Source organism: Engystomops pustulosus, chromosome 6 (genome assembly GCF_040894005.1).
Source record: "Engystomops pustulosus chromosome 6, aEngPut4.maternal, whole genome shotgun sequence".
NCBI classification, from domain to species: Eukaryota; Metazoa; Chordata; class Amphibia; order Anura; family Leptodactylidae; genus Engystomops; species Engystomops pustulosus.
In genome coordinates, this window is record NC_092416.1 from 15353686 (window position 1) to 15425774 (window position 72089).

Genomic DNA, 72089 nt, shown 5'->3' on the forward strand with positions numbered 1-72089 from the left:
GACTGAGAGCTTTAGATAACTCGATAATACAACACAAACTTAAATTTGTACAAATATTATAATGAATGGTAGAACTCACAAGATTTGATGTCTATGTAGGCGGATGCACACGAATACCCTGAACTGCAATACGCACTCCCATCGAAGCACGATGTAGAATTAGTAGAAAAGCACTGCACACACCGGAGAGCATGACCTAAACAGAAGTCACAACAACAGCATAAATATCTCATAATATAACATAATACTTTAATAAAAACACAAAAATATACAATTCAGATAAATAAATTATTTTGTGTTGGAAACTTACATGTTGCTATAAGAGCTGAGAGGAGGCTGAGAAGTCCTGTCAGGGAGGTCATGCTTCTGCTTTTGAAATCGAAATTCTGGCTGAAGTTTTTAATTGAGAGTTGTTTTGGGGGCAGATCATGGGAGGGTGCTTTTAGAGAAGTGCAGAGCACCTGATATGAGGAGACCACACCGGATGATTATTTTGAGCTGGTGTGTTTCTATGTGGATGCACCTATCGTATATTGTATAAACATAGAGTTGACGTTTTGGATGCAGCAGTTGAGAGGTACCCAACTGCCTTCACGTTTTTCCAGTGCCGGATAACCCCCCCCCCTACAATTAAATATAAATGGCCTATCCTTCAAGGCTTATCTTTATGTATTGCCCATACAGCACAGCCTTGACCTAGCAATAGTTTTTGGATCCTCACTTTTTCACACCTTCCGTATGTTTTTGCCATCACTACAACCTGCTGGCGGTATCTCAAGAACTTCTTTGCAGTACTTGTGGCCGGCCTTTGTTTGGGGGATATCAATGAGAGCATGTGCATAACTTATCTTACGTCGGAGCCAGGAGGCTCTTGGCTAGCGTAGAGGTGAGCGCCTCCGGCTAATTTGCATAAACATATAAAGTATTTATTTCAGAGTAGAAGATGTGCCTATACGTGGCAGGAGGACTCCCCCATCACCCCTAAGGTAACAAGCATGCAATTGGTGACAGTCTACCACCCCTAAATGTGGTGGCAGATGTCCTTTAATGTAATACTTATGAACCACCATGGAATTAATGCTCAGTGGCGTACCGATCGCGGTCGCAGCGGTCCCAAGTGCGACCGGGTCCATGGGACTGGGGGGTCAGCCCTGGCTGGCGTAGAACTATTAAATGATTACGGGGGGGTTCTGTGGTTTCCACTTTCCGACCTGTATCGAAACACAGCTCCATACTGCGATACTGCATAGTTAAGTGACAGAGCGCCGGGCCCGCCCACGTAAACTCTGACCGAGACCCGCCGAAGAAATCCCACCCACCCAATCTGCGGCCGGCCCACTCACCAAAACTCCATCTGAACTCCTCTGTGCACCGCTCGTGGGGAGACAGGCAATATGTGTAAAAAAGTTTTCAACCCATCACAAGCAGGAACATAGTTCGTTCTGCCAAATACAATCCTTAAAAATTTAAAAAATTTGGGTATCCAGCACTCACATATGTCAAAGTATCAAAAAAGCTACATCTTTAATGAAAAAATATTAAAAAGGTTTCCTAAAAAAAAGTGGGGAACCATATGGAAACAAAAAACACACAGTCTACAGGACACGAGAGGGGGGAGATAGAAAGGTGACGCCTTTTGGGCTTAACGGGGTACTAGTCCTTTCTCATACAAGAATTAGTTTTTTCTATTTTTGTGGATTTCAACCACTTTAATATTTGTTTCTATTGAGTTATAATATTTCAGCATTTCAATATTGACAACGCACAGTCCTGAACTTATAATGGACATTCCTAGTGGACATTCGATGTTTCCCTCTGGTCTCATAAACACAAGACTCCAGGACCGCAGCGTTTAAAATGGACCTCAATGTTAACAGGGGAGTCAAAAGTCCCCTAAAGTACCTCTAGTGAATAGAGCACCGGTATAACAGGTGTAACCGGTGTGGCAATCACTTCTATGGGTCTGGTTTCAGTTTTTGCTATACAATACTTTTGTAGAATAAATTAAAAAAAACACCTAGAAGGGTCAAATACTCAATGGGGCTTATAGAATAGGTCAGTGGATCGCACTTTCATCGGATTTTTCGAAATTTTCGGGATTTGCACGGCTGTGACAGGTTTTTAACTGGGGATTGCGTCGCACGCGATCGTATTTTGGTGTGGCTGCGCTTATTTCATGTGGCAAAAATTGGGGGGGGGGGGGTGCCGTCAGACGATCCAACTGATTCGGACTGAGCGCGGGATTTAAGATTCAATTTGTATCGCAAGATCAAGCGCTTTCATGCACCAGGAGGAAGAAGTTGAACTCCGGTGGACCTGTGCGGGGAAAAGACACATGCAGGATATCGGGCGTACAATCTTAGTGAATCATGGCAGATGTGCATTCTGGTCGGACAATGCACTTTTGGGGATCACGCAGGACGGTTGAGTAAATGTGCCCCAATATATCCTTCCATAATTCCATGAGGGCGTAACTTCCACAATTGACTTCCAGGACTCTGCAAAAGCTATGAGTTTGTATGATCTCTCCGTGTTTGCTTGGGTTTCCTCCCACACTCCAAAAACATACTGGTAGGTTGATTAGATTGTGAGCCCCATGGGAACAGGGACTGATTGGACAAGCTCTGTGCAGCGCTGTGTAATCTGTGTGTGCTATTTTAATAAAGGAATTAAATAAAAGGAATTATGGGACTTTATGGTTTTTCACAATATTCATTTATTAGCCCCAAATTATATTTTTTTGGGGTAGAGAAAACTCAGTGCTTGGTCATTGAATCCTTTTCCAGCCTGGATATTAAGAGGTTAAAAATAACTTATTGCAGTGTTGTTTTCTTCCAACTGCTTACAAGTTTTAGGTTGGTACATTAGAATTGTGACACTAACCGTACAAATCAACGTTATTTTATTACACACAAGGAATACACAAGACAACGAGTCAGGTTACAAAATCAGTCACATTTCACAGCAAAAATGGGGATCCTGAAAGAGGACCTTTCACCACTTCCAACAACTCCGATCCTTGCTTCCTTCTCTATGTGCCACTTCACTTATCCTGCAATAGTTGATATAGTATAAACCGTCCTCATACAAGTCTGTAAACAAAGACACATCAAAAACTTTGAAAGTTTTGGTGTAAAAAAATGGAAAATTGTTCCACTGTTGAGGGGTTGTTTGGGAGAGCGTAGGAAGGTGGAACAATGAGGCCCATGATGACTAGGGCAGCCCTGACACGAAAGGGTTGGACACTTCTGAAATACCTGTGTAAGCAGTTTGTACTAGAAAGAATGTGCAAAGTCCGACTGAAAATCTAACTATATTGTATGGGTCGGTATAATCAGGGTGATACCACTTTTTTATTTGGTGGGCCACAAGTTACCCGTCTCACACAGCACCCATGATCATAGGAAATTGTGTAGTGGAGGCAGTTGGCATGTTCATGTCGTGGTGATGCATATTGCGTTTCCACACCATTGCCACACCCAATAGAATGTAATGGGGCCACCAGTTGGCTGCCGTTTGTACGGCTAGGTCACATGGTCGTGTGCATCAGGCCTCATACTGTATATTTAGTTTTGGATGTGAGGAGCTATGATTTTTAACTTTTATGTTTGTTTTATATGTATTCTAAGGAGAATAGGTCATTTTATTATATATCAGTTGTTTATATATTTGTTGTTTCATTATATAAACTATTCCTGGTCTTCAGCATCTCATAAGAAGTGCCAGGTAATAACTTGGCTGGATATTCCCAGATCTGAATCCAAATAAGCCTCTGTGGGATGTGCTGGCACCTACACCTTCCTGGCACCTATGTCTTGGTGCTGGATACTGCAGGACTTCTTGATTGGTTGTGTAGAATCCAGATCTCAATGGGTTTTGAGTGGTTTTGGAGGCATGAGGAGGACTAAAAGAATCTTAGTGTTATGGTGAGGGGCATATAATTGCCCAACTGCATGGCCACTAGATGACAGGACTAGATTTCCACACCATTTGGGGGGGCATTTAACAGTGCTTCTGCGCCAGAAAACTGGTATAGAAGTCCTCAAATAATTGCAATGCCATTGAAACCACCAAATATTCCAAGCCCAGGGGGCGTGAAAGTGGGTGCACCCGGTGGTGGAAGGGGTGGAGTGTGGCATTCCTGCTTCACTCCAGCCCATTGCCTAAAACCTGCAAATGTTATTTATTTGGTTTTAAATCTATTTCTTATTTTTTAATATCCTAATTTTCTTATGGGATTTTGATGATTGACTTAGTAGTTTTGAAGTTTTCACGTATATATATATATATATATATATATACATTTTATATGGTATTTCTTCTTTCCGGACACTGCTAAATAAAAAAAAAATTGGTCTTCTACAAAGGGGCAACTATATCAATCTGTTTTCAACATCTGTTCTGTGAGAAAACAAAGAAACTTTTACGACTGATACAAGAAAAGGGGTGGGGCATCCTAATTGGGGGTGTGGTCTAGTTTAAACACAAATTAAACCAAAAATGGGCATAAACTTAGTCAAAAAAATGGCAGAAAATTTGAGTTGTACAATAAATTTCTATGGTAACGGATAACTTTACACTGATTTTCTATACTTAATTTTATGAAATTTGATATCATGAAAAATAAGATTCCTCATTGGCCTTTTGGGACACTAAACCACTTACAGGTTTTGAAAGACTGGTGGTTTAGTCTCCCAAATCGCCATTTATTAATAAATGAAACCGCAATAAGGAACCAGCACAAGTATTTTTCAGATCCTTTTTGTTAATTAAATGCGCTGTTATTAAAAATACCGTATATTCCGGCGTATAAGACGACTTTTGAAGACAGAAAAATCTTCTGTCTACTCTGGGGTTGTCTTATACGCCGGTAATCGTCTTATACGCCGGTAATACGGCGGCGGTCGGGTCCCGGTGCATGGAGAGGGCTCACGGGCTGAGCCCTCTCCATAGCCGGTAAGTCTTTGCTGCTTATTGCAGCAAAGGCTTACCGGTAACACCCGCGATCGGTGCTAGCACCGATCGCGGGTGTTTGCACAGCGATGGCTGCCGGCAGCCTCAAAAAGCTGCCGGCAGCCTCAAAAAGACATCCGGGTGCATACTCACCCTCCGTTGGCCCCGATGTCCGCGCTGTGCTGTCTTCAGTCTTCCGCGCCGTCTTCTTTCTTCTGCTGGGCGCCGCCATGCTTTTCCCCGGGGCGGCGCCTAGTATGACGTCAGCAGCGGCGTGTCATACTAGGCGCCTGCCGGGGAAGATCAATGGCGGCGCCCGGCAGAAGAAAGAAGACGGCGCGGAACACTGAAGACGAGCCGCGCGGACATCGGGGGAGCAGCGCAGCACATCGGGGCCACCGGAGGGGGAGTATATAAGTTTATTTATTTTTTTAATGCTGGGCTGGGCTGTATACTACTGGGGGCTGTGCTGTATACTACTGGGGGCTGTGCTGTATACTACTGGGGGCAGGCTGTATACTACTGGGGGCTGTGCTGTATACTACTGGGGGCTGTGCTGTATACTACTGGGGGCTGTGCTGTATACTACTGGGGGCAGGCTGTATACTACTGGGGGCTGTGCTGTATACTACTGGGGGCAGGCTGTATATACTACTGGGGGCAGGCTGTATACTATTGGGGGCTGTGCTGTATACTACTGGGGGCTGTGCTGTATACTACTGGGGGCTGTGCTGTATACTACTGGGGGCTGTGCTGTATACTACTGGGGGCTGTGCTGTGTACTACTGGACTGGGGGCAGTGCTGTATACTACTGGGGGCTGTGCTGTATACTACTGGGGGCAGTGCTGTATACTACTGGGGGCTGTGCTGTATACTACTGGGGGCAGTGCTGTATACTACTGGGGGCTGTGCTGTATACTACTGGGGGCAGTGCTGTATACTACTGGGGGCTGTGCTGTATACTACTGGGGGCTGTGCTGTATACTACTGGGGGCAGTGCTGTATACTACTGGGGGCAGTGCTGTATACTACTGGGGGCTGTGCTGTATACTACTGGGGGCAGTGCTGTATACTACTGGGGGCTGTGCTGTATACTACTGGGGGCTGTGCTGTATACTACTGGGGGCAGTGCTGTATACTACTGGGGGCAGTGCTGTATACTACTGGGGGCTGTGCTGTATACTACTGGGGGCTGTGCTGTGATGGTAATGTTGTTGTTGTATGTCTTATGTTTATGAGCGACAGTTTTCCTGCTATATACCTGCATGTCATAAGAATTTACATTAAAAAAAGGACCATGTTAAATTCAAATCTGTTTTTTTTTTAATTTTTACCGGTGTTTTGTATGCGTTGGAAAAGGGGTAGTCTTATACGGCGAATATATCTTAAACTCTATATTTTAAACAGGAAAGTAGGGGGGTCGTCTTATACACCAGGTCGTCTTATACGCCGGAATATACGGTAAAATGTAAAAAATAAAAATGATTTGTCCTTCACCTGTGGCTGCTGTTCTAGTTGTACGCCCAATGGCTCATTTCAGGTGCTGGGAGCCCTCCTCCCTGTCAGCAATAATATAGGATTTTTTGGGTTACTAAACCACAAGTTTGCCAAATTACCAGGATGTTATGTATCAACAACTAAAGTATTTGTTTGGCTTTGCTTGGGCTAGTATTCTGTGCTAAATTGTGATGCCATGTGTTGCACCACTGGCTAAATATTATTCCTGCATTGTGGCATTGTGTATTTGCTTAGCAACTTTGGGAAGGTTTATCTGTACTGCCCTTTGATATTGTTGCTAATTGGCACTCCTGAGGAGGTTTCTCGTGCTGCACTGTACAATTTGGTTCATATTTGTGGAACTACAGCATAATGTGCTTTGGTTCACCCTGAAAAAGGTGTCATTTCAATATCTCCACATAAGACAAGGCAAAACAATAGGCAGGTGAGGTTATGTTATGTAATCTGAACAGCTCTTAGGACGGATTCACACTGCTATTGATGGTCCACAAACCACGAATCCGACATCACTGCTGAGGACAGAACTCCTTTGTCACAATTTACAAGGAAGCGTATAAATAGAAAAGCAATAATTATGGAGACAGGGAATACTGTCCCTTACTTTAAGGCTAGTCCCTGCCTGCTGGTTATGGTCTGCTTCCCCGGACTAGCTCCGGATACAACTTCTCTCTCTCTGGAGACGAAGACCTTTCCAGAGAGTACAGAAAAAGACTAAAGGATACTAGGTCTGGTGTACTAAATTTGAGCCCCACTAATAAAACAATTGCTGCAAGAAAAAGTGTGGCGAACAGTAAATCCCAGTATTCACACAAACCAAGACTGAATACAGGAAGCAGGGCAATAGAGAGAATAGGAATAGGTCCAAAAACAATTACTTTAAAATGAACACAGACAAAGGGAAACAGACAGAAAAGTGGTGAGTGACTACAAGAGAAAGGAAAGGAAAGTGGTGAGTGACCACAAGAGAACAGACAGGAAAGTGGTGAGGGACTACAAGAGAATAGATAGGAAAGTGGTGAGTGACTACAAGAGAACAGACAGGAAAGTGGTGAGTGACTACAAGAGAACAGACAGAAAAGTGGTGAGTGACTACAAGAGAAAAGACAGGAAAGTGGTGAGTGACTACAAGAGAACAGACAGGAAAGTGGCAAGTGACTACAAGAGAACAGACAGAAAAGTGGTGAGTGACTACAAGAGAACAGACAGGAAAGTGATGAGAGACTACAAGAGAACAGACAGGAAAGTGGTGAGTGACTACAAGAGAACAGACAGGAAAGTGGTGAGTGACTACAAGAGAACATAGAAGAAAGTGATGAGAGACTACAAGAGAACAGAAAGGAAAGTGTTGAGTGCATACAAGAGAACAGACAGGAAAGTGGTGAGTGACTACAAGAGAACAGACAGGAAAGTGGTGAGTGACTACAAGAGAACAGACAGGAAAGTGGTGAGTGACTACAAGAGAACAGACAGGAAAGTGGCAAGTGACTACAAGAGAACAGACAGGAAAGTGGTGAGTGACTACAAGAGAACAGACAGGAAAGTGATGAGAGACTACAAGAGAACAGACAGGAAAGTGGTGAGTGACTACAAGAGAACAGACAGGAAAGTGGTGAGTGACTACAAGAGAACATAGAGGAAAGTGGTGAGTGACTACAAGAGAACAGACAGGAAAGTGATGAGAGACTACAAGAGAACAGAAAGGAAAGTGTTGAGTGCATACAAGAGAACAGACAGGAAAGTGGTGAGTGACTACAAGGGAACAGACAGGAAAGTGGTGAGTGACTACAAGAGAAAAGAAAGAAAAGTGGTGAGTGACTACAAGAGAACAGACAGGAAAGTGGTGAGTGACTACAAGAGAACAAACAGGAAAGTGGTGAGTGACTACAAGAGAACAGACAGGAAAATGGTGAGTGACTACAAGAGAACAGACAGGAAAGTGGCGAGTGACTACAAGAAAACAGACAGGAAGGTGGTGAGTGACTACAAGAGCACAGACAGGAAAGTGATGAGAGACTACAAGAGAACATAGAGGAAAGTGGTGAGTGACTACAAGAGAACATAGAAGAAAGTGATGAGAGACTACAAGAGAACAGAAAGGAAAGTGTTGAGTGCATACAAGAGAACAGACAGGAAAGTGGTGAGTGACTACAAGAGAACAGACAGGAAAGTGGTGAGTGACTACAAGAGAACAGACAGGAAAGTGGTGAGTGACTACAAGAGAACAGACAGGAAAGTGGCAAGTGACTACAAGAGAACAGACAGGAAAGTGGTGAGTGACTACAAGAGAACAGACAGGAAAGTGATGAGAGACTACAAGAGAACAGACAGGAAAGTGGTGAGTGACTACAAGAGAACAGACAGGAAAGTGGTGAGTGACTACAAGAGAACATAGAGGAAAGTGGTGAGTGACTACAAGAGAACAGACAGGAAAGTGATGAGAGACTACAAGAGAACAGAAAGGAAAGCGTTGAGTGCATACAAGAGAACAGACAGGAAAGTGGTGAGTGACTACAAGGGAACAGACAGGAAAGTGGTGAGTGACTACAAGAGAAAAGAAAGAAAAGTGGTGAGTGACTACAAGAGAACAAACAGGAAAGTGGTGAGTGACTACAAGAGAACAGACAGGAAAATGGTGAGTGACTACAAGAGAACAGACAGGAAAGTGGCGAGTGACTACAAGAAAACAGACAGGAAGGTGGTGAGTGACTACAAGAGCACAGACAGGAAAGTGATGAGAGACTACAAGAGAACAGACAGGAAAGTGGTGAGTGACTACAAGAGAACAGACAGGAAAGTTGTGAGTGACTACAAGAGAACAGACTGGAAAGTGGTGAGTGACTACAAGAGAACAGACTGGAAAGTGGTGAGTGACTACAAGAGAACAGACAGGAAAGTGGTGAGTGACTACAAGAGAACAGACAGGAAAGTGATGAGAGACTACAACAGAACAGACAGGAAAGTGGCGAGTGACTACAAGAGAACAGACAGGAAAGTTGTGAGTGATTAAAAGAGAACAGACAAGAAAGTGGTGAGTGACTACAAGAGAAAAGACAGGAAAGTGGTGAGTAACTACAAGAGGACAGACAGGAAAGCGGTGAGTGACTACAAGAGAACAGACAGGAAAGTGGTGAGTTACTACAAGAGAACAGACAAGAAAGTGGTGATTGACTACAAGAGAACAGACAGGAAAGTGGTGAGTGACTACAAGAGAACAGACAGGAGAGTGGTGAGTGACTACAAGAGAACAGACAGGAAAATGGTGAGAGACTACAAGAGAACAGACAGGAGAGTGGTGAGTGACTACAAGAGAACAGACAGGAAAGTGATGAGAGACTACAAGAGAACAGACGGGAAAGTGGTGAGTGACTACAAGAGAACAGACAGGAAAGTGGTGAGTGACTACCAGAGAACAGACAGGAAAGTGGTGAGTGACTACAAGAGAACAGACAGGAAAGTGGTGAGTGACTACAAGAGAACAGACAGGAAAGTGGTGAGTGACTACAAGAGAACATAGAGGAAAGTGGTGAGTGACTACAAGAGAACAGACAGGAAAGTGATGAGAGACTACAAGAGAACAGAAAGGAAAGTGTTGAGTGCATACAAGAGAACAGACAGGAAAGTGGTGAGTGACTACAAGGGAACAGACAGGAAAGTGGTGAGTGACTACAAGAGAACAGACAGGAAAGTGGCAAGTGACTACAAGAGAACAGACAGGAAAGTGGTGAGTGACTACAAGAGAACAGACAGGAAAGTGATGAGAGACTACAAGAGAACAGACAGGAAAGTGGTGAGTGACTACAAGAGAACAAACAGGAAAGTGGTGAGTGACTACAAGAGAACAGACAGGAAAGTGATGAGAGACTACAAGAGAACAGAAAGGAAAGTGTTGAGTGCATACAAGAGAACAGACAGGAAAGTGGTGAGTGACTACAAGGGAACAGACAGGAAAGTGGTGAGTGACTACAAGAGAAAAGAAAGAAAAGTGGTGAGTGACTACAAGAGAACAAACAGGAAAGTGGTGAGTGACTACAAGAGAACAGACAGGAAAATGGTGAGTGACTACAAGAGAACAGACAGGAAAGTGGCGAGTGACTACAAGAAAACAGACAGGAAGGTGGTGAGTGACTACAAGAGCACAGACAGGAAAGTGATGAGAGACTACAAGAGAACATAGAGGAAAGTGGTGAGTGACTACAAGAGAACAGACAGGAAAGTGATGAGAGACTACAAGAGAACAGAAAGGAAAGTGTTGAGTGCATACAAGAGAACAGACAGGAAAGTGGTGAGTGACTACAAGGGAACAGACAGGAAAGTGGTGAGTGACTACAAGAGAAAAGAAAGAAAAGTGGTGAGTGACTACAAGAGAACAAACAGGAAAGTGGTGAGTGACTACAAGAGAACAGACAGGAAAATGGTGAGTGACTACAAGAGAACAGACAGGAAAGTGGCGAGTGACTACAAGAAAACAGACAGGAAGGTGGTGAGTGACTACAAGAGCACAGACAGGAAAGTGATGAGAGACTACAAGAGAACATAGAGGAAAGTGGTGAGTGACTACAAGAGAACAGACAGGAAAGTGATGAGAGACTACAAGAGAACAGAAAGGAAAGTGTTGAGTGCATACAAGAGAACAGACAGGAAAGTGGTGAGTGACTACAAGGGAACAGACAGGAAAGTGGTGAGTGACTACAAGAGAACAGACAGGAAAGTGGCAAGTGACTACAAGAGAACAGCCAGGAAAGTGGTGAGTGACTACAAGAGAACAGACAGGAAAGTGGTGAGTGACTACAAGGGAACAGACAGGAAAGTGGTGAGTGACTACAAGAGAACAGACAGGAAAGTGGCAAGTGACTACAAGAGAACAGACAGGAAAGTGGTGAGTGACTACAAGAGAACAGACAGGAAAGTGATGAGAGACTACAAGAGAACAGACAGGAAAGTGGTGAGTGACTACAAGAGAACAAACAGGAAAGTGGTGAGTGACTACAAGAGAACAGACAGGAAAGTGATGAGAGACTACAAGAGAACAGAAAGGAAAGTGTTGAGTGCATACAAGAGAACAGACAGGAAAGTGGTGAGTGACTACAAGGGAACAGACAGGAAAGTGGTGAGTGACTACAAGAGAAAAGAAAGAAAAGTGGTGAGTGACTACAAGAGAACAAACAGGAAAGTGGTGAGTGACTACAAGAGAACAGACAGGAAAATGGTGAGTGACTACAAGAGAACAGACAGGAAAGTGGCGAGTGACTACAAGAAAACAGACAGGAAGGTGGTGAGTGACTACAAGAGCACAGACAGGAAAGTGATGAGAGACTACAAGAGAACATAGAGGAAAGTGGTGAGTGACTACAAGAGAACAGACAGGAAAGTGATGAGAGACTACAAGAGAACAGAAAGGAAAGTGTTGAGTGCATACAAGAGAACAGACAGGAAAGTGGTGAGTGACTACAAGGGAACAGACAGGAAAGTGGTGAGTGACTACAAGAGAACAGACAGGAAAGTGGCAAGTGACTACAAGAGAACAGCCAGGAAAGTGGTGAGTGACTACAAGAGAACAGACAGGAAAGTGATGAGAGACTACAAGAGAACAGACAGGAAAGTGGTGAGTGACTACAAGAGAACAGACAGGAAAGTGATGAGAGACTACAAGAGAACATAGAGGAAAGTGGTGAGTTACTACAAGAGAACAGACAGGAAAGTGATGAGAGACTACAAGAGAACAGACAGGAAAGTGGTGAGTGACTACAAGAGAACAGACAGGAAAGTGGTGAGTGACTACAAGAGAACATAGAGGAAAGTGGTGAGTGACTACAAGAGAACAGACAGGAAAGTGATGAGAGACTACAAGAGAACAGAAAGGAAAGTGTTGAGTGCATACAAGAGAACAGACAGGAAAGTGGTGAGTGACTACAAGGGAACAGACAGGAAAGTGGTGAGTGACTACAAGAGAAAAGAAAGAAAAGTGGTGAGTGACTACAAGAGAACAAACAGGAAAGTGGTGAGTGACTACAAGAGAACAGACAGGAAAATGGTGAGTGACTACAAGAGAACAGACAGGAAAGTGGCGAGTGACTACAAGAAAACAGACAGGAAGGTGGTGAGTGACTACAAGAGCACAGACAGGAAAGTGATGAGAGACTACAAGAGAACAGACAGGAAAGTGGTGAGTGACTACAAGAGAACAGACAGGAAAGTTGTGAGTGACTACAAGAGAACAGACTGGAAAGTGGTGAGTGACTACAAGAGAACAGACTGGAAAGTGGTGAGTGACTACAAGAGAACAGACAGGAAAGTGGTGAGTGACTACAAGAGAACAGACAGGAAAGTGATGAGAGACTACAACAGAACAGACAGGAAAGTGGCGAGTGACTACAAGAGAACAGACAGGAAAGTTGTGAGTGATTAAAAGAGAACAGACAAGAAAGTGGTGAGTGACTACAAGAGAAAAGACAGGAAAGTGGTGAGTAACTACAAGAGAACAGACAGGAAAGCGGTGAGTGACTACAAGAGAACAGACAGGAAAGTGGTGAGTTACTACAAGAGAACAGACAAGAAAGTGGTGATTGACTACAAGAGAACAGACAGGAAAGTGGTGAGTGACTACAAGAGAACAGACAGGAGAGTGGTGAGTGACTACAAGAGAACAGACAGGAAAGTGGTGAGAGACTACAAGAGAACAGACAGGACAGTGGTGAGTGACTACAAGAGAACAGACAGGAAAGTGGTGAGAGACTACAAGAGAACAGACAGGACAGTGGTGAGTGAATACAAGAGAACAGGCAGGAAAGTGGTGAGTGACTACAAGAGAACAGACAGGAAAGTGGTGAGAGACTACAAGAGAACAGACAGGAAAGTGGTGAGTGACTACAAGAGAACAGACAAACTTCTCAGGAGTGTCTGGGCTCCATTTAAGGCTAGTTTTGTCATTCAGTATTTGCTAGTTATTGTTGTATCTGCAGCTCTGTTCTGTAGGAATATATATACTTTCTAGAAGCTTTTTTCTTTGTCTGTGGTGAGAGATTTTGTGAATTTGTCTGTTCTCTTTCCTGTCTGTTTCCCTTTGTCTGTGTTCAGGATAATGCTAATTACCACAGCTGAGACTAAAGAACAGCAGCAGGTAATGCAGACACACCATTTACAAGAAGACAAATATGAGGCTGCATAGCACAGTGGTAGAGAACCCACTAGAAAGGCCACAGGACACCGGATCAAATCCTGAGATCCTTACATCATAGCAATTTATGATGTAAGGAGTCCCTGCTGCTTCACTAAACATGGGCACAGCAGTGTAACTATGATTACAGTTTTCAAGCTGCTGTTTAGTGAAGAAACAGGAACTCCCTACATCAGATGATGTAAGGAGTCCCGTCCCCAGCAGTGACTCCGCATGGTCTGTAGTTCATGGACCGTCAATGGCTGTGTGAATCAACCCTAAGAGTTTTCCAGATGACATAGTACAACTTCTTAAATTTATTTAGAAGAGTCCTTACCTACCTTTCCTTTCCTTGTTCTATGTGGAGATATTGAAATTACATTTTTTGGGGGGAGGGGGGACCAAAGCACATTTTGCTGTACTTCAACACATATCAACCAAATTGTACAGTGCAGCACAAGAAATCTCCTGAGCGGTGCCAATTAGGGACTGTGGCACAGGGTAGTACAAAAAAAAAACCTTCCCAAAGTTGCCAAACAAATACATTGTCCACAATGAAGGAAAAATACTTACCTAGTGGTAAGTCTGCGCCACATGACTCTGCAAGGTCTGTGGTTCACGGACCCACAACGGTAGGTTCCACCCTTAGTAGCTTTTCTAATTAGATATCCAGTAATGAGGATTAGACCCTAATGTAGTCTTGCTGTTTTGGAATGAGAATCATAATTACATTTTTTCTGATATTATAAAAAAATAAATAATAATAATAATAAAAAAGCATGTTCAAGATCATTTATTTTTTTCTAAGAATATTGTTTTTTTTTATTATCAGATGGTTCTTGTCATATTGATGGACATAATACATCATGTCCACCACACTATACAGGATGAAAAATTTTAAAGAAAATGATAAATGTTAAAAATAAGCAAAGATCCTCCTTTCTTCCGGTTTACTGCATCCTGACAGCTCGTCAAATAATAGAAACGGAACAATAGACCAAGAACATGAAATACAAAAATGGAAGGTTCTGCTGGAGAGCGGTCACACCATTTGTACAATCAAGTTCCGTTGTGTCTCGAGAATTCCGATTGTGGCGGAAATAATCACATAAGCTTCTCGATGCACATCCTCTTCCAACAGTTTTCACAGTGGATCCTGAAGAATATAAACTCAGATATTAACCGCTATATATTAACCCCTTCGGGACTCAGCCTCTTTTGACCTTAAAGGGGACCTACCACCACGATTCTACCTATAAAGGTAGAACGGGTGGTAGGTAGATGAATGGGACGTAAGGATAGACCTTTTTGGGCTAATCTTTACGTCCCGGCTATCCTTTTGTAAACTTTAATCAGTTGATATGCTAATTTATTTAAGCGGCTACTGGGGCGTGGAGTAGCCGGACATGAGGCTACTAGTCGCAGCTACTCCGCGCCCCAGTAGCCTTGTTCCTCCGCCTACCAGGTAATCTTCGGCGCGCAGCTCCTCGTAGCTGCGCGCCCTCATGCGAATATCCTGCGGAATATCCTGCGAATATCCTGTCTGCATGCGCAGACGCCGGGTGCTCGGATGAGGGCGTGCAGCTACGAGGTGCTGCGCGCCGAAGATTACATGGTAGGCGGAGAAACGAGGCTACTGGGGCGTGGAGTAGCCGCGACTAGTAGCCTCATGTCCGGCTACTCCACGCCCCAGTAGCCGCTTAAATAAATTAGCATATCAACTGATTAAAGTTTACAAAAGGATAGCCGGGATGTAAGGATTAGCCCAAAAAGGTCTATCCTTACATCCCATTCATCCACCTACCACCCGTTCTACCTTTATAGGTAGAATCGTGGTGGTAGGTCCCCTTTAAGGACGCGGCCCCATTTTTCAAATCTTCCCTCGTCACTATAAGTGGTTGTAGCTTAGGAACGCTATGAGATATCCAGGGGATTTTGAGATTGTTTTCTCGTGACACATTGTACTTCAAATTACTTAAAAAATTTGGAAGAAATCTTTTGTGTCTAGTTATGAAAAAAAAAAAAAAATTTGGCAAAAATGTGGAAAAATTATTTATTTTCGAAGTTCTAAAATCGCTACTTTTTATGCAGATAGTCATAGCTCCCAAATAAATTAATAGCTTACATTTCCTAAATGTCTGCTTTATGTTGCCATGGTTTTTTAAGATTCCACATATTTTATTAGAATGTTATGAAGCTTAGAATTTGGGGGCCATTTGGAAAATGGAAAATCACCAAAACCTGTATTTAGATGGACCTGCTCAAATTTTAATTGACTGTGAGAGGCCTAAATAATAGCAAGACTCGTAAATGACCCCATTATGGAAACTACACCCCTGAACGTATGAAAAAGCAGAAGTTTGTTAACCCTTTAGGTGTTTTATAGGGGTTAAAACAAAATGGAGGTGCAGACTGCAAATTGTAATATTTTTGGACAATACACTCATTTTGAGTGGAAAATTAAACATTTGTAATGGATTAAATAAAAAAAAGTTTGATACCCAATTTCTCCCGAGTACACCGATACCCCGGATGTGGTGGTGACCTGCTGTACGGGCGCACGGCCGGGCATAGAAGGGAAGGAGGCGCCATCCAGAGCAGATTTGCATTGTCACATTGTACAGGCTATAATTTATTTTTTTTTTTTTCTTTTTTTACTGTGGACCTATAGGGGGCTTATTTTTTGCCACATGAGATGCGTTTTTCTGGTACGTAATTTTGGGGCATCTATAGCTAATTGGTGAGATTTTAGTAACACTTTGTTGGTGGAGGAAATGAAAATCATCAACTTTTAGGAAGATTTTTTGGTTTTTTTTTTGGCTGTTTGCCGTACCATAAAAATAGTATATTATTTGTATTCTTCGGGTCGCCATGATTACAGAAAGACCTAATTTATATAGATTTTTTATTTCTTTTCCAATTTTACTGAATAAAAAGTAATTTGGCGAAAATGTTGTTAATTTTAGCATCACCGTCCTTTCATATGCATAACTTTTTTATTTTTCGACTGACAAATCTGGTTAAGGGCTTATTTTTTGCGAGAAGCGTTGTTCTTTTTAGTGGTCTTATTTTGTTCATTACTTTTTAGAGCATTTTTTAAAGGGTATTAATTAAAAATTATCTTTTTTTCAGAGCATTTTTTGTAGTTGTTTTTCATGGGGTTCACTCTGTGGGGTCCAATAATGATTCTGTTTTATTATGTAGATTGTCAAGGACGTTGTGATACCAAATATGTGGGGGTTTTGTGTATTTTATTAAATTTTACTGAATAAAAACTAATTTGGAGAAAATCTTGGTCATTTAAGGGGCTTATATTTTTAAGTATTTATTTTTTATTTATTCTAATGTTTAAACTTTACTATTGCTTTCTGCTCGTGAGCCGATGCCAGAAGCGGGACGTTATAGAAGTGACGTACTATAACGTCCTAGTACGCATAGGGGTTAAGAGTGGTGATGAGTGGACCCAAACCACGAAGTGTGGTTCCTTTGGGTTGCCTTGAACTTTAGTCAAAAGTTCAAGCCCAGGTTTGGTTGAGCTCATCCCTTTCAGTGTTAACACCCGCAATCAATGCTGGCACCTATTTCAGGTGTTAACTGTTTAACATGGCGCATGCGTGGCAGCATTTTCATGCCAACAGAGCTGCATGCCACCATTTTGGAGAGGATCGGCACTCCCTGATGATGTCACATTTAGGGGAAATTGTAACTTAGGTGGCCAATTTAGAGGGGGCATTATGAGTGGGGGGCTGCCAAATGGGAGATGGGGGATTATAAGTTGGGGATAAAGAAACGGGGGCATTATTCTCTAAGGGGGGGGCAACTAAATTTATACTTTATGGTAATCAGTATATTCCCACAACACTAAGTACTGTTATAGGGAGTTACAGGTAGAAGTTTTATCATTTCTTGTTATTTCCTCTATATAAGGATCAGCCCTTGTGGGGTCAGTTCAGGGTTTTGGCCAGGGTTTCAAACAAGCGTTTTTTTGCAATGGAAGATTTTCATGTTTCCAAACATGGGTTAGGAGTCTATATAAACCAGGCAAGGCTACAAAGCTATACATGTGTATATCAGATGTGTTGTGCTATGGTCTCCCGGTGCTGATATGATGTAGTCATTGTCTCTGCACCTCCAGAGTAACACTTAAAGGGGTTTTCCCATCTGGGCATTCACATTTAATTTAATTCATTTGCCATATGTAAACATTTCTTCCATTGGATGTTATTAAAAAAAATGTTCCTGTGTGAAGATAATTTCAATGTTGCCATTCTGTCCCTTAGAAACGAGAAAGCTTCTTCGGATACGACCACCTCACAACTCTGGCAGTGGTGGCCAAACATGCGCTATTGAGTCCTGTCTGACCATATGGATTCAATGATTATTACCACAGGACGGCTGCGGGACCTAGAGTAACTCCCGGACATTTCATATACAAAAAAAACGTTTGTTTCTTTGTGCAATCCCTCCAGCAGAGGTGGCCGTATCCAAGGACACAGTCTTGTTTCTAAGGGACCGTATCACTACATTTATCAGAAATTATCTTCACACAGGTAAAAAAAATTGTAATAATATCTAATGTATATATATATATATATATATGGCAGATTAATGAAACTGAATGTAAATGCCCAAATGAGACGAGAATATCCCTTTAACACCAGATGCTCTTCTCTCTGATCTCTTCTAGAATACTTTAAACTTCTGATTTTAGTCTCAATATTTTCCCTGCTGTGACCTTAGGTCTAAGGTCATTTCGGTGTTCTGTGCTTGGTTCTCTCATGGTATTTATCCCCTTGTGATACTATTCCGTTACCACTCCAGGAATACCGCAGAGGATAATCGTTGGACGGGTAATTATTTACTACTTACCGTTTTTTACAAACTGGTGAAAACATATATTTGCATCCCCGTTGCATTGTATTGTTTCGGACGTGTTACACCCGGGTGTAATAATAGAATCACAGGACGCGCACACCACACCATTGGGGTTGGCGTTAAATGGCGGCACTAGAAGCGGGCAAGAGAAAGAATGGGGGGGGGGTAAAGTAGGGTTTTATGATTTAACAACATAAAGTTTCTAATGCTAGAGCCTGTACAGAGGTTCCATCCTATGTCCATCCTTCTATTTTGGTGTGAGCCCTGGTGCAAACACTTTAACCCTCAGACGATCAGTGTGGTGTATACATGGTCACGGGCATGGTCATCTATCAGTTATGTTATGTGGTATTCTACCGATCCTATCGGTGGCTGTAATGTGAACTGCAACCTGTCATGAGTTTTGTATTCATGTATTGATATTGGGGAATATTCATGGCGGAGAAAACACATAAATCTCTCACCTCCAGGCCAGTTTACAGGCCTCTATGACCTGCATGGCACTATGGGTGTGTAGGGTTGGAGAGCAAGTGGGATTTGGGGTGGGCAGAGGACATGCAGAGGTGTGAACATCCAGCCTGCCACCAGTGGAGACTATAGCAACAACTTTTCCAGTTTGGACCTGGTCTACAGGTCAAAACTGTTGGAGTTTGTGCCCATATTTATTAAGAGTGGATACAGACGGTGGACCACCAGCGGGGAATTGGGGGGGGGGGGTTAAGAATCTTTATGATTCCCCCCCAATTGTATTAAGTTGGTTAATTGGTCAATTGGAGTCCCTCTATAAATTACAGATTGATTATAGTAAACATCTATATAACATAGTGGATGACTTACTTGGAGGAATAGTAGAGGAGCAGTAGTCAGTGTCACAACATAAAGCGATTGACCTTGATCGTTCATGACCCGTGCTTATACTGAATTTCAGGTCACACAAAGATTGAAATGTGCATCTCCTGGCGTAAATTGAAGTATAACCACTGCCTACAAGTGAGAAGAACATTCTGAATCAATAGTGGCTCAGTGTTATAGGTATGAGACTGTGACCGGCAGCCGCTACTGTAGTATTTTTGTGGGTACAGATCCCGTGTCTAGGGGAATAGTGTTCATCTGTATAATTCTCCTGGTGGGGTGGCTGCCAAGTTACCTTTATTACTTGTGGTGATCACAGTCGTGTGAAAGGTCTTAAGCAACAAGAAAGTGGGAGATGTGAATGATCAAAATGTTACCTTAGAACAGGGGTCAGGGACCTTTTTGACTGAGAGAGCCATGAACGTCACATATTTAAAAATGTTATTCCATAAGAGCCCTACAATATGCACATTCCCCCACTATATAGGCAGCCACAGCACTTCCCCCCCAGTACATAGGTAGCCACAGCACATGCCCCAGGTATAAAGGTAGCCACAGCACATGCCCCCAGTATAAAGGTAGCCACAGCACATGTCCCAGGTATATAGGTAGCCACATCACATGCCCCCAGTATAAAGGTAGTCATAGCACATGCCTCCCAGTTTTTAGGTAGCCACAGCACATGCCCCCAGTATATAGGTAGCCACAGAACATGCCCCAGGTGTATAGGTAGCCACAGTACATGTCCCCAGTATATAGTTAGCCACAGCACATGCCCCCAAGTAGATAGGTAACCACAGCACATGCCATCAGTATATAAGTAGCCACAGCACATGCCCCCCAGCATATAGATAGCCACAGCACATGCCCCCAGTATATAGGTAGCCACAGCACATGCCCCCAGTATATAGGTTGCCACAGAACATGCTTCCCTGAAGATAACAAAGAAAAAGAAAGTTTTCACATGCCCTGGCTTGTTCTGAAGTGGTGGAGGCTCCTATAGCTGGAGTGCACACGTATAGCTGGCTTTATGCATGCAGGATCCAAAAAAAGAAGAGTTCCATAGCACATCCAGATAAAATAATGATTCTTTCCTTTATTTTGTCATCATTAAAAATTTTACATTGTGTGCAGTAGGTCCAAACACCTGAAGATAGATTTTTTTCCCTGAAGACAGTTTGTCACAGCAAAAAAAAAGTGTATTCACCTACCTGCACTCCTCATCGCTCCCTTGCTCTTCTCTTTGACCCAGGCTTAGACTATGGTGGCAATGGTGCCTGGGTCACCCAAAGGACGTAAGAAGTGGTATAATCTCTGCCTGTGTCCAGTGATCAGTCTAAGACACACACAGCAGCCATCACTATCTATTACAGATCTGTCTGAGAGCCAGATGCAGCCAACAAAAGAGCCACATCTGGCTCCCGAGCCACAGGTTCCCTATCCCTGCCTTAGATCATTGAAACAACATCTGCAATTCCACAAATATCAATTTGAAGGCTCTTCAAACTACCATGTACAGGACTTCTCCCGTGCTTCTCCCTAACTTTGGAAATCACCACAATTTCTTAGAGTGTCCCCCACCTTCCAAACGTTCAAACGTAACATGAGAAACCATCTGTTTAGCATTGCCTACAACATACAACAACCCACTGCTCTGTTCCCTCACCTCGTGTATCTGTCCACCCTCCCATATAGGTTGTGAGTCCTCACGGGCAGGGTCCTCCTGCCACTTTTTCCAGTTCAAGGAAAGCTTTGTATCATTTGAACTTGCATTTGTTCTCATCTGACTGTAATGTATGTGAACCCCTTCTGGAATATACAGCATCATGGAATTAATAGAGCTCTATAGATAAATGATTCAAAATGTAATAATAGTAATAGTATTGGCTGATATTAAAAAAAATAAATAAATAAAAATAAAACTACTTCCTGGATGAGCCCCCAAAGAAATGTTTTTGAATTTTTTAATCATCTGTGAGTGTCCACAAGGAATCAGATACTCCAGTCCAAGTTCATATCTTATGTAACTAACTCATTGCATTCTGATGGTTTATAACTTTAGACAAACTGTGGAGGTGATTTTTTTTTTTTGTTTTAAAAATGGTTTGGTTGGTTTCCAGGGCAGGGGTGAGAAAATTAATACTGCTTTCTGCTGCTGTGGTTAATGGGTGGTCTTAGCAGGTCTTGACTGATTGACCAAATTTGTCTAACAGATTCCAACACTTATGGTCTATCCAGGAGTGTCAGTAAACCATCCAGAATTCATAAAGTTACCTCTGCCTGGACACCCCTCCCCCCCCCCCCCCCCCCACACAAATAAAAGGATAACCACATTATGTGCACTTAACAAATTTTGGGATTTGGTATCATGCTGTTTGTAAATGAGGAGTAACAATGTTTCTGGTCATTATTTGGCTAAGGATCGTGATTTCATGTCTGTCTTTCTGCCGGCTAAAAGCATCATTTTGGCTGGTGGACGTAGACCTGGCAGTTGTGACTCACTGTTGCCTCTTCATAGAGATTTTACGTAATCTGAATGGACATATATATATATTAACTGTCTTGTGCACTCTCAATCCTGTGACTGTCAATCTCCGGCACTCGCAATTCAGTGATTGTCAGGCTCAGGTATTCTCAATCCTGTCACTGTCAATATCGGGCACTCTCATTCCAGTGACTGTCGGTCTCATGCATTTTGATTCCAGTGACTGTCAGTCTCAGGCACTCTAATTCCAGTGACTGTGGGTCTTGGGCACTCTGAATCCAGTGAGTGTTGGTCTCGGGCACTCTCATTCCAGTGAATTTTAATCTCAGGCACTCTCATTCCAGTGACTGTTGGTCTTAGGTACTCTCATTCCAGTGACTGTCAATCTTGGGCACTCTCATTCCAGTGACTGTCCGTCTCGGGCACTCTCATTCCAGTGACTGTCAATCTTGGGCACTCTCATTCCAGTGACTGTCAGTCTTGGGCACTTTCATTCCAGTGACTGTTGGTCTTGTGCACTTTCATTCCAGTGACTGTCGGTCTCGGGGACTCTCATTCCAGTGACTGTCGGTCTCAGGCACTCTCATTCTAGTGACTGTCTGTCTTGGGCCCTCTCATTCTAGTGACTGTTGGCCTTGGGAACTCTCATTCTAATGACTGTTGGTCTCGGGCACTCTCATTCCAGTGACTGTCAATCTCAGGCACTCTCATTCCAGTGAGTGTCAGTCTCGGGCACTCTCATTCCGGTGACTGTCAATCTCAGGCACTCTCATTCCAGTCACTCTCTCTGTCTCCGACTGTCACTTTGTCTATGGAGAGATTTATCATAAGTGTCTGAGAGCAAAACTGCTGTAGTTGCCCATGGCAACCAGTCAGAACTCAAGTTTTATTTTTGCACAGCTGTTTATAAAATTACAGCTGAGCTCTGATTGGTTTCTTTGGGCAACTAGAACAGTTTCACCTCAGACATTTCTGATAAATCTCCCACTATATCTGTATCCCTATTCATCTTATCTCACACACAAGTGTCTTATACTCATTGCCTATAGTAACCAATCACAGCTCAGAGCTCATAATAATGACCTGTGGCAGAGCAGCAACCAATCACGTATATGGTGGGTAATAAGTGGGTTTTGGAAGCGTGGGGTAAAAATTCTAGCTCAAAACCAAGTCTATGACATTCCCTGAGTCACAGAGAGCGGCTGTGCAAAGTTTGGTGACTGTAAACGCAATGGTGCAGATTCCTTTAGCGGACATACATGCATACACACACATACATACACACATACACACACACATACATCCATACACACACACACATACATCCATACACACACACACTCATACACACACATACATACATCCATACACACAGACACATACATACATACACCCATACACACATAAATACATACACGCACACACATACATACATACACACACATTCGTACATACACACACACACATACATACATATACATACATACATACACACACATTCGTACATACACACACACACATACATACATACACACACATACATACACACACATACATACATACACACACACACATGCACACATACATACACACACATTCGTACATACACACACACACATACATACATACACACACACATACACACTCAGCTCTATTTATTAGATATATATTATATCATTATAATTAATTATTTTATAGTGCATTTTTTTGTTGTTTACATAAAATTGAAACTTAAATATTAAACTCAATGCCAGAACTCACCAGAAATTATTTCACTGAGTTCAGATCCACAATAATAGCCTGGAGAACAAGTCACACTGATGCCAGTGCATGATGTCGAGGTCCTGGATTCACATTGTGTACAAGAGAGACCATCACCTGAAGAAATCACCACAAATACCACAAAATATAATATATCAAATTCATAGAAACCCATAAGCATAAAATATATCTACATCATTCACATGTTTCACTTTTTGAAAACTTACATGTTGCTTTAAGAGCTGAGAGGAGGCTGATAATTCCCATCAAGGAGGTCATTTTTCTGCTTTTGGAATGTAACTTCTGGATGAGGTTCTTCATTTATAGTTCTTTTTTGGGTGTGACGTGGGCGGGTCCTGAAAATTTTAAACAAACTGAAGAGCTCGTCACCCGAGGAGACCACATATTGTTAGACTAACCAGTTCAGACCATATTTTTGCTTTAATATCAGTTTGCGTTCAGGACACCATCCAAAGTCTATTGAATGAAATGGACATTTTGATTGGCTCATTAGACTTCAGCTACTATTGTAATGGAAGTTTGTCTATTTTTCGTCTGAATATCCAGATTCAATTTTTGAAAATTACCCAACTTGTAGCAAATCTTCAAATCAACCAAAAGATTTGATCATTTATGATGTTGATCACAGTTTGATTTACAGTTTAATCACACATTAAGATATACAGGGTCGGCTCCAGGTTTCAGGAGGCCCCTGGGCGACGGAGCCTTAGTAGGCCCCTTTGCAGTGAACACACATAGCAGCATTAAAATTCAGAAACAGTTTAATCACACATTAAGATATACAGCCATTATACAGGGTCGGCTCCAGGTTTCAGTAGGCCCCTGGACGACGGAGCCTTAGTAGGCCCCTTTGCAGTGAACACACAAAGCAGCATTAAAATTCAGAAACTGGAAGAGCCCCTTCATGGTTATTTTACATATGTGAGCCACCCTCACACCCTATGAATTTATTAGATACCGCCCCCCTCACCCCCCATGGATTCATTATGTGCAACCTTATGTGGGCCCCCCCCCCCCAGCAGCTCTAGGTCCCGACACAGGTATGCCCACTGATGGTGCCGGCCCTGCCAATCTACAGTAACTATAATGACTGTCTACCACCTTTAGGGCAGTGCATGTGATACCGTAAGGAGAAGTAGGAAAAGGTTTATTACGACTTTGTCCTTCTTATGTTCTTATAACACAGCACTAAATAATCACTAAGTAGTGAATAGAAGCGATGCCTCTGCTGACCCAAGCTAGCGCCGGTTCTCTAGAATTAAGTTCAGATGTTGTTGGTCTTATCACACCCAGTACAGCTCAGCCAAAGATTTCTGTCCCCATGGGGGGGTTGTTTTTATCTCTTACCGGGGCTGTCAATACCAATATTCATCATGCAATCCCAGTGTATTATGGGTTAATAAACACAAAAACGTATTGCGGTGTACTATTGTAACCTAAAGAGCCATTAGCAAAGTCGAATTTTGAAAGTTTGAGTTTTTTCCAACTCCTTACAAGTTTCAGGTTGGTACATTAGAATTGTGACACTAACCGTACAAACCAATGTTATTTTATTACACACAAGGAATACGGTCATTAGACAACAGCTCAGGTTACAAAATAAGTCACATTTCAAAGCAAACGTGAATGTGGATCCTTAAAGGGGTCTGCACATGAAAGAAAATACTCAAATTTCAATCCCCTAGTGATGTTCATAATATAAAGATTATTTTTAACCCTTTACTTTCACTCATTTGTATTGAATTCTGCTCCTATCACTTAGAGATTCTATAGATTACGACAGAACCTGTTCTGTTAAACCCTGATACATGTAGAAACCCCCCAAAAGAGTGCAGAGGGTGTTGGCTGTAATTTTGCATTGACGTCACTGATCATTTTGCCCTTCTTTTCACGCGTCAGTGTCCGCTTTTAATCGGTCAATAATCCATCAGTATTGCTAAAGCCAAAAACAAACAGGAGTGGATCCAAAACAGAGATGACCAGTAAATGGGATATTTGCATGTCCACTGTGTTCTGTATCCACTCCTGCTTTTGGCTATCAATCCCAAGGATTTTTATTCCTTCTGACAAATTAAATGAAGGTGAAAACTAAACATAGTGGCAACGTCATAGAGCAATGGAGGGTGAAAACAGCATTATGAAAATCACAGGGTGTTCAAGGGAGACAGCGGTCAGTTGGCATCAGCATTAGTAGGCCGCAGAGTGGCACAATGACAAATTATGGAGGTGGCAGAAACATGGTAGGCCACAGAGTGGCACAATGACAGAGTGCGGAGGTGGCGGCAGCAGCAGCAGGAGGCTACAAAGTGGCACAATGATAAGAGTGTGGAGGTGGCGGCAGCAGAAGCAGCAGCAGGAGCCCACAGGTGACAGCAACATGGTGACAGCAACATGGAAAGCCACAGAGAGGCACAATGATAGAGTGTGGAGGTGGCAGCAGCAGTAGTAGCCCATATTGCCCACAGCAGAGAAGGCCACATTGTGGCAAAATGACAACGTTTGAAATGAACTTGAAGTTGACATTTTCCATTTATATTTGAATTTGAAGATTAGAGATGCCACATCCATAATACATTACAGTTTTCCTGAAAATATCAGGTCTTTGCCAAAAAAGAACTGCAAATGTGGCACCAGCAGCAGCAGCATGAGGTCAGAGGTGTGGAGGTGAGTGTGGAGGTGGCATCAGCAGCAGGAGGAGCCCACAGAGTGGCACAATGATATAATGTGAAGCGGTTGTCGGCAGTAGCAGGAGCACACAGAGTGGCACAATGATATAGTGTGGAGGTGGCATGGGCAGGAGCAGGAGCCCACAGAGTGGCACAATGATATAGTGTGGAGGTGGCATTAGCAGCAGCAGCAGCCCACAGAGTGGCACAATGATATAGTGTGGAGGTGGTGTCAGCACTAGCAGGAGCCCACAGAGTGGCACAATGATATAGTGTGGAGGTGGCATCAGCAGCAGCAGCCCACAGAGTGGCACAGTGATATAGTGTGGAGGTGGCATCAGCAGCAGGAGGAGCCCACAGAGTGGCACACTGATATAGTGTGGAGGTGGCATCAGCAGCAGGAGGAGCCCACAGAGTGGCACAATGATATAGTGTGAAGGGGTCGTCGGCAGTAGCAGGAGCACACAGAGTGGCACAATGATATAGTGTGGAGGTGGCGTCAGCAGCAGCAGCCCACAGAGTGGCACAATTGTATAGTGTGGATGTGGCGTCAGCAGTAGCAGGAGCCCAGAGAGTGGCACAATGATATAGTGTGGAGGTGGCGTCAGCAGCAGCAGCAGGAGCCCACAGAGTGGCACAATTACATAGTGTGAAGGGGTCGTCGGCAGTAGCAGGAGCACACAGAGTGGCACAATGATATAGTGTGGAGGTGGCATGGGCAGGAGCAGGAGCCCACAGAGTGGCACAATGATATAGTGTGGAGGTGGCGTCAGCAGCAGCAGCAGCCCACAGAGTGGCACAATTATATAGTGTGGATGTGGCGTCAGCACTAGCAGGAGCCCACAGAGTGGCACAATGATATAGTGTGGAGGTGGTGTCAGCAGCAGGAACCCACTGAGTGGCACAGTGATACAGTGTGGAGGTGGCATTAGCAGCAGCAGCAGCAGCCCACAGAGTGGCACAATGATATAGTGTGGAGGTGGTGTCAGCTCTAGCAGGAGCCCACAGAGTGGCACAATGATATAGTGTGGAGGTGGCATCAGCAGCAGGAGCCCACAGAGTGGCACAGTGATATAGTGTGGAGGTGGCATCAGCAGCAGGAGGAGCCCACAGAGTGGCACACTGATATAGTATGGAGGTGGCATCAGCAGCAGGAGGAGCCCACAGAGTGGCACAATGATATAGTGTGAAGGGGTCGTCGGCAGTAGCAGGAGCACACAGAGTGGCACAATGATATAGTGTGGAGGTGGCATGGGCAGGAGCAGCAGCCCACAGAGTGGCACAATGATATAGTGTGGAGGTGGCATCAGCAGCAGGAGGAGCCCACAGAGTGGCATAATGATATAGTGTGAAGGGGTCGTCGGCAGTAGCAGGAGCACACAGAGTGGCACAATGATATAGTGTGGAGGTGGCATGGGCAGGAGCAGGAGTCCACAGAGTGGCACAATGATATAGTGTGGAGGTGGCGTCAGCAGCAGCAGCAGCCCACAGAGTGGCACAATTATATAGTGTGGATGTGGCGTCAGCACTAGCAGGAGCCCACTGAGTGGCACAGTGATACAGTGTGGAGGTAGCGTCAGCAGCAGCAGGAGCCCACAGAGTGGCACAATGATAGAGTGCGGAGGTGGCTTCAGCAGCAGCAGGAGCCCACAGAGTGGCAAAATTATACAGTGTGGAGGTGGCGGACAATTCCAGTCCCTGGTAAAGATGGTAGGAGGCAGATGGAGCAACTGGCAGCAGATGTGTGGAATCAGGCGGGTGACAGCATCAGAATACTGGCTGAGGGAGGTAGTTAGAGCCCCAACTCATTTCTTACCGTTTGGGGGAGACGTCATGGCTGATCTAATTTGATGCATAAGGCATTGGTGAGTTGAAATCCTGGCCGATCCAAGCCTGATTCTGACAAAGATCAGTCTCTCCACATTATGGGTGGAAAAGCGGGTTTCTCCTTGATGATGGGTTAATGATGGGACCCGCTGCACTGAACACCCGCTCTAATGCCACACTACTGGCCGGGCAGGACAGCTTCTCTACTGCAATGTCCGCAAGTTGCGGCCAAGCATTAAGTTTGGCTGCCCAGTAGTCCATGGGATCCTCTACCTGAGGTGGTAAAGTGCTGTCCGAGTAGGCCACTACCTGCTGGTGCAGGTTTTGCTCCATGTCCTGCTGCTGCTGCCGGTGGCGGCTACCCTCCTCACTAGGCAGGTGAAGGAAGATGCTCAATAAGGAATCCAAAAGTGTGTCCAAAGCACACAAATCCAAACCAGGCAGAGCAACCCAGCATATGATAGTGCTGGTCGCTCTGCAAACCACCAGCTCCCCCTACCTGCAGAGGAACTCCTCTTCTGCACAAAGGAAGCTAGGTTGCTAGCGATACGCATGGGGTCTCCACCCCGGCTCCCTCTTACTGCATTTCACTGCATGACCTTGCCATCACTACAGGTAAACATGCGTTTTCTCCGTGCTTGGTCCCACTTTATCCAATAGCATTACTGGGATTTGTTCCCCAGTTTAAAACATCTTATAATTTAGATAACCACATTTTAGTCTGGGGATAAGCACGGCGTTTTACTTATTTTCTTACATTTGTGCAGAAGAGGGGTTCCTCTGCAGGTAGGGGGATTGCAGAGCGACCAGCACTATCATATGCTGGGTTCCTCTGCCTGGTTTGGATTTGTGTGCTTTCGACACACTTTTAGATGTTTTGGAAAATTAATAAAATTGTATACATTTCTTGGTCATATAGCATACGTCTATGTTTTCATTTGTGTTCAAGAAGCTTTGGGTATAGCTTTGACTGCTATTTGATCTAACATTATTTAAGTAGTGCCGATCCCATCTTTCTATTTAGCAATAAGGAATCCAGACTTAAGCTGCTGCTGATGGAGCTGATACTGCTCCTACCCCCAGCAGCCGTGGCAGTAGTATGTAAGCAATAACTGCCAGGAATCCCCCGGTCAGACCAGACACAGGATAGACAATGGCGCACATAGGCAGTGGCCAACTGTGTGCACAGTATTTCTCTATAGTATGCCAGTTGTTCCTCCCTCTCAGTAGCTGGAAAAAGTCACCCATTTTTGACCGGTAGCAAGGGCCCAAGAGGGTGGAGAGCCAAAAGTCATCCCTATGTTGGATGTTGACTATTTGGCTGTCACTAGTTAGGCAAAGCAGCATGCTGCGGGCCATCTGCGCAAGTGACTCTGAGGGACTCCCAGCCTCCATCTCCACTGCAAACTGCCACGGTACTTCTGGGTCATCTGCTTTGTCTTCTACCTCCTCCGGATACTCCTTCTCCTCCTCTCTTGGCACATGAGTGGAAAAACCACTGATTTCATGAGACTCTCCTTGTGCTCCAATGTCCTCCTCCTCTTCCCCCTCCAGTTCAGCCCCCAACTGGACTCATGTGGCCATGAGATGTAGTCTCTACTTCTTCAGTGCACTGACCAGACAGATTTTGCAGTATGAGTTCCAGAAGCAGTGGAATGACGTTATTAATTTCGCAGTCCTGGCGACTGACAAATAACGTGGCTTCTGCAAAGGGCCTGAGCAAACGACAGGTGTCAGGCATGAGCTGCCAGTGGCTGACATCAAAGTTAAACAGGGGTGTACTCCATTCCACTTGCATCATCAAAAAATCATTAATGGCTTTTCTCTGTTCATACAGGCGGTCTGACATATGGAGGCTGGAATTCCAGCAGGTGGAAACATAGCATATCAGACTATGTTGTGGAGACCGTTCTGGCGCTGCAACTTGAGGAGGGTGTGCTTGGCTTTGCAAGAATGGCTGAAGTGCTTGTACAGTGTCCTGGCCATTTTTAGAATGTATTGCAGATGGTTGGAAGAATTAAGGAACCTGTTGACAACCAGATTAACACATGCGCCATGCAGGGCACCTGGGCCATCCCTCCTTGATGCAGCCCGGACACCATGTTCCTCCCATTGTCTGTCACCACGATTCCGATTTTTAGTTGTCGCGGAAAAAAGCCACACATTGATTTATTTTTGCATGATGCGGAGCATTTCCTCCCTTGCATGACTTAGTTCGCCCAGGCAAACCAGGTATAGAAATGTGTGACACCGCTGTGCCCTGCACATGTGGTATGATGGTGCAGCACTTGTGGAGGCTGATGTGGTGGTGGAGATGGAGGAGGAGGAGGTGGACACTGGCGCAGGAGCAGCAGTTTGCCAACATGGAGGAGAAAGCTGCGTCTCTTATGGAAGTTGGTGTAGCTGGGCGGGACGCACATTCACCCAGTGGGCTGTAAAGGACATGTTCTGGCCCTGACCGTAGTTACAGCTCCACATGTTCGTGCTGCCATGCACTTTGGAAGAAACTGATAAGCTCAAAGACTGGCCCACCTTCTGTTTTACATATTGGTGAAGGGCTGGCACAGCCTTTTTGGAAAAAAAATTGTGGCTTGGAACTCTCCACCTTGGTTCAGCACAAGCCATTAGTTCTCTGAAGGGTTTAACAACTTGGAAAGGGAGGGACTGCAGTACCAACAACTTGGACAAAAGCATGGTCAGTTTCTGCACCTTATTATGGCTGGACACATATAGTTGTCTCTTTGTAATCACTTCTGCCAGCAGATACTACATATACTCACGCTCGGCTCCTCTGACTTTTTAACAAAAAACTGCCATATTGCCATGGTGTTGATTTTACTGCCAACACTCTGCACTGAGCGACTACTAACGCCTCTGCCTCTCTGAGCCCCTGTATCAATTCTTACTTTTACCTTGGAAGCGGGGTTTGTACCCCGTGATCCTTTGGCTCCCGTGCTCACACTGCTGCCACCCTGCTGACTCATAGCCACAGTAGCGACTTGCTACCTGCTCAGCTTCCTGACGCGCAGGCTGACACCCTCTTCGCCCGACGATGATGAATCCCTTGCTACAACCCGCTCTCAAGTGCAATCGGCTGCATCATCGTCAATTTGCATTTCCATGTCACTGCTACTCTCCTCAATGGTGTCAGTATGCACAGTCTGCCTACTGCAGGAAGCAGCGGAAGTCTGCCCCACCTCTCCACTGCCAAGCAGCTGCGGACTGTCCTCAAACACTTTGTCCTCGCTGAATAGTGGTGCTGACCCCAGACCACCTAGTAGCTCTCCAGCTGTGGGAAATTAACAGAACAGAGGCTAGTTGAGGACAGGTGAGGGCCGCCAAGTAATTGTTGTATCTGAAGAACCCACGGACTCTTTGCTGGGGTTGTCAGATGTTATATTTGAGGAATTGGGTGACCTGGTCAACCAATCAACAAACTTTGGATTGTTGATCAACACACTGTACACGTTGTACATGCGCCCATTTTGGTAATTAAGGAGTAAAAAAATAACCTTTGTCACCGTAAACTTTGGCTTTGTGACAAATCAAATTTTTCCTGAAATTCTAATCGAAGTTAGAATCGATTCCCCCATCTCTAATGATGGGATACATAAGATGCAAATTACACACAATGACATGGTCAGCACTGCTATAACACTGCTCTATCACACTATCCCCCTCCCCAGATACAGAACTTATCTGCCTGTAGCTTGTAGCTCTCCTCTCGCTGCTGCTGCTGTTTTCTGGCAGGAAGTCAGTGTCTGTGTATTAGTCCTGGTATATAGGGGGAGGGGCCACTGCAGGGAGCAGAGAAGAGTCCAGCTCCACGCTAAAGTCTGAAGATACAGGGTCGGAAACCAGGGGCAACTAAAATTGTATACACCAGGACTGATAGAGACACAGAATTATATCTGTGAGATGCTGTATTTTTGTTAATAACAGTGAATTAGAAAATGTTTTTTTTTTTTTGTAATCCTGTGAACATTTAAGAAACTTCTCTTTGTGGGAGGAATACTCCTTTAAGTGTCTTCAAGATATGAATACAAGATATGGATATAGTTGGAATATCAAACAGTACATATTAGGAAAAACCAAGTTCATGTTTGTAAAGTAAGAGATGACACAGAAGTAGCGGAGCCAAACATTGAAAAACAGGAGCAGCAGAACATGGGTCAACATCAGGTCAGGAGTTCAAGATCCAGACTTTTAATATTCTTTTAATATTCAATGTTGTAGCATCTAAAACCAAATCTAAAATCAAAATCCATCATGATAAACCAGGGACATTACTCATTACTAATAGATCCAGTCACTGTGACTATGGTAATATTTGTTATCCAAGACCGTGTTTCATCTAAAATAAAATGATGCTAAAGAGCCTCAAAGGCTCTAGTGGATGTTTACAAAGCCCCTGAGTGCTGCAGTGTCACTGGCTGATACAATGAGCAAACCATGTATCCCCCCTACGTTCTCCCACCTGCTCTGCTTATTGTAACAACCAGTGAAAACACAGCACCGAGGGGCTCTGAAAACCCCCACCAAGGCCCTCAGACTCATTAGCATACTTATAAAAGTTGATTTTAGAAATCAGCCCGTCTTCTTTCTTCTGTCTGCTGTAAAAGCCGGCAGAGCTGCCGCCATGTGCTCTGCCGGCCACCGCACCACCTCACTATGACGTCATCAGCAGCGACACTGCCGCATAATAGTGTGCGCCGGCCAGATGATCACATGGGCGTGGCTCTGCCGGCTGTTACAGCACACAGAAGATGAAGAGGAGCCATGGTGACGGGAGCATCGCGTAGAAGACAGAAGAGGAGCCGCGCCGAGCATCGGGGGTGCATGGAAGGTGAGTATGTAAGTTTTTTTTTTATTGACTCGTGTATAAGCCAAGGTGATTTTTTTTTGTGCTGAAAAACTTGGCTTTTACACGAGTATATACGGTTTTTATTAAAAAACAGAATAGAAGCAGATCAGAATGAAAAGCTACAGACATTCTTAAGTCTTGAACCTACAGAGATATCTAATAATGTTAAAACATGTAAAAAATTATATTTATATTAATGGAGGTCTTGGCCATAGGCAAAAAAGTGAGGATGACTTCCGCTCCATAACTGGTTTCCCCTATTGACTTTTGATGTGTTATTTAGTTCCCACAAAATTGTGGGATTCCAGTAAAGGTTAAAAACAGTGATTTACTGTAGCTGCTTTCTTTTTGGGCAATGTACTTCCTCTGTGGTCTGTGGAACGGATGAATATCCTTTATGTATTAAACAGTATTGAGATTGAAAGGTTCATTGAAAAATTTGCCGAGAATCTTGCGGGCAAGGGCAGGGGAAGTAAAAATTAAAAACAAGAACTCACCATGGTTAGGCTCCTGTTGCCAGCATTGCAGCATCGGTTCCGAGACCGATTACGACCGATCAGTTTCCTCATTAGAGCTCGGTCACATAAATTGTTTCACATCTCCTCGGCCTGCAAAGGTCACTGAATTTGAATTTTGGTTCCATGGCCACATTTGGCAAACACTAAAATTGATGAGCGCCGTGATACTGGAAAAGGTAGCTGAGCCAGGGTGAAAAAGATTTATTTTTGTATGTTTACCTACAAGATCTTAAAGCCTATGAGGATGAGGGGGTGACACAAGAGCTTACAGTCTATGAGGATGAGGGGTGACACAAGAGTTTACAGTCTATGAGGATGAGGGGGTGACACAAGAGCTTACAGCCTATGAGGATGAGGGGGTGACACAAGAGCTTACAGTCTATGAGGATGAGGGGGTGACACAAGAGTTTACAGTCTATGAGGATTAGGGGGTGACACAAGAGCTTACAGTCTATGAGGATGAGGGGTGACACAAGAGCTTACAGTCTATGAGGATGAGGGGGTGACACAAGAGCTTACAGTCTATGAGGATGAGGGGGGTGACACAAGAGCTTACAGTCTATGAGGATGAGGGGGGTGACACAAGAGCTTACAGTCTATGAGGATGAGGGGGTGACACAAGAGCTTACAGTCTATGAGGATGAGGGGGTGACACAAGAGCTTACAGTCTATGAGGATGAGGGGGTGACACAAGAGCTTACAGTCTATGAGGATGAGGAGTGACACAAGAGCTTACAGTCTATGAGGATGATGGGGTGACACAAGAGCTTACAGTCTATGAGGATGAGGGGGTGACACAAGAGCTTACAATTTATGAGGATGAGGGGGGGTGACACAAGAGCTTACAGTCTATGAGGATGAGGGGGTGACACAAGAGCTTACAGTCTATGAGGATGAGGGGGTGACAAAAGATCTTACTGTCTATGTGGATGAGGGGATGACACAAGAGCTTACAGACTATGAGGATGAGGAAGGGCATAAGAGCTTAAAGTCTATGAGGATGAGGGGGTGACACAAGAGCTTACAATCTATGAGGTGAGGGGAGATAAAAGAGCTTACAGTCTATGTGGATGGGGGGATGACACAAGAGCTTATCGTCTATGAGAATGAGGGGGGCACAATAGATTGCAGTCCATGAGGATGAGGGGGTGACATAAGAGCTTACAGTCTAAGAGGCTGAGGGGGGACACAAGAGCTTATAGTCTATGAGGATGCGAGGGTGACACAAGAGCTTACAGTCTATGAGGATAAGGGGGTGACACAAGAGCTTATAATCAATGAGGTTGAGGGGAGACACAAGAGCTTATAATCAATGAGGTTTAGGGGGTAACACAAGATCTTACCGCCTATGAGGATGAGGGGTGACACAAGAGTTTACAGTCTATGAGGATGAAGGGTGACACAAGAGCTTACAGTCTATGAGGATGAGGGGTGACACAGGAGCTTAGAGTCTATGAGGATGAGGGGTGACACAAGAGCTAAGAGTCTATGAGGATGAAGGGGTGACACAAGAGCTTACAGTCTATGAGGATGAGGGGGTGACACAAGAGCTTACAGTCTATGAGGATGAAGGGGTGACACAAGAGCTTACAGTCTATGAGGATGAGGGGGTGACACAAGAGCTTACAGTCTATGAGGATGAGGGGGTGACACAAGAGCTTACAGTCTATGAGGATGAGGAGTGACACAAGAGTTTACAGTCTATGAGGATGAGGGGGTGACACAAGAGCTTACAGTCTATGAGGATGAGGGGGTGACACAAGAGCTTACAATTTATGAGGATGAGGGGGGGTGACACAAGAGCTTACAGTCTATGAGGATGAGGGGGTGACACAAGAGCTTACAGTCTATGAGGATGAGGGGGTGACAAAAGATCTTACTGTCTATGTGGATGAGGGGATGACACAAGAGCTTACAGACTATGAGGATGAGGAAGGGCATAAGAGCTTAAAGTCTACCCACCTTTGTGCTCCTGTAGAGCTCCATCTCCTGCTCCTTCTCAGAGGTCACAGTCTGGTGAGATGACATCAATGGGGGAGGGACAGAGTTGTACAGAAGCACAAAGAAGGAGATAGCCTGCAGTTTAGACAAGTCACATGTTGTTTTTTGAAATTCATCCAAACCAAAGCCCAACCCCTGTGAGTACCCCAGGATTTTGTCAGGATGCAAAAGTAAGTTATAACACACAATTATATTGTAATGCAAATGCTTAGAAAAGGCAGAGAGGAATTTTTGCACTGAAGGTGTAATGGCCTTTTACAATCCGTCTTTAGTGAAAACTATCAAGGAAAAACATCAAAGAATTAGAGTCAAGCCTCCACATTAAATTAAAACACTCCAATCTTAGTCAAAATCCAACGATGCACGGTATGATACAAAAATCAAGCCAAAAATATAGTTGCAAGATACAAATCTTGGCATATAAATCTGCTAAATATAATTGTATCATAAATTTATTGATATATAAATTTGCAAAAAGTTATTAACGCACAAAAGGTAAAAATAATGCATATATTGTGCCACACTTATGTGCTGTGTCCATGTTCCCTTTAGAGTTAGTTCCTATTGTTGTTGTCAGATATATTGGGGCAGATTTATCAAGTGTCTGAAAGTCAGAATATTTCTAGTTGCCCATGGCAACCAATCACAGCTCAGCTTTCATTTTACCAGTGCTCATGAATATTTTAAAGGGGAGCTGTGATTGGTTGCCATGGGCAACTAGAAATATTCTGACTTTCAGACAGCTTGATAAATCTGCCCCAAAGTATGCTGAAATCAAAAATAATCTAGTAAAAAAAGGAAACATCGGATCTCAGGTTGAGACCCGACTGATACCTGGTTCCCAATCTGAAAATCCAATATGCTCCTCTTTTAAGGAGGGATCTCCTGCTATCTCCTCCTCTACTTGTCAGAAAAAAATTCTCAATGCCATGAAAAGAAAAAGACGAAAGATCACCAAACTGGATAGTAGAAAAATGCCTAGAAACAAGTTCCAGTTAAATCATTTAACAAAACATTTTATCCGAGTTCCAGCAATGGACCAGTTTCAACAAGTGGTGGAGCGGGAACTAATGGATCTTTACAAACAGATTTCCCGTATCCAGAGCGACAACTTTAACCCCAAATTAAGACAAGTCTTGTCCGAAAGAAAATCCAACAATTATTGTTAAAATGGCCGACATGTGGCATAAGGTGATCACTTTGGACAGGGAACTCTATATAAATTTAGCCATGGACATTTTGAATGACACATCAACATACAGAAAGTTGAATACTGACCCTACATCCATTTTTCAGAGACAATTGGAGGAAATCAGACAAGAAGGAGTTAGTTAAGGTATTATACCAGAAAAAGATCAGAACCATTTATGTGTCCCTTTCCCGGTCATACCCATATTTCACAGGTTACCGAAGCTACACAAGGATATTTTTCCTGCACCTTTAAGACCGATCATATCTGGGAATGGATCCCTTAATAAACATTTATGTGAATGGCTAGATGGTCTGTTATAACAGTTGGTAATACAATTGCCTGGATATCTAAAAGATATTAATCACCAGAGGCAACAGGGTTTTTTTACTATGAGAACTGTCAATCTGTGGAATAGCCGAGCTCAGGCGCTGGTCACAGCAGGGACAGCAGAGAGCTTCAAGAAGGGTCTAGATGCCTTTTTACACCTAAATAACATTGATGGTTATGTTATATAGAATTGTTTCCCCTAAATCCCTTCCTCATCCAATCCCTTCCCTTATTTGGTTGAACTTGATGGACAAGTGTCTTTTTTCAACCGTATAAACTATGAAACTATGAAACTATGACTAGTATATTTCAATTGACCGATCCTCTATTTCTATGACCCCCAGACAATGGGGGTCATTTACTAAGGGCCTGATTCGCATTTTCCTGGCATGTTATCCGAATATTTCCCATTTGCACTGATTTTCCCTGAATTGCCCCGGGATTTTTGGCGCACGCGATTGGAGTGTGGCATGCACGCGACGGAACTGGGGGGCGTGGCCGTATAAAAACCTGTGTCAACGCTTGACACGCGCCTACCTGCACCCAGTGGAGGACAGTGAAGTTCAGTACAATCCGATGAACTTCAGCGCAGCAGTGACACCTGGTGGACGTCAGGTGAACTGCCTTAGTGAATCCCGGCCAGACCTGAATCCTCCATAGATAATGCGCCGCTGGATCGCAAATGGACCGGGTAAGTAAATCTGCCCCAATGTTGTTATATAAAAGTGTTACCTGGTTTGGGGTGATGGTTTGCTGCTTTTGGTGATGCGCTGTGTAGGGTGTTTCCCCCCCGCCAGCGAATCACCACTCAGCAGTACACGCCCCCTGCATAGGGATTGGATGTTGTTTGTTTAAAATGTTTTACATTGTTACTAAGAGTTTATGCCATGACTAAGAGCACAATGTCCTCGAAACGCGTAGGCTTGACTCCTACCTAATTCCTTGGTGTTTTAAGAGATGAAATAAAGTAATACATTGCTTTTAGGAAGTGGCACAGTTTTTAATTACTTTGGATTAATCAAGATTTCCCCCTGCAGTCCTAGAAGGCTACGCGAGGTGTACACCGATGTGTGTCAGATACACGTGCTCATTTTCCTTCCCCATTGTGTGGAACCCTCCCAACGCCAAGATGATTAGGGTGAGCCCCATTATATGTTTATTCTCTATCTAAATGTGGCCTTGGGACTATAAAAACAGATGGTTGGATAGCACTAGGATAGCACTACGACTGAAATCATATCAAATTCGGAGAAAAATTGAACAATTTTCTCTAATCATGGAATCATACGTGTGGTCCACAGGCAACTTCTGTTTAGTCTTTACTCAAAACGCCCCAAACCTTTAGTCTCCTTTGCTCAATTTGGTTCATGAACTCTTGCCTTGGTGACTACGGCTCATGTGATTCCACCCTGGAACTCCTCATACATGCAGCATGACTTATTTTGTAACCATCGCTGTTGTCTCATGACGGTATTTCTTGTGAGTAATGAAATAACATCACACTTTACAAGAAGTGGTGCAATTACAATGTAGTAATCTGAACTAGTTGCTAAAAAAAACTTTTACTCAACCGCATGGAAGAAGATTAAAGTGACAAACAACTACTATACAGGCAGTCCCCTACTTAAGGACACCCGACTTACAGACGACCCCTAGTTAAAGACGGACCCCTCTGCCCACTGTGACCTCTGGTGACCTCTCTGGATGTTACTATAGTCCCAGGCTGCAATGATCAGCTGTACGGTGTCTGTAATGAAACTGTATTGATAATCCGCAGTCAAATTACAGCAAAAATTTTTGAAACTCCAATTGTCACTGGGGCAAAAAAAAAAATTGATTGGATCGACAATGATAAATGATAAAATATACAGTTTTGACTTACATACAAATTCAACTTAAGAACAAACCTATGGACCATATCATGTACGTAACCCAGGGACCGCCTGTACATCATTGTACTGCAGCATTGCCCATCAAAATACCAAGTTAAAAACTAAGGATTGTTCAGGTTTTTGTCCTACTAGGATATTTTAGTACATCTTGCAAATTGAAGACCGATCATTTTCATATTCTCTCTTGGCTGTTAATATGATTCATGTCATTGTTGGATCTCTATATTTTGGACCCATGAGTCCTGTATTTTGTACATTAGTAATTTCAATAAAAAGGATCGATACAAAAAAACACAAATTTTAAAGAGATTAAAATTTTTCAAAAATAAAAAAAATTCAAAATACAATTTTTGTATCAACCCATCGATATGGGGAGGGAGGTGATGGGTCTGCCACTTCTGTGAACTTTTCTAGAAACTACTGCTCGTTATCGAGATAGTGGAGACAGAAGATGTGGTGGTCACATTAGGAAGGTTAATGATTTCATCACACAACTGAGCGACAGAGATCTGGGGAAGTGCAAGTCTTTACTTGTTATAAACACTCACACATCCACAAGGAATACAGGTGGTCCCCTACTTAAGGACACCTGACTTACAGATGACCCCTTGATAAAGTCGGACCTCTCTGCCCACTGGGACCTCTGGTGACCTCTCTGGATGTTACTACAGTCCCAGATCAGCTGTAAGGTGTCTGTACTGAAGCTTTATTGATAATCCTTGGTCACATTGCAGAAAAAAACTCCAGTTGTCACTGGGGCAAAAAAATTTTTTGTCTGGATCTACAATTATAAAATATACAGTTTCGACCTACATACAAATTCAACTGAAGAACCAACCTATGGAACCTATCTTGTACGTAACTGCCTATATGTAGCAGACACGCTTAAAATGATCAGACTTGGTCTTCCTAACAATTAACTTTTTACTTTTTTAACGTTTTTTTAAAACCCTCCCATGTCCCTCCCCAAAAACATATAAAGTAAGAACCTGACGACACAACTCAAAAGCAGAAGAATGACCTCCCTGATAGGAATCCTCTGCCTTCTCTCAGCCCTTACAGCAACAAGTAAGTTATGTTACTGCCTGTGTTTATATAGTGTTTTTATACCTTTTTATGAATGTATTAGATCTGATATTCGTGCTGATTGTGTGACATCTCTTTAGGTGTTGGTCTCTCGTGTATCAGTTGCTTTTCCCTCGATGCTACATCATGCACCGGTGACAGTCTGACTTGTACCTCCAAGAACTTGTGTGGATCCACGTACACAGAAAACCTTGTTGGTAAGATACATCCCCCTTTATTCTTCGGATTAGTATAGTCACAGAAATACTTTTCATAAATAAATAAATTCATACCTTCAAAAAATGTAATCTTTCAAAAAAACATTTTTTTTATTAGCACCATATTATTACGCCTGTAACTTTCCTGAGCTTCAGTTTATTTTCTATCATCTTTTTATAAAATTTTTTTTCAATATTATAAAAAAAAAAAAAATGGTCACAAATTTTCAATCTACTGATTTTTGGGGAGGCGGGGCAGCGGTTATATGCAAAAGAATATAATTTTTTTTCCGATTTTTTTCTATCCTGTTTTTTCATATTTAACTTATAGACATTTTGTAAACTAAACGCTGAAGATCCATTTCCGTTTTTTTAACTGCCTGTATGTCCAATTCTGCGGATTATTGAATCATTTGCCTGAATTTGCATTCTTAAATATGAGATTCTTATCTTATTTTTAAATCAGATCATATTTATGAAATTCCAGTATCACATTTTCATTTACAAAACTAAGAATGAGCGATTCCTATCTTTAGTATGAGACAACAAACATGTTTGAGGGACTATAGAACCAAAGACGCGTGCTTCTGAAGTATGGCGGTGGCAGGTATCAAGGAAAGCGGTCATAGTTCTGGTACCGTATCTATAAACAGCTTTGTTCTGTTACCATATTTATACAGTAAGATTGGTTCTGTTACTGTACATATTTAGTTAGTTTGGGTCTCTTAATGTATCTTTACAATAAGCTTGGTTTTGTTATTGTGTCTATCCAGTAAGCTTTGTTGTATTACCATATCTATACTCCATACTGATATCAAATTTATAAAGTATTCTTGGTTTTGTTACCACATATGTAAAGCAAGCATGTTTTTCCGCCTTTATAATTCAGCAAGCTTGGTTCTGTTACCATATCCATACAGTTAGCTTAGTGCTGTGACTGTAATTATGTAGCACGCTTGGTTCTGTCACCATATGTATACAGTGTGCTTGTTTCTGTGACTATAATTATTCAGCAAGCTTAGTTCTGTTACCATATCTATACAGTGTGCTTGTTTCTGTGACTATAATTATTCAGCAAGCTTAGTTCTGTTACCATATCTATACAGTGTGCTTGTTTCTGTGACTATAATTATTCAGCAAGCTTAGTTCTGTTACCATATCTATACAGTGTGCTTGTTTCTGTGACTATAATTATTCAGCAAGCTTGGTTCTGTTACCATATCTATGCAGTGTGCTTGTTTCTGTGACTATATTTATGCAGCAAGCTTGGTTCTGTTACCATATCTATGCAGTGTGCTTGTTTCTGTGACTATATTAATGCAGCAAATTTGGTTCTGTTACCATATCTATACACATGTTTCTATGACTATAACTATTTATTACGCTTGGTTCTATGTCTATAATTATGCAGCAAGCCTGGTTCTGTTACCATATACATTATGCTTGATTCTGTGAGTATAATTATACACTAAGCTTGGTTCTGTTACCATAATTATAAAAAAAGATTGTTTCTGTTATCGTATCTATACAGTAAGCTTGGATCTGTAAGCATATCTACAGACACTGGGAACTGCCCATTTTCCGTGATAATTCATGTTAATGAACTGCATCTGTATACAGTACGATTGGTTCTGTCACTATAGCCTTACATTAAACCTGGTTCTGTTACCCTATCTACACAATAAGCTTGGTTCTATTATGAATAGTAAGTTGGTTCTGTCAATTTATCTATACAGTAATCTTTGGTCTGTTACTGTATATACTGCATGAAGATATTTGGGAGGTCAAGGATTGGCAATAGAACTGTAGCTGCTCAATCGCCAGAGCAATCATCACAGACTCTTTTTTTTTTTTTTGTAGCTTTTGAACTGATTTTGTTTTTTTTTGTAGGTGGGAATATAACGCGGAGCTATAACAGGGGATGTTTGCCTTCTTCTGAATGTAACCTTAAAGGTGGCATAAGCACCAATCAAGGGCGAATAAGGTCAATTATTTCATGTTGTGACACTGACAACTGTTCTTCTTCTATTCCTATACGTAAGTTATTCACTTTTTGATATAGATGTGACCACCTTCAACTTACCTCCAATATCTAAATACTAACTAAATGCTATATCACAGCATACTTACAAAACTCTAAAGAGGCTGCAATTCACATAACAACCACTAGAGAGGTTTAGAAACACGCAGCTTTCCAGTATCAAAAAAGTATAAAAGTTTTAATGCATCGAACAACTCTACAAAATGTAAGTATGTTTTCTATGACCTGGCAAAGTTTTGGAGTTAAATTTAAAAAAGAAGTAACATTGGATAAAGCCTTTAAAAGTGTTTTGTAAAATGTTAAATGTAAAGTCTCAACAGGTTCCCAATTTTAGCTCCACCTTCTGTCCCTTAAGACAAGTGGTCGTGGAATCATTTTCACTGTGTATGTGAACACTGACCTATTCTTTTTCTTTACTTACACTGAAATCTGAGACAGATCCAAGATCTGCTGTCATAACAATGTGATGGTGATTTTAAAGGACATCTACCACCAGGATGAAGGACTGTATGCAAATGGGCCACAGGGGCTTCAGACTCCATTAACACCTATGAAGCCTGGATCCCCTTAGGCTCATTTGCATACAGTCTTTCATACTGATGGAAGATTTCCTTTAATGGCTTTTTGCCAGGGGCCAAGTGTTTTTTGTGTCTCTATTCTATGTTCATCTCTCTTACTTTTGCCTCGTTCCAGTACCACCGTTCAACAATGATCTCAATGGAGTGGTGTGTCCTTCCTGCGTTTCCAGTAACTCTACTGGATGTAATCCCTCAGAAACAATAAAATGTAAGGGAGATGAGAAAGTTTGTTTTACCCAGACAATAAAACATGGTAAGTGCATTCATTTTGCTCTAATTTTGTAGAATTCTGCACATTTTGCTCCACTGATCAAGATTTTTAAAAAGTATATTAGTAAAGTGATTTAGGGCCAATTAACTTCACTATGGAGTCAGATCACATGATGGTATGGGTAGGGTGTCCAAACATGGGTAGGGTGTCCAAACTACCTTGGCTATATTAAAAAGAGAGAGAGAGAGATAGGATTTAGCTTGATCAAAAAATTGTCAAAAAATATAGAGAAAAATGGGGACGGCCGGGAAAATAAGCCGTGTTACTCTTCCGTTCTTTCCTTTGCCGCACCAGTATTGGCCCCTGGTCCTCTCTACTTATCTTTGAATCCTGGGCTGCAACACTGATATAAGCAACTACTACAGTTGGCAACTAAGGGCATGAACTGACTTATTAAGGGTCCATTACTTCACTGTAGCACGACCACCGGAGAGGACCACCGGGGGCGCTGTGACTAACAGGAAGAAGATGAGTTGAGTAACTATTTTACATAATTTCCTTCTGTCCCCAAATAAATGTTCCCTTACAAAACTCCTTAAACAAAAAATATATGGGGCTAGATATTACAGTGTGGATGCATAAAGGAGCGGCATCAAGTCAACGCACACCCATAACCTCAGATCCTTATAGGGTCTCTCAGTAATCTAGGGCTGGGCTGAGAAATAAAAGAACACAAACTCACTCTGCTCCAGATTCCAATGACAAACTGATAGTTCCAGTCCTCGGGATGTCCAGGAAATCTGAATGGATACTGGATCCACGTCAGCAAATTAGAGGCCTCCTAAGACTATGGGGCATCACTTCTTTTATTGTCTTCTAGTCTAAGGAGTCCACTTATTGGCTGTAGTTGATCTGAAAATGGCGGAGCAGGTTAAGTATGTGTCAATTTTTTTCTATCCCCACCCAGGATCTTGGGAAACGCCTTTAGAAACTGTAGAGAATTTTTGTTTTTTCCTGTATGGATGAAGATTCCCATGTCAGTCAGTATGATATACACAAGTCAGAGCAGAATATACCTAGTCCTTTCGGCAATAACTGTGTTTTTGTTCTTCAGGCTCCACTGTCATCACATACATACGTGGATGCACGACAAGAAGTGTCTGTGACTTTGCCAGCCGGGAAGGCTCACCATTGGAAGGGGAATTTGTGTGCATGAGTGGTGTCTCAAGTCTCCAGCAAAACCTTATATTATTGTGCTCATTAATCTTGTATTATTGTACTGCTTCAATTAAATGGTGAAATATCTGATAAGATGTAGTACGCAGGATGAAAGGTGGATTTTTAATGGGCAGCCTCCTTAAGATTTCTGATTGGTTACTCCAGTGAACCATCTGCTTGCTGAATGTAAAATGGTCATTGTAAAATTACATAGTGTGGGTGGGGACTCTCTGAACAGACACATTATGATCCCTCTTTGCTGTGAGATGCTGTGTGCTGACAATGTGCTTAGATTATCGGGGTACAGGGTTTATCTACACTTCCATTTAGCTTCAGAACATTCTTCTAGTATCTTGTACATAGACAAAGAGAGATTTGGCATATAATTGGGACATTCGGAAGGTATTTTTTGCGCCTTATGCATGATCATGTATTTTATATTGTGATACATGTTTCATTTTTCCTGTCCTGGCAAGTGCATCTTTTTGACACTTTTTGTTGCAAATGTCTCAAATGAAACTTGACAAAAGCCATGGGAGGGCGTCATATACAGGAGTGGACACTACTTTAAATTTTGGATTTTAGTACGTGAACTGCATTTTTAAGGCATCTAGTCACCATCCCAGGGAGATGACGACATATGAGGGTGGGGTCACATGTGGGGTTTGGGATGTGTTTTTCAAAGTATCACAGAAATGCATGCGTTTTACACGTGTGGTTGGCTTGGAACATTTCTCTTCATTGTTGGGAGCGTAAGCAGCAGTGCTTTTATTTTCACAGCTGCTTACACTTCCAACACTTTCTTACCAGCCAAATGCATTGTAAAATGTAAAATATATTTGTTTCTGCAATGTGTTTAAAAATGCACTGTAAACACCACGTGTGAACAAAAACTTAAAGTATGTCAGGTCATTACAATTTACATGTTAAAACAGGGTCCAAGGGAAAGTAATCCTTCCTTTGCACTTGCCCTTGAACAGGTGCAGATTTGCTCCCAAAATATCACAAAAGTAAGCAAAAAGCGAAAATTTACACAGAACATCTGGAAAATAAAGATACATGATGTACACTGCACATTGTGTGCTTGAGAAGCGACAGCAAAAGTCATAGTGAAAAGTTGCAAAAACACAAAAAGTATCAAAAAAGAATGAAAAAAAATAAAGATGCATGTACCCCAATGACACTCTCAGCTCACCTACTTACCTATAACAAATACTGTCATCACTAATATGCCTCCCTCCCGGAGACCTTATCTGTCTGTAGCTTGTAGAGGACGTCTACTTTCCTCCAGTAGTGGTCATGTTCATTGTGCACAGACATGGCATGTCTAAGACTAGCGACTGGCTCAGCCGTCATGTGTGCAATTAATCCCTGGGGTAAATCTGGGTCAATTTTCTTGAGACATCTTTCTTTTACCTTACAATCAAGAAGATCCAATATCTTTTGAAATAAATAGTTGATTGGGATTTTAAAGGGTTCTAGTATGGATTAGATCAAATAGAAGGAAGATTAATGATAATTCTTGCTGCCTGACCGACCCCTGACCAGCCCGAGACCGTACGGAATCCCGGTGGGGTTCAATTGCCTTACACCATTATATGCCCCATAGGGAGGCCCATTTCCACTCTTAGCAAAGTCAGGCACCTCCTACTAGAAACCCTAAAAGTAACAGCATCATCCAGTTCCGCCTCCTCGACATGATGGGGCAGTTGTTTTTTGTTCCACAACAGGCTCAGGCAACAACCAGGTTATGGTCTGGCTAAGTGTCCCTCTCAAAGCAACAAGTTATGTGTATGTATATTTTATAGTTTATTAATTATAGGACGTATTAAAAGTCTATCACTGCTAGGATGCTGCTGTCTAAGAAGGTTCAGTATGTTCTACATGTCTTCTGCTCCTGTAAGCGCTCACTATGTGCATATTTCTGTAATGTCTGAGCACATATGGTCTAATGTGCAAATGTGTATAATGTGTGTATATATGTAATTGTATGTACAATATCTTAGGCCCGTGCACATGGCCATAATTTGTGGCGGTGCAGACTCTGCAAAAATAAAAGTGGGAACTACTGACAAAAATGAACCTGTTTTCATTGACCGATTCCCCCTTTTCATGTTAACAGAACACACAAAGGCTCATTCGCAGCAAACATAAAATCATCCACATTCTTGTACATACAATAAAGGTCTTATAACAATAAAGTACAGTAAATGCATTATATTGTGTGGTATATCCACTACTGGAAGGGCCGGATAAGGGGTAGGCAGAGGTAGGCAATGGACTAGGGCACCGGCTCTGCACTGGCTGGGGGGGCCGGACATAAGTATGCAGGGCTGACAGCCGGGGCTCGAGCTTCTCCCCCTGTTCTACCAGACCCACCCCTCTCTTTATGTAGCTTCATCAGGCTCCAGAGCTGAAGAGGTATCTACTAGTAATGAGCCGGTTATTCATAATTGGGATTCGTCAGGTTTGTCCGAATTGAGCAACAAAATATGGATCAAACTTTGATCCGAAAATGAACCCTATTGAAGATAATGGGGACTGGGATGTAAACAGGGAAAATGTCCTGCCCAAAATGAGCTAAGGAAAAGTACTTGAAATAATAGCATAACATAAAAAGAATATAATAGTGCTCTAGGTGTTCAAACCCAGTGGGGCTTAGTTACTGTACTAAGGGTCGTGCTTCTCACTTTTATCTGACTGTTTTTCGGGTTTCGCGCAGCTTTGACAAGTATTTAATAGGAATTTACGATGGGATTGTGTCGCATTCGTTTGAATTGGGCCGGCTTCCATGCAAAAGAAATGGGGGGGGGGGCATCGGACGATCCGACTTATTCGGACTGAGCGCGGGATTTAAGATTCAAATTGTGGTGCATGATCAAGCACTTACAGGCACCAGTAAGAAGAAGGTGACCTGTGTCGGACCTGAGCGGGGAGGCGACACATGCAGGATATTGGGATATTGGATATTATCGTCGGACAATGCACTTTAGGTGAACTCCAAGGAACGGGTAAGTAAATGTGCCCCAGTAAGTCGTTCTCATAGAGGTAAAAGAAGCAACAGAGAAACTACACACCCTTCCTCTCAGTGAGGTCAAAGTCTCCCTTGGTGTTCTGACCCAGTTATTCAATTTCGGAATAGAAAAATGTTTTCATTTGAAGTTTCATTAGTCCGGAATTAAACATTTTTTACAATTTGAAATGCAATTTCCTCTGAGAAGACTGTTCTCAATTACAATTACAATGGGCCTTCAGGACCATTAACATAATTATAAAAGTTGAAAAGTTGTAGAAGGAAGGAGGAGGCCATGGATAACACATATAGGAAGATTCTCACAGTCCCTGGATCTATGGGTAAGTGTTCCTGGTTTCTGATGATGGATTTTGTTAGTATATTTCCTTTAAGAAGAAAAAAGAAGAATGCCAGCACCAACTCTATAGTTCCTCTTTTCCTGTAATACTTCTGCTTTCTGACAATTTTGGCTATTTTAGGGCCTTATATGTGAAGTTTAAAGTAATGTGGAGAATCTGTGGCCATAAAGTAGCGAACATCTTCAGTTTTATTAATAAATTAATTAGAATTTTGGTGCATTGTGGGTGTGGCTCTGAGGTTGGGAGCACTGTCTGTGCAATGTCATTTGCTAATGAGCACCTCCCAGAGATCCCAAGGCCCTCCTCACCCTGTACAACTGGAAAAAATAAAAGTTCTCTGCATTCAGACCACTTCATTTCTGAAGAAAGACATGTTAAAGATCGAGCAAACTAAAGTCACTGGGGCACATTTACTTACCCGTTCCAGTCGCGATCCTGCGGCGCGTTCTCCTTCGAGGATTCACGTCTTCTGGCGATTCACTAAGGTCGTGCACCCGATCGTCCACCAGGTGTCGCTACTGCGCCAAGGTCAGCCGGAGTTCACCATCCTATCTTGGGTGCAGGTAAGCAAGTGTCAAGCAACACATTTTTTTTTAAATACAGCAGGTTTTCTGAATCCATCGGGTTTTCCGACGGCCACGCCCCCAGATTTCCGTCACATGTTTGCCGGCACCAATGCGCCACAATCCAATCGCGTGCGCCAAAAACCCGGGACAATTCAGGGAAAAATGGCGCAAATCGGTAATATTCGGGAAACCCGACAAAAAATAGTGATTCGGGCCCTTAGTAAATGATTCCCACTGTGTTATCTATATATAGGTCATTGTACAGGGAGGGGGAGGAGATAAGCTGTGACATCATCTATTGTCAGTAGTGATGTAATGATGGGTCAGTGTTATCTATATAGAGGTCATTGTACAGGGATGGGGAGGAGATAAGCTGTGACATCATCTATTGTCAGTAGTGATGTAATGATGGGTCAGTGTTATCTATATAGAGGACATTGTACAGGGAGGGGGAGGAGATAAGCTGTGACATCATCTATTGTCAGTAGTGATGTAATGATGGGTCAGTGTTATCTATATAGAGGACATTGTACAGGGAGGGGGAGGAGATAAGCTGTGACATCATCTATTGTCAGTAGTGATGTAATGAGGGGTCAGTGTTGTCTATATAGAGGTCACTGTACAGGGAGGGGGAGGAGATAAGCTGTGACATCATCTATTATCAGTGGTGATGTAATGATGGGTCAGTGTTATCTATATAGAGGTCATTGTACAGGGAGGGGGAGGAGATAAGCTGTGACATCATCTATTGTCAGTAGTGATGTAATGATGGGTCAGTGTTATCTATATAGAGGTCATTGTACAGGGAGGGGAGGAGATAAGCTATGACATCATCTATTGTCAGTAGTGATGTAATGATGGGTCAGTGTTATCTATATAGAGGTCATTGTACAGGAAGGGGAGGAGATAAGCTGTGACATCATCTATTGTCAGTAGTGATGTAATGATGGGTCAGTGTTATCTATATAGGGGACATTGTACAGGGAGGGGGAGGAGATAAGCTATGACATCATATATTGTCAGTAGTGATGTAATGATGGGTCAGTGTTATATATATAGAGGTCATTGTACAGGGAGGGGGAGGAGATAAGTTGTGACATCATCTATTGTCAGTAGTGATATAATGATGGATCAGTGTTATCTATATAGAGGTCATTGTACAGGGAGGGGGAGGAGATAAGCTGTGACATCATCTATTGTCAGTAGTGATGTAATGATGGGTCAGGGTTATCTATATAGAGGTCATTGTACAGGGAGGGGGAGGAGATAAGCTGTGACATCATCTATTGTCAGTAGTGATGTAATGATGGGTCAGGGTTATCTACATAGAGGTCACTGAACAGGGAGGGGGAAGAGATAAGCTGTGACATCATCTATTGTCAGTAGTGATGTAATGATGGGTCAGTGTTATCTATATAGAGGACATTGTACAGGGAGGGGGAGAAGATAAGCTATGACATCATCTATTGTCAGTAGTGATGTAATGATGGGTCAGTGTTATCTATATAGAGGTCATTGTACAGGGAGGGGGAGGGGATAAGCTGTCACATAATCTATTGTCAGTAGTGATGTAATGATGGGTCAGTGTTATCTATATAGGGGACATTGTACAGGGAGGGGGAGGAGATAAGCTATGACATCATATATTGTCAGTAGTGATGTAATGATGGGTCAGTGTTATATATATAGAGGTCATTGTACAGGGAGGAGGAGGAGATAAGCTGTGACATCATCTATTGTCAGTAGTGATATAATGATGGATCAGTGTTATCTATATAGAGGTCATTGTACAGGGAGGGGGAGGAGATAAGCTGTGACATCATCTATTGTCAGTAGTGATGTAATGATGGGTCAGGGTTATCTACATAGAGGTCACTGAACAGGGAGGGGGAGGAGATAAGCTGTGACATCATCTATTGTCAGTAGTGATGTAATGATGGGTCAGTGTTATCTATATAGAGGACATTGTACAGGGAGGGGGAGAAGATAAGCTGTGACATCATCTATTGTCAGTAGTGATGTAATGATGGGTCAGTGTTATCTATATAGAGGACATTGTACAGGGAGGGGGGAGGAGATAAGCTGTGACATCATCTATTGTCAGTAGTGATGTAATGATGGGTCAGTGTTATCTATATAGAGGCCATTGTAAACTCTACATGTACAGGCAGTCCCCAACTTAAGAAAACGCAACTTACAGACAGCCCCTAGATACAAACGGCCCTTTGGATGTTGGTACTTTACTTACCTAAGCCTTAGGCTACATTGATCAATTAAAACAGTTATTAAATGTGTCTGCAATTAAGGTTTATTGTTAATCATGACTCTTACGACAACCCAGAAGTTTTCAATTCCAATTGTTCCAGAAACGCAGAAAATTTGGGCTGCGGTTACAATTCTAAAATATACAGTTCCGACTTACATACAAATTCAACTTAAGAACAAACCTACAGAACCTATCTTGTATGTAACCCGGGGATGTTCAGGAGGAGGTAGGCTGTCACAAGATTGTGCATGTCCGATGATCTGATGTGTCAGTTCACTAGAATTATTGCTTAACTTGTTACAATAACTGCAGGAAACCTCATCATACGCGGGTTTATGTTTTACTAAAACTGAATAATAATTTACAGCTTGTCCTCACACTGCTGTGCTCCTAGCTCTCTGTATTGAGCGGCTCTACTGATCTTCCCTTATATACTGATCCATCTCTTCTTTTTCCTACAAAGAGACAAAATAAACCCCAACCCCCAAGATATATAACATTGCATCATGGGAGATGGGGTGAAATTAATGAGATTTTCCATAAATTTTGGTTGATCTTCAAGAAGGATCCCATTTCGAAACAAATTCTTACTCCTCGACCAGCGATCGCTAGTAGACATTGGCGCAATTTGAAGGAAGGTCTTGTAGATACTCCTCTGACATGTCAGACCAAAAAAAACTATTTTTGGGGTGGTAAATGTGTGGTAGCTAGAGATGAGCGAGTATACTCGTCCGAGCTTAATGCTCGTTCGAGTATTAAGGTACTCGAAACGGCTCGTTGCTCGGATGAGTATTTCCCCTGCTCGAGATCGAGCATTTAATTAAAAAAACACAGTGAAGAACAATGAAGAATAGAATAAAAACAGTGAACACAGTGAACACAGGATCATTTAAGTGAAGAACACAGTGAAGAATAGATTACAGATGTTCGGCACATCTGCTTACTTGTCGGAAGATACGCGCGGAACATCGGGCAGCACGGAGGACACAGAAATCGGGCAGCACGGGGGAGACAGACATCGGGCAGCACGGGGGAGACAGACATCGGGCAGCACGGGGGAGACAGACATCGGGCAGCACGGAGGACACAGACATCAGGCAGCACGGAGGACACAGACATCGGGCAGCATGGGGGAGACAGACATCGGGCAGCACGGGGGAGACAGACATCGGGCAGCACGGAGGAGACAGACATCGGGCAGCACGGAGGACACAGACATCGGGCAGCACGGGGGAGACAGACATCGGGCAGCACGGGGGAGACAGACATCGGGCAGCACGGAGGACACAGACATCGGGCAGCACGTAGGACACAGACATCGGACAGCACGGGGGACACAGACATCGGGCAGCACGGGGGAGACAGACATCGGGCAGCACGGAGGACACAGACATCGGGCAGCACGGAGGACACAGACATCGGGCAGCACGGGGGACACAGACATCGGGCAGCACGGGGGAGACAGACATCGGGCAGCACGGAGGACACAGACATCGGGCAGCACGGAGGACACAGACATCGGGCAGCATGGGGGAGACAGACATCGGGCAGCACGGGGGAGACAGACATCGGGCAGCACGGAGGAGACAGACATCGGGCAGCACGGAGGACACAGACATCGGGCAGCACGGGGGAGACAGACATCGGGCAGCACGGGGGAGACAGACATCGGGCAGCACGGAGGACACAGACATCGGGCAGCACATAGGACACAGACATCGGACAGCACGGAGGACACAGACATCGGGCAGCACGGAGGACACAGACATCGGGCAGCACGGGGGAGACAGACATCGGGCAGCACGGGGGAGACAGACATCGGGCAGCACGGAGGACACAGACATCGGGCAGCACGGAGGACACAGACATCGGGCAGCACGGAGGACACAGACATCGGGCAGCACGGGGGAGACAGACATCGGGCAGCACGGAGGACACAGACATCGGGCAGCACGGAGGACACAGACATCGGGCAGCACGGGGGAGGCAGACATCGGGCAGCACGGGGGAGGCAGACATCGGGCAGCACGGGGGAGGCAGACATCGGGCAGCACGGGGGAGGCAGACATCGGGCAGCACGGGGGAGACAGACATCGGGCAGCAGGGAAACATCGGGGAGACTTCAGTGGAGGAAGAGGAGCGGATCCCGGGACAGCGTATCTCCTCTCCCGACAAGTAAGCAGATGTGCCGAACATCTGTAATCTATTCTTCACTGTGTTTTTCACTGTGTTTTTCACTTAAATGATCCTGTGTTCACTGTTTTTATTCTATTCTTCACTGTTCTTCACATCTGTTAACTTGTCGGGAGATAATATACGCGCGGAACAGTGAAGAATAGATTGCAGATGTTTGCAACTTATCAGAAGACATTCTTTTTCAATTAAATAACACATTTTATTCCCGAACCATGGTCCCTTTGAAAAATGCTCGGGTCTCTCATTGACTTCAATGGGGCTCGTTATTCGAGACGAGCACTCGAGCATCGGGAAAAGTTTGTCTCGAATAACGAGCACCCGAGCATTTTAGTGCTCGCTCATCTCTAGTGGTAGCGTGTCCCAATATAGAGTAAAGCAATACATTCATTGGCAATAGACATTCACATGTCTACGTTTGGAGCTCCACTGCCCATCAGATGCATTAACGTGGCTTTGACCCCATTAATAAATGTTCTTATGGTCTATTTTCTGTCTGGGATTTTTTTTTTTCAAAAAGTCCCCAAAAATTCTCAAAATGCATAAAAAGTCTCAACACACAGACTTGGAGTAAGTTTGAGACTTTTTATGAGACTTTTTGGGGCAGATTTACTTACCCGGTCCATTCGCGATCCAGCGCCTTCTCTGCGGTGGATTCGGGTCCTGCCGGGATTCACTAAGGCAGTTCCTCCGACGTCCACCAGGTGGCGCTGCTGTGCTGAAAAGCATCCGAATGCCCTGAAATTCACCGAGCAGGGCTGAGTGAAGGTAAGCGCGTTCCGAGCGACACTTTTTTTGTTTTAAAAGCGGCGGTTTTTCCGTATCCGTCGGGTTTTCGCTCGGCCACGCCCCCCCCTTGATTTCCATCGCGTGCATGCCGGCAGCGATGCGCCAAAATCCGATCGCGTGCACCAAAATTACTGGGGCAATACAGGGAAAATCGACGCAAATCGGAAATATTTGGGTAACACATCGGGCGGCGGGAAAACGCAAATCGGGCCCTTAGTAAATGACCCCCTTTGTCTTGAGTTATGACTCTGGCTTTGCACAGTCATGCACTAGCAGTATGTTAGGGTCAGAATAATGAAGAGGTGGAAATCGTCCTGTGAGACTTTTTAGTAGTGTAAAGTCTCAAAAACCCTCAATTTGACTACTTTGAGACTTTTTTACACCAAAAAAAGCCCAGGAAAACCAATGATAAATAACCCCCATTGAACCTAGTGGTGAACAAAACTTTATTATCACATGGCCAATAAATGACAACACCAAAGGGGTGATTTATTCTGCGGGTCCATGCACCCTCATTTATGTAGGGATGACCACTCGAGAATTGAAAACTTGGGCACAAGTACACATATTAGGAATTATGGGCGCGGCCGATGTACAGAAATCTGACATTGCCCAACTTAAGTCGATTCCCCGTCACTTTTAACAATCACGTGGATGTGATTCCCCCGATTTTCGAGTAAAGGGGAGAGACCATAGACCTCCTGAGAGGAGGAGCAATAAAGAAAAAATAACAGCTTGAACCCTAATGGATAAGGAGGTTAAATACTGTCAAACCATCTGGCATGAGTGATAATTTTGGCTTTTCCTCCTTCCTTTAAATTTTGCAAAACCACCCTACTTGACCTTCTTGATGTTTCTAAATTTCGCAATGCTATATGAATTTCGCAATATGATTTGATTTTGAGGAACTCCGTGATTACATTTACAGGCAGTCCTTGGGTTACATACCAGAGAAGTTCTGTAGGTTTGTTCTTAAGTTGAGTTGGTATGTAAGTCGGAACCGTATACTTTATTATTGTAACCCCAGTCAAAAATTTTTTGGCCTCTGTGACAATTGGATTTTAAAAATGTTGGATTGTCATAATAACCAGGATCAACAATAACACTTAATTACAGACTCCTGTGATAAGTGTTATAGCTGTTTATTGTAGCCTAAGGCTATAGTACAGTAATTAGCAACATCCAGAGGTCTGTCTGTAACTAGGGGTCGTCTGTAAGTCAGGTGTTCTTAAGTAGGGGACTGCCTGTATGTTTGTCTATGGACCATGTTGAAGTGCAGCTATCCCTATTGTTTAGTAAGTTCCCCTCAAGTGGTGCTTGTTTTTGACCACTTGTTTGATAAGAGTTCACGTAAATGGGGCAGTCAGCAGATCCATGTAGAGACTATGCAGCACAGCAGTGTGAGGACAGTCACTCAGTGCACTTGGAAAAATGACAATCCTGAAGTGTAAATGTATGTGCCCTTTGTCCCTGGATAAAAACAATATCCAATAATGTAATAAAATGGGATCAAAAATATACATTTAAACTTATTATGCCTTGCTCACACTATAGTCACATTGAAGTCATATATAAATCACCTGAGAAGAGTCACTTTTTAACTGAGATGATTTACGTTAAAGTTAAAGGAAATCTACCATCAAAATCCATCATGATAAACCAGGAGCACTTACTTATAGATCCACCGTGACTGTGGTTATCTTTCTACATTTCTTATCCATCAACTTTTAAAATTATGCTAATGAGCCTGAAGGGCTCTTGGTGTTTTGTTACCAGAGCCCCTCCATGCGTCAACTTTACAGGCAGTTATACTGTTTCCCTCTCCCCTCAGCACTTCCCTGCTCTCTCTGTTTGCTGTAATCTCACTGCAGAGTAAGTTTCAGCACACAGTGGGAATGGGGAAGTGCTCCTAAACAATGTAACAGCCTGTGAATCTACAGCACAGAGGGGCTATGGTAACACCCCCAGAGCCCTTCTGGCTCATTAGCATGATTTAAAGTTGATTTAAGAAGGAAGGTTTATTAGTTTTTTATTAGTCTATTATGCTTGATTGTGATTGTAGATTTACTTTAAGGGCATCTCAACCCCCCCCCCCCCTTTCTCGGGCTTTAATGATTCTGTTCATTTAAAAAATTTAAAAATTCAGAAGTTGCTTAGAGCGAGTGGGGGTAACAGTATAAAACAGTAATATTTAAACCTGTAGCAATGTGTTTCGGGGATAAAAACTGTCTCTTTTTCGAGCAAATTACAGAAATTGCAAATTGATGCATAATATTTATCAGCTTGAAAAAGAGGCAGTTTTTAGCCTTGAAATGTGTTTTATTATTACTATAATCTAGTGGAGAGGAGAAGACCCACAACGAGACCCCTCAGGAGATTTGGTTAAATGCTCACCTGATCCACCTGATGGGCTGTGTTACAGCTACAACCATTGTGTCATGACTCCCTCCCTACAAACCAAACCCTGACATATTGTCATTGTAAAGATGAGAATCTCATCTTTACAATTGCAGTTGGATCATGTTTTCGTGAGCTACAGAATCGGAGAGATGGGCACTGAAAGACACAGTCAGTAATTGGATCTTCAGCTGCACCAATGCTATGATTTTAAAGGGAACCTACCACCACAAATCTACCTATAAAGGTAGATCGGGTGGTAGGTGGATCAATAGGACGTGAGGAGAGCTCTTTTAAGGGCTAATCCTCACGTCCCCGCACTTTTTGGGTAACTTTTATTAAATTTGTATGCAAATTTTGTTATGCGGCTACTGGAGTGTGGAGTAGCCGCATCTGAGGTTACACGGCGCGGCTACTCCACACCCCGGTAGCCTCTTTTCTCCTCCTACTCACCATCTTCGGCGCGCAGCTGCTCGAAGCTGCGCGCCCTCATCCGACGATCCTGCCGTCACTGCTCTGAAGCCGCAGTAGCCGCAGAAGCCCAGTAGCCGCATAACAAAATTTGCTTACAAGTTTAATAAAAGTTACCAAAAAAGTGCAGGGACGTGAGGATTAGCCCTTAAAAGAGCTCTCCTCACGTCCTATTGATCCACCTACCACCCGATCTACCTTTATAGGTAGATTTGTGGTGGTAGGTGCCCTTTAACTACTGTTATATCCACATGGTAAGGATTTTATGGGTGAAGGTTCTTCTCAGTATAAAATTTGGTGGGTAGTGTGGGTGGCCATGTGCCCCCTAGAAGGCCCTAGGCTACGGCCTAAATCACTAATATTATAATCCAGTACTGATACCAATCCATTGCTGTAAATTTTGTCTCTGACATAAGCAAGTGTTGAACCCCCAACGATCGACTACCAATGACTAGGGGAGAGTTGACCCATTCAATTTCACTCGCCCCAACCGGAAACACATATGATGGGTGCTGGCACTGACTGCGGGTGTTACTATTAGAATGTCACCGGCGGATGCACACCGGCATTTTCCCCAAGGATCGTCGCCCCTTGATGACATCATGAGATCTAGTGGGCGTCGACTTTGCTGGTTGCATTGAAATATTCCATTGAACAGCTCCATAAAATGGAGATAAATAATAATAAGTTACAGGCGTCTGAATTTGGCACTGGAGGCTTAGGATGAAGGGGACATGACACCAGTGCTGCCCCGTAAGTGTGGAGATTTATTTTCATATATAATGGGGCAGATTTACTTACTTGGGCCCATTCGCGATCCAGCGGCGCCTTCTCTGCGGTGGATTCGGGTCTTCCGGCGATTCACTAAGGTAGTTCCTCCGCCGTCCACCAGATGTCGCTGCTGCGCTGAAGAGCATCGGAACGCACTGGAGTACACCAAGCAGGGCTGAGTGAAGGTAAGTGCGTACCGAGCGACAATTTTTTTTCTTTTAAATGCGGCGGTTTTTCCGAATCCGTCGGGTTTTCGTTCGGCCACGCCCCCCGATTTCCGTTGCGTGCATGCCGGTGCCGATGCGCCACAATCTGATAGCGTGTGCCAAAAACCCGGGGCAATTCAGGGAAAATCGGTGCAAATCGGAAATATTCGGGTAACACGTCGGGAAAACGCGAATCGGGCCCTTAGTAAATAACCCCCAATATGTGAGGTCGGGGCTGGCATAGTCTTTAAGGCAGCGCAGGAGGGTTTCATATTTACATATGAGATCATGTAATATTACCTGAGGATTAGTTACATAACGAATACCTTATATACTCGAGTATAAGCCTAGTTTTTCAGCACAAAATTTGTGCTCAAAAACCCTAACTCGGCTTATACTCGAGTCAACTAAAAACATAAAGACAAAACTCACCTTTCTGACATCACCCATAGGTCCTCTTCTGTCTGAGACAGTCTGAGACAGAAGAGGACCTATGGGGGACGTCGGAAAGATGAGTACAGTGTTATTTTTTTTCCTTCTACAGGGGCTGGGTAGGCTGTATGCTACAGGGGTTGGGTAGGCTGTATGCTACAGGGGCTGGCAGACTATATACTGGGTGGCTGTAACCAATGCATTTCCCACCCTCGGCTTATACTCGAGTCAATAGGTTTTCCCAGTTTTTTGTGTTGAAATTAGGGGTCTCGGCTTATACTCGGGTCGGCTTATACTCGAGTATATACGGTAATAACCAGCTTCCTGGATGGAAAAAGGAAAACTTTGCCTCCGGTGCTATTTTTAGGAAAGCAGCTCCCGGTGAATCACTTCTTGGCATTCATAGTGACATAGCCTGGGGTTATCTGCATATTACCTATATCTAAGACCGGTTATTCCAGACGAGGAACAAAATTACACAAACTGTCATGTAATATTGTTGAAAACGTAAGATTTTGGCTCTCTGCCCCACCGCATGTTGTGACTGCTCAGTGTTCATGCGGAGAGTGGGGCTCAGTCGAAATAATTAGGATCCTGCGCTGATTATCAGACTCAATGGGGCACAGTTACTTACCCGTCCTGACGCGTTCCACGAAAGTGCATTGTTCGTGTATAATGTGCTGTGCGGGGAGTCACTAAGATCCCGCACCCGATATCCTGCATGTGTCACTTCCCCGCTCAGGTCCCCGGAGTTCACCTTCTTCTTCCTGGTGCATGTTAGTGCTTCATCTTGCGACGCAATTTGGATCTTAAATTCCGCACTCAGTCCGAATCAGTTGGATCGTCCAACGGGCGGCCCGACGATTTCTGCTGCATGAAAGCAAGCTCAGCTGCGCCAAAATCAGTTAGTGTGCGACACAATCCCCAGTTAAATACGTGTGACAGTGCTGCAAATCCCGAAAACGTCTGAAAATCTGACTAAAGTGCGGCTGCGAACCCTTAGTAAATAAGCTCCAATATTCCACTGATAAGTGTTGTCATAAATCCAGTTTTTTTAAAGGAATGTACCTGTTTACACCCCTTAAAGAGCTCCTCCTTTTTTGTTTTTTCCATTTTTCACTCTCTACTGGGGGTGCACCAGCCATGAGGTGAGCTGTGCCTATTACCTCAGGCAGCACCACTTGCAGAAAGATGAGTGCAGGATCAGGGGCGCAGTCACCTGCTATAGCAGGACCTGATACTTAGGAGTAGTGTCTCTGAAGATCCAGTGTCAGCATATGTGTAAGACACTGCATGAGGAACCCACTTACTAAACTCAAATCTGATGTATTACTACTGGAGGGGGCAGAGGGGGCCTCAGGCAGCAGAAAGTGTACATTCACCCCTGCTCCCTTACTTCAACTGTATGAGGATTTATTATCTATGCAACAAATTGTACACATTGGGGGTCATTTACTAAGGGCCCGATTCGCGTTTTCCCGACGTGTTACCCGAATATTTCAGATTTGCGCCGTTTCCGCTGTGTTGCCCCGGGATTGTGGCGCACGCGATCGGATTGTGGCGCATCGGCGCCGGCATGCGCGCGACGGAAATCGGGGCCGAACAAAAACCCGACGGATTCGGAAAAACCGCCGCATTTAAAAACCGAAAAAGTGTCGCTTGGGGAGCGCTTACCTTCACCTGGTCCGAGGTGGTGCATTCCGGTGCGATGAGATGACTTTCAGCGCAGCAGTGCCACCTGGTGGACGGCGGAAGAACTGCCTTCATAAATCCCAGCCGGACCCGAATCCAGAGCAGAGAACGCGCCGCTGGATCGCGAATGGGCCGGGTAAGTAAATCTGCCCCATTGTGTGAAATATTCAGAATCCAGGAAAAATGACAAAAAAATGCAATTGCTCCATTTTCTTCGGGGTTTCATGTTTACAGCGTTCACTGTGCGCTCCAAATGACGCCTCTGCTTTATTCTTTGGGTCCAAATGATCACAAGGATTTCATATCGATGGCACAAAATAAATAAAGGCGATTATTATTATTATTTATATACTTTGTGTCATGATAATATGTGTTTATAATAACCTTTAGGCCTGATCTTATATAAAATACTAATTCTAATATACAGTAATGGCCATATATTGGAAATTTTATGGATCTGTAATAGAACCTTCTTTGACAGCCATGGGGTTCTCGGTAAGGGTCACGGATGTCAAAGCAACCAATCGATGTCCCTGACCATCACTTTTGACCTAAACTCTTACCAGATCTGAATTTTTTTTTTAAACATAATGGGCAAGCCAATGACTTACACCAATTGGGTGTTCCCCAGTGTTTTACTCTACAACCTCTTATCACAGTGCCATCAGTGTACAGTTTGTTGGTGGTAAACTTACTGAGTGCCACTTGAGTTTGGCACATAAAAGGCTAATAGCTGCTGTATATGGCATCCAGCATGTATGGAGAGGGCTCAGATTTAAAGCATGCATCTAACCCTAGGATTACTCATTGACTACACTAGAATCTTAGAGATAGGACCTACTATTACAGATTATCTAGAAACTGAACTCTATTCTATAGCTCACATCTAGCAGCAGAGAGTTTAGATTCCTCACTGATCGCAGGCCACATTGTTGGGACTTGGTAACCGGTGAGGGCAATCACTTCATCGCATTCACACCACCGAGCAGGGCTGGATTATAGGGGGGGCGCAGGAGGGGCGTGAGCCCAAGGGCCCACACCTATTTGCTCTTAAAGGGGGCCCCCATCAAATGTGGGCAATTCGGCAGTTACATGACTGCCCGAATAACCAACAGTGTATTTGGCTCCGGGCTCCCTTCTCTGCCATAGGCGATTGGATGTAAATAAAGCTGGCAGTGCAGCGTGTGACATCACCTATGACTTTATATAGTTATTATGGGGTGATTGTATATATTTATTATGGGGCGGGTATATAGTTGTTATTGGGGGACTGTATGTAGTAAGTTATTATAGGGAGGCTGTATATACTGTAGCTATCAGATTATTATTATAGGGGTCTGTGTATACTTATTATAGGGAACTGTATACTGTATAGTTATAGGGGGACTGTATATAGTTATAATAGGGGACTGTACCTAGTTATTGCTGTGAGAGCTGTATATAGCGGTTGCTGGGGTAGCTCTATGTAGCGGTTGTTGGTGTGAGCTGTATGTAGTCATTGCTTGGAACTGTATATAGTGATGTCTGGGGGCTGTAAATAGTTAATACTGGGCTCTGAACATAGTGATTACTGGGGACACTGTATATAGTTATTGCTGGGGAGCAGTATATAGCGATTGCTTTTCCCTGTCTGGACTACATTCAATGGGGGCCCCCACCATGTTTTGCACCCACGGGCCCCCACCAACCTTAATTCGGCCCTGCCACCGGGTCACAGGTAGCTCCGAATGTAGGTCCTTCCCGACCAATTCTAGATATTGTGCTGGTCTGAGTATTTCAGAAACTGCTGATCTACTGGGATTTTCACGCACAACCATCTCTAGGGTTTACAGAGAATGGTCCAAAAAATAAAAAACATCCAGTGAGTGGCAGTTCTGTGGGCGGAAATGCCTTGTTGATGCCAGAGGTCAGAGGAGAATGGGCAGACTGGTTCGAGCTGATAGAAAGGCAACAGTGACTCAAATCGCCACCCGTTACAACCAAGGTGGGCAGAAGAGCATCTCTGAATGCACAGTACGTCGAAATTTGAGGCAGGTGGGCTACAGCAGCAGAAGACCACACCGGGTGCCACAATGTACCCAACATCTGATGGCAACTTTCAGCAGGATAATGCGCCATGTCATAAAGCTGGAAGCATCTCAGACTGGTTTCTTGAACATGACAATGAGGTCACTGGACTCAAATGGCCTCCACAGTCACCAGATCTCAATCCAATAGAGCATCTTTGGGATGTGGTGGAACGGGAGATTCGCATCATGTATGTGCAGCCGACAAATCTGCGGCAACTGTGTGATGCCATCATGTCAATATGGACCAAAATCTCTGAGGAGCTTCCAGCACCTTGTTGAATCTGTGCCACGAAGAATTGAGGCAGTTCTGAAGGCAAAAGGGGGTCCAACCCGTTACTAGCATGGTGTACCTAATAACGTGGCCAGTGAGTGTATTGTGCCAGTGTGAGCATTATATATCTCGGAAGTAGGAGTTTCCCGACTGGAAATCTGTTTAAAAGGAATGCTCCCTTACCGACACAATAGTCATGGTTAAGGGTGTTAAACCCGCCAGAAACGCTTTGACGTTTCCTGGATATCTATAGGTAACTCTGGATGTTTTGAATATGCGCCAAGAACAAATTATAGTTTACCACAAGCTGGACCGGAACTGTTTCAATATCCTTCCTGACCAATGGACTGAGTCTCCTGTGAGCTGCCACAGTTATCCACAATGACCTCTTGGCATTGTCCATGCCCATTTGGAAGTTTGCCTATACCCAAGCCCCTGCCTAATCCTGTCTAGTTTAGGGAACTCATTGCTAAATATTTGTATCCAATCTCTGTCCACATGGCACGCAACACAGGGGTGTACAGTTCTACCATATGAAATGCTTTCTTCACATATATATGTCCAATACAGGTGGTCCCTGACTTAAGAACACCCGACTTACAAACAACCACTAGTTACAAACCGCCCTCTGGATATTGGAAATTTACTGTACTTTACTTCCAGGCTACAGAAATCAGCTTCAGGAGTTATCACAGGTGTCTGCATTTAAGATTTATTGTTAATCCTGGTTCTTATGACAACCCAAGAGTTCTAAAATTCAATTCTCAAAAAGACCCCCAAAAAATTGGCTGGGGTTACAATTATAAAATATACAGTTCTGACTTACATTCAAATTCAACTTAAGAACAAACATACAGAACCTATATTGTATGTAATCCGGAGACTGCTTGTATATGGTGGCCATCAGTGCCGCTTAAGGCTGGTCTCCTGTTTGGAGGACAGGAGCCTGCAGAAGTAAAAACTGATAACAATACAGGATACAATAAAACTCCTCCTGCAGGCCCTGGACTAGTGATTTTGTTACGTTTTTAATCAGTTAAGTACATTCAATAAGAATTTCAGCAAGAGAAGACAAACAATGGCTGGAGTCAGAACGACTTTCTGGACACTCATGCCGCCATTAGTGCAAGTGAGATTAGTTTTCGTTGTCACTCCTCTTATGGTCTCAGACTGATCACCGATATCACAGAGGGTCTTTGTCGCGCACCCACGAAAGGCAACTTTGAATGATCCTGCAAAGAAATATTTAGGGATTGTTATTGAAACAATATCATGTCAGAACTCTTGAACATAATCATGAAACTTGTTGGCCAATCACATTACAGAGTTCTCAATTTATACATTTTAAACGAAATTAAAGCTACAATGTTATTGGCCAGTTAATTTTCCACGATTTTTAGAAATTATACTGGTGAAACTCAGTGAATTTCTGCTGTTTTTATTAGTTTTTGAGATTCCTTACCCCAAAGATTTAACAAATAGCACAATTTGCGGGCTGCAAATGTCTAGTTATTAGAGGAAGAGGAGGTTGATCCTACCGGAAGGTGGATAGAGGGGACTCTCTGGCACCTCTGGTGACAACTTATCCAAAATAAAGTAAAAAAAAAAAAAATATGGGCAGCTCAAATGCTATCAGCAAATGTAAGTAAGGTGCTGACCCAGTGATGAACGGAATGAAACCATTCCGGTCCCTCTAACCTGGACTTCAGTCAGAAATTTGGATTTGGGTTCTTTCCCCCCTCCCCCAGCTGGTAGTACCCGCAATGATATCACAGGGAGCAAAAATCCTCAGGAAAATGTCGCCGGCATTTAAATGCCATCGAAGGTGTTGCCATCAGAAGAGTTTACACCCACAATCGTCACGAACGGTACCGGAAACAATGTATATAGCTCAAGTATATATCTCATTAAAGTAAAGATAGAAATAAAACTATTTATAGCACCTGTTTCTGTTGTTTGGGCAATACACATTTTCTCATCCCCGGTGCATTGTGTAGTATCCACCATGTCACACCAGGTAGAACCGACCGATATGCAGGATGGACAGACCACTCCATTGGCCGCTGTGCTTATTGCTGGTACTAAAACCAAACAGAAGAATTAAATAAATGACTTACTTTCAATCAAATCGTCATAATTACTGTTAAACCTGGACCTGAACAGAATTGCTAAGTTTGTATTCCGGTGAATCCACTCATCACTTATCATCACTAATCACAACAGAATAAGAGGTTTCAGCCTGACAAATAGTGATATTACACTAATGGTGAAGAGCAGACCCATTCAGCCTGGACTTTGAATAAAAGTTTGGTTTGGGTACCGAGATGTGTACACTCACCGACAATATCTGTGATCAGTGCCGGCCATGATCGCAGGCATTAACCCTATAAATGCAGATGACAAAGCTTACATTTTTCTTTATGATCATCGATCCCTGTGAGGTCATTGGTGAGCGATGATATTAAGAAAAATGGCATCTGCATTTATAGGGTTAAAACTCAAGATTGGTTCCAGCATTGATCACATTTGTTACCGGTGGGGTCGTGACAAAACTTTGGACCTTTGGCCGAAGTCCGGGTTTGGTTGTGCTCAACCTTATTCACGACCATTTACAGTTCCTCCAAGGCCACATTATGTAGCATTAGGGTAAATTCACATGGCCATCTGCGGGGACGTATATGCGGCCGCATGTACGTCCCCATAGACAGCAATAGCGGCACGGCGGGGATACATGTGTGGCACCGATCTGAGCCACACTCCGCAAAAAGATAGAGCTTGCTCTATCTTTGGGTACATATACACGCGGTATGCCCGCCGTGTGCTGGAGAGGAGGAGGAGGTGACCCCTCCTCCCTCTATAGAAAACAGCACCACACGGCCGCACACTCGCCAAAAGATAGAGCATGCTCTATCTTTTTGCAGTGTGTGGCCCGGATCGGTGCCACATATGTTTGGCACCGTATCCCCGCCGTGTCGCTATTGCCATCTATGGGGTTGTTCATGCGGCCTCAAATTTGCGGCCGCATGTACGGCCCCGCAGACGGCAGTGTGAATGAGCCCTTTCGGCGAGTGTGCGGCCGTGCACTGCTGTTTTCTATGGAGGGAGGAGGGGTCACATCCTCCTCCTCTCCAGCACACATCGTGTGAATGAAGGGTTACCGTGATGTGTTAATAGGTACCTCCACTACTGGTCTCATGAACACCATGATACATTTTATACTTAAGGGGCATAAAGAAATTGCTGGATACAGTAATATTACACATTTTTTCCTTATCAATATTGTGAGCCAAATAGTTTCTGTTGCCACCCCCCAACACCTTTATCCCTGATGAAATCCTTGTTGCACCCTACATGAGCTGAGAAAGAAAGGACTTACATTCAGGAACAGTGGGAGTACAACTGTCCGATCTACAACATGTGTTGGCTAGTCGGGATGTTCCTTGCTTCATGGTAAAGCTGCCGTTGATGTCACATTGAGATGATGGTAAGCAGCTTCTGGCAAATGCTATGATCTTTGCTTCGTCTACAAAAAGCATAAACTTTAGAATCTATAGAAATATAGAAAAAGAATATTTATTCCTCCAGAGAAGTGAAGTGCATAAAAAAACCCTTCATCCTTGTGGTAGATCTGCTTTAAACTGTTTATGTCTGTGAGAGATAATCTTATAAAACTCCCAAATCCAATCAGGAGTAATAAGATATGGGTAAATGTAATGCAACTAAACATAAAAAAATATAGAAAAAGACATCAAAAGCAAACCCTAAAGCAGGACCCACCCAGCTGTCCCTGCCTACTTGTCGATCCTACAATAGATGGAATTTGACAACTGGTTGATGTTCCCTTCTTGCGGTAAACAGAGAACAATGGTCAGACAAATACGGGTCAAAACCAAGAGGACAACGCAGTACACAATAAATAAGATGCCATTATCAGTATACATTTAGCAATAAGCAACACAAGTTAAAAACAGAATAGTTGCCACATGTTCTTTAGTAACTACTACTCCTTACGTAACCAATCCCGTAAAACATTGTGACATATTACGGCAGGCTGCACATCACAACTACTGGGTTGCCACATATCCTAGGACATATTGAGACAAGAGGAAAGGTGCTGTCTGTACACGACACCATAAAAGTCCATGATATCTCATGTGCTCCTTCCATAGATAACTATTACCACAGGTAACCCAAGGTATAGATGTGTGACCTATGTATATACAAGGTATAGATGTGTGACCTATGTATATACAAGGTATAGATGTGTGACCTATGTATATACAAGTTATAGATGTGTGACCTATGTATTTGCATAAAGCTATGATTGTTGCTCGGAAATCTATAACTTCAATGCATGTAATATAACAAATAATTCCCAGTAGGGTTTCATATACACTACACACACAGGGGGCATCCCGGCATTGTAAGCATACCTTTCATGGGAAAACCCATGGTCATAATCCAGAAGAATTTACTGTTATATATCTACATAAGTGACTTTGTCAGTGTCATCGCCATGAGGTTCCCTGTTCCTTCTCGCACACCGCTTTTTTTTTCAAAGAAACAAATATGGACCAAGCGATAAATAAATAAATCACCAAAACTGCCCTAAGGCAAGCAAATGATAAACATAACTTTTATCTCAACAATCTCATGAATAAAAATTATATTTGTGAGATAGTCACTTACTATAAAGCCATGTTGGACTCTTATTCAGCATTTGAAAGGTAAGTACCAACACAACATATGGCTTATTAGTCCGGATCATTAGGAACTCAACCGACCCCTATCAGAGTGCAATCACTCACTATCGGTAGGAGCTGTGTCCAATGCCTACAATGAATTAGCGGGATTGTAGCTTAGACAGATAGATATTGGGGATCAGTACTATGAGGGTGGAGATGTAAGTAAGATACCGGGGAAATGTTGTATGAACTTAACTCATATTTATCCCAATAACTTCACTGATTATGTGGCTACAAAACACTCAACTGACTACCTGGAAAACTGACTAAGGTCATATCACGCTATAGACAGCCCCTGGGTTATATACATAGGGTTGTTCTTAAGTTGAATTTGTATGTAAGTCGAAACATTTTTTGTCCCAGTGACAATTGTAGTTTCAAAATTTTTTGCTGTAATTGGACCAAGGATGATCAATAAAACTTCATTACAGACACCTTACAGTTTATGATTACAGTCTGGGAGTATAGTAACACCCAGAGAGCTTCACCAGAGGTCACAGTGGGCAGAGGGGTCCATCTTTAATTAGGGGTCGTCTGTAAGTTGGGTGTCCTTAAGTAGTGGACCGCCTGTATATATAAATTGTTCCAAAGTTTTCTGATATCTCCACCAATATGTCCACAATTCGGCCAATTCATTGTAGACATATAGGGACACAGCTCCTACCGGTAGTGAGTGATCCCAATGTTGAATCTGATATCTGCTTGATAGGGGTTAGTGGAGTTCCTAACTATCTTGACTAAGGAGCCATATGTTGTATTGGTACTTACATTTTAAATTCTGAGAATGATTCCAGCATGCCTTTATAATAAATTCTCACATATATAATTTTCATTAATGAGAGAATCCAATAAAAGTTCTGTTTTAATTGATTCCCAGATATGGAGAACATTTCGCTGCCTTAGGGAAGTTTTGGTGAATTATTTATTTTTTTCTCACTTACCTCCCACTTATTCTTAAGTGAAAGTAGCCTCTTAATAAATTGGGCAAGAAAGGGTGCACTTGAATTTTTGGACACGCCCATCGAGATTCTTATTTGCATAAGTCTCTAAATGAGGATAGTTGTGTGTTTTCTGGCCTTAGTGTTTAGTTTTGTGAACCAAGAGCTGAGAATTTTGCCAATGCCAATCAAGGCTGCAAATAAAATCGGGAGAAGAATGGGTTCATCGGACCACCCAACCACACCTACAAGGCATCAAAATTCTCATTTACATATGAATTAAACTGAAGATTTTTTTTTTTGCATTCAGGCTCAAGATTTTCTCAAAAATGACAGAGGATCCTTCACTTGCAAAAATATTGGTAACATACCCTACGTTGTAACATTTAGTTTTTTAGCTGCCGGATGCAAAGAGTAATCAGAAAGCAGCGGTATAACAAGTCAAGAGGAAGTGAAAACATTAAAATTCATGACTCACTGATTACGGTTTCTGAGTATGAAGATCCACACAAAGTGTCCGAAGGACAAGTCCGCCTTTCACCAGAGCATGAAGAAGTAGTCATAGAAGTGCATTGCGTACACGAGAGACCGTGACCTGAGAGATGTCACATGATCAGCACAAGTATCACATAATATGATAAATACAAGAATAAAATATAAATACCGTATATACTTGAATATAAGCAGACCCAAGTATAAGCCGAGGCCCCTAATTTTACCACAAAAAACTGCTAAAACCTATATATTTTTTTTATACAAGTATAAGCCGAATTTGGGTTTTCAGCACATTTTTTTGTGCTGAAAAACTAGGCTTATACTCGGGTATATATGGTAAATAAGACATCTGCTACAGGAAACATACCTGTGACTATAAGAGCTGCAAGGAGGCTCAGAATCACAATAATGGAGGTCATGGTTGAGCTTGTGTTGTGTTGCAAAAAGATCTCCAGGGCTCAGGTTCCCTAATTTATGTGTTTTAGGTTGGAATATGGGAGGGTCTTAAAAATCTCAAGGAAATTATGCTTTCTTCACAAAAAAATGAAGTATCTTTGACCTCTCTTACGCAACTTTTGTGAAAGCGCTTAGTTTGTGAAATGTACTGAATCCAAGCGCTGTCCATCCCTCAGAGGTAGTTGAGTCACCTCCTTTGGCTCTGTGAGAAAAAGAAGAAATCAATATCTAGTAGAACAGACTATTAGTTGTATTAAGACTCGTTGCAGGTAGACAGTCTCAGACAATAAATCAGGAATATTTGCCACCACCAGATTTACGTAAGTCAGTTCTCCAGTGGCAACATGTTAGCCCTTTTCTGCAAGACCCCCACAGATCATGGGACTGTGGGCTCATTGCACCTCGGTTGCACCTCATATAGACAGAGCAGCCAATCGCTCATGGGGTGGCTGCTGTATTTATTTCTATGGAGTTAATGTTTATACCCAAGTAAAGCCCTTGTCTAACTCTTCCATCATCATACAGATAATTATAGCAGCCGACGCAAGTGCAACTTTAATACAATATTCACAGTAATACCTATAGGTAGAGATGTGCGAGTCGATTCTAGTGAATCGGAATTCATTCCGAATTTCAGGAAAACTTGGATTCGTCAAGAATCCGAAGTTTACGGTGAATCATGGTAACAAATTTTATTTTTTCCCGTTTATTAGCAAAATGGACACGAGCCTATCGTGTTACATGGGGCAGAGAACTCTGGGAAGAAGAAAGGAACACCCTCGATCACATGTGCAGACATGAAAGGCAATCAGTGACCGATAGGCTTATGTGATGTCACACATCCCTATAAAAACAGGCAGCCATTTCCAATTCGTCATTTCACACTGCATCTGAAGTCTTTAGCGTCTAGATGCTTGTACACAGTGTTTGCTAGAGTGATTTTTGCTCCAATACCAGGGTGTCCATTTTTGGGGGATCTGTATATGACAAATGTCAGTTCTTTTTTGTTGCTGAAGTTAATAGTAAGAAATCTGTATAAAATCCACATGGTTGATTAACCACTATGTCAGACAGACAGGTGATAGGTGGAGCAGGCAGAGGTCGCAGCACAGTAAGGGGATGTCGCAGCAGTGGTGACTCTGTGAGGCCAGAACTGCCGGTGTCATCTAGCAACAATGGGGCAGATTTACTTACCCAGTCCATTCGCGATCCAGCGGCGCGTTCTCTGCGGTGGATTCGGGTCCGGCCGGGATTCATTAAGGCAGTTCCTCCAACGTCCACCAGGTGGCGCTGATGCGCTGAAGAGCATCGGAACGCACTCAAGTTCGGCCTATTCATAGTGAAGGTAAGTGCAAGCTCCACGACACATTTTTTTTTTAAATGCGGCGGTTTTTCCGAATCCGTCGGGTTTTCGTTTGGGCGCGCCCCCCGATTTCCGTCGCGTGCATGCCAGCGCCAATGTGCCACAATCCGATCGCGCGCGCCAAAATCCCGGGGCAATTCAGTGGAAGTCGGCGCAAATCGGAAATATTCGGGTAACATGTCCGGAAAACGCGAATCGGCCCTTTAGTAAATGACTCCCAGTGTGTTGATAAACAACCCAAAGGTTCTCGATTGGTTGACTAGGTCATCCACTTCCTCCCAAATGACACCTGACAACCACAGCCATGAGTCAGTGGGTTCGTCAGATACAACCTTTAGTTGGCATGGCCCAGGAACAGGTCAGCAGTGCTCACCTGTCCTCAAGCAGCCTCTGTCCTGTTCATTTCCCTCAGCCATAGAGCTACTAGCTCCACTATACAGCGAGGACAAACTCTTTGAGGACAGCAGCTGCTTGGCAGTGAAGAGGTGGGGCAGACATCCGCTGCTTCGTGCAGTAGGCAGTAGTGATGGGAATTCTGGCTCTTCTGTGTGAGCTGGCTCATTAGCCTCTGATCAATAAGAAGAACCAGCTTTTCTGTCTCCTGAATGTCTTCCTATTAAATATAAAATAGGGAGCCGCAGGCCAGTAAGGTTCCCTGCACCCCTGCACTTTTAACCCAATATTATCGGTTAAAGGGGTGTGGTGAGCCATTTAGGGGCTCACTGACTGGAGCCGGCTCAGGTCCATCACGCAGCTCTTTGTGCCAACCCATCACTAGTAGGCTGGAAAGTAGAGATGTGGAGAGTGGCACGGGAGGTTATGTTGCACTTGCAAGTAGTCAGGCTGTGTATACTGAGACCGTTGAGGAGAATAGCAGTGACAGGGAAACACAAATCGATGATGATGTACCCGATCGCACTTGGGAGTTCTCTGCCCCATGTAACACGTGGCCACGGCCAGGGCTTCATTATCATCATCGGGAGAAGAGGGTGTCAGCTTGGGCATTATATTTTAAAATATGGGCAATTCTCCTCATCCTGCTTCTTGTTTTTGCAGGCCTGCAACAACCCCTGAGCTAGAGTGATGATTTCAGGGCTATAACTTTTCAGGAAAGCAATGGCACAGCTTTCATGTTTATCCATCATTAGAACAAAAGATTTGTCCCTTCAGTGGTGGACATTTTCTATTGATCTTAGCAAATCTACACTGAATATAACCAATAAAAAACAGGCAAAGACATAATGGGGGAGATTTATCAAGCTGTCAGAATATTTCTAGTTGCCCAAGGTTCCCCTTTAAAATATTCATGAGCACTGGTAAAATGAAAGCTGAGCTGTGATTAGTTGCCATGGCCAAGTAGAGATATTCTTTCAGACAGCTTGATAAATCTTCCCCAATATTTTCAGTAAAATTATAATGAATGATGCATGTGGCGTCTGAAATCTTCAGGAGAGGATTTTTAAAATTTGTATTAATGTAAATTCAAAATAATTATAAATTCAAAATAATTCAATTCTGCATTAATGAAACTTCAAATTAAAATTTTTCAATTCCGTATTTTAATAACTGGATCAGAGCACCCAGAGCACCTTTAGCTACAGTGAGATGAAGGGTCTTTAGTTTCCCCATATTTTTTTTTTATTATTCCTGTGTTGAAATCAACATGATTACCGTATATACTCGAGTATAAGCCGACCCGAGTATAAGCCGAGACCCCTAATTTTACCACTGAAAACTGGGAAAACCTATTGACTCGAGTATAAGCCGAGGGTGTAGTATACAGCCAGCCCCCATGTAGTATACAGCCAACCAGCCCCCATGTAGTATACAGCCAGCCCCCAGTAGTATACAACTTGCCCCCAGTAGTATACAGCTTGTCCCCTTGCAGTATACAGCTTGCCCCCAGTAGTATACAGCTTGCCCCCAGTTGTATACAGCCTGCCCCCATCAGTAGTATACAGCCTGCCCCCATCAGTAGTATACAGCCTGCCCCCATCAGTATTATACAGCCTGCCCCCATCAGTAGTATACAGCCTGCCCCCATCAGTAGTATACAGCCTGCCCCCATCAGTATACAGATAAAGAAATAAACTTAATACTCACCCTCCGTTGTCCCGATGTTCGTCGCGGCTTCCGATCCCCATCGCGGCTCCCCATCCGGGAGCCGCGAGGAACATCGGGGACACCGGAGGGTGAGTATTAATGTATTTATTTTTATCATTGACTCGTGTATAAGCCGAGGCGAGGTTTTTCAGCACATTTTTTGTGCTGAAAATCTCGGCTTATACACGAGTATATACAGTAAATTTAATATCTAGATATAAAGTAAAGTAAAGTATAAAGTAAAGTAGCAAAAATAA

At 43.3% G+C, this 72089-nt stretch overlaps 4 protein-coding genes across 5 annotated transcripts in view; 1 reads left to right on the forward strand and 3 right to left on the reverse strand.

Moving 5' to 3' along the window:
• The window catches only part of LOC140065487 (uncharacterized), a 10153-nt gene extending 9498 nt beyond the window's left edge, over positions 1–655 (reverse strand). The window contains exons 1-2 of the mRNA XM_072113085.1: positions 311–655; positions 80–196 (exon numbers count right to left, since the gene is read on the reverse strand). Of these exons, the coding sequence (XP_071969186.1) occupies positions 80–196; positions 311–362 (169 nt within the window). The 5' untranslated portion in view covers positions 363–655. The remainder of the gene's footprint in view (positions 1–79; positions 197–310) is intronic.
• A 13826-nt stretch (positions 656–14481) lies between these two features.
• LOC140065488 (uncharacterized) lies at positions 14482–23937 on the reverse strand. Its single transcript, XM_072113086.1, has 5 exons — positions 23826–23937; positions 23599–23715; positions 19338–19484; positions 18495–18632; positions 14482–14781 (listed from the first exon to the last, which is right to left on the reverse strand). Exons 1-5 carry the CDS (start codon positions 23917–23919, stop codon positions 14597–14599), a joined length of 681 nt encoding a protein of 226 aa, XP_071969187.1. The 5' UTR covers positions 23920–23937; the 3' UTR covers positions 14482–14596.
• Positions 23938–38133: 14196 nt separating this feature from the next.
• Positions 38134–46327, forward strand: LOC140134596 (phospholipase A2 inhibitor gamma subunit B-like). 2 transcript variants are annotated; one of them, XM_072155031.1, is made up of 6 exons: positions 38134–38152; positions 39889–39974; positions 40073–40189; positions 42080–42226; positions 42924–43061; positions 44134–46327. In XM_072155031.1, exons 2-6 carry the CDS (start codon positions 39923–39925, stop codon positions 44316–44318), a joined length of 639 nt encoding a protein of 212 aa, XP_072011132.1. In that variant the 5' UTR covers positions 38134–38152; positions 39889–39922; the 3' UTR covers positions 44319–46327. The 2 variants fall into 2 exon arrangements, with proteins under 2 accessions (XP_072011132.1, XP_072011131.1); XM_072155030.1 differs by lacking the exon at positions 38134–38152 and adding an exon at positions 39473–39760.
• Positions 46328–62432: 16105 nt separating this feature from the next.
• On the reverse strand, positions 62433–68406 carry LOC140065489 (phospholipase A2 inhibitor and Ly6/PLAUR domain-containing protein-like). The gene is made up of 5 exons (XM_072113087.1): positions 68278–68406; positions 67894–68010; positions 65109–65255; positions 63676–63813; positions 62433–62964 (listed from the first exon to the last, which is right to left on the reverse strand). Exons 1-5 carry the CDS (start codon positions 68327–68329, stop codon positions 62765–62767), a joined length of 654 nt encoding a protein of 217 aa, XP_071969188.1. The 5' UTR covers positions 68330–68406; the 3' UTR covers positions 62433–62764.
• Between the last annotated feature and the right edge of the window lie 3683 nt (positions 68407–72089).

Coding starts and splice junctions, on each gene's coding strand:
- LOC140065488 (XM_072113086.1), bottom strand. CDS start 23,919: ATGAAGAACCTCATCCAGAAGTTACATTCCAAAAGCAGAAAAATGACC. Junction 23,716..23,825: donor CTCAGCTCTTAAAGCAACAT/GTAAGTTTTCAA, acceptor TGATTTCTTCAG/GTGATGGTCTCTCTTGTACA. Junction 18,633..19,337: donor CTCCTCTACTATTCCTCCAA/GTAAGTCATCCA, acceptor GCCCGCTTCTAG/TGCCGCCATTTAACGCCAAC.
- LOC140134596 (XM_072155030.1), top strand. Junction 40,190..42,079: donor GTACACAGAAAACCTTGTTG/GTAAGATACATC, acceptor TTTTTTTTGTAG/GTGGGAATATAACGCGGAGC. Junction 43,062..44,133: donor TACCCAGACAATAAAACATG/GTAAGTGCATTC, acceptor TTTGTTCTTCAG/GCTCCACTGTCATCACATAC.
- LOC140065489 (XM_072113087.1), bottom strand. CDS start 68,329: ATGACCTCCATTATTGTGATTCTGAGCCTCCTTGCAGCTCTTATAGTC. Junction 68,011..68,277: donor TGCAGCTCTTATAGTCACAG/GTATGTTTCCTG, acceptor GACATCTCTCAG/GTCACGGTCTCTCGTGTACG. Junction 62,965..63,675: donor TGCCCAAACAACAGAAACAG/GTGCTATAAATA, acceptor ATTTCTTTGCAG/GATCATTCAAAGTTGCCTTT.